General features: G+C 39.8%; 3 protein-coding genes and 1 non-coding gene across 10 annotated transcripts; 3 read left to right on the top strand and 1 right to left on the bottom strand.

Annotated features, from left to right (window-relative positions):
* The first annotated feature begins 14,414 nt into the window (after window positions 1-14,414).
* Window positions 14,415-14,525, top strand: LOC124506544 (U6 spliceosomal RNA). Its single transcript, XR_006960800.1, has one exon. It is a non-coding gene; the product is annotated as a U6 spliceosomal RNA (small nuclear RNA).
* Window positions 14,526-16,927: 2,402 nt separating this feature from the next.
* On the top strand, window positions 16,928-23,483 carry LOC124505003 (membrane-spanning 4-domains subfamily A member 4D-like). Its single transcript, XM_047070715.1, has 6 exons — window positions 16,928-18,446; window positions 18,787-18,921; window positions 19,098-19,154; window positions 19,739-19,870; window positions 20,909-21,010; window positions 21,471-23,483. The coding sequence occupies exons 1-6, from the start codon at window positions 18,327-18,329 to the stop codon at window positions 21,558-21,560; spliced, it is 636 nt and encodes a 211-aa protein (XP_046926671.1). The 5' UTR covers window positions 16,928-18,326; the 3' UTR covers window positions 21,561-23,483.
* Window positions 23,484-24,321: 838 nt separating this feature from the next.
* On the top strand, window positions 24,322-35,844 carry LOC124505002 (membrane-spanning 4-domains subfamily A member 3-like). Of its 4 annotated transcripts, none has more exons than XM_047070711.1 (7): window positions 24,325-24,565; window positions 27,232-27,388; window positions 27,883-28,014; window positions 29,028-29,084; window positions 29,722-29,865; window positions 31,216-31,317; window positions 35,635-35,844. In XM_047070711.1, the coding sequence occupies exons 1-7, from the start codon at window positions 24,435-24,437 to the stop codon at window positions 35,773-35,775; spliced, it is 864 nt and encodes a 287-aa protein (XP_046926667.1). In that variant the 5' UTR covers window positions 24,325-24,434; the 3' UTR covers window positions 35,776-35,844. The 4 variants fall into 4 exon arrangements, with proteins under 4 accessions (XP_046926670.1, XP_046926668.1, XP_046926667.1 ...); XM_047070713.1 differs by lacking the exon at window positions 24,325-24,565 and adding an exon at window positions 24,611-25,010; XM_047070714.1 differs by lacking the exon at window positions 27,883-28,014 and having other exon boundaries at window positions 24,322-24,565.
* A 4,579-nt stretch (window positions 35,845-40,423) lies between these two features.
* LOC124506299 (membrane-spanning 4-domains subfamily A member 4A-like) lies at window positions 40,424-46,585 on the bottom strand. 4 transcript variants are annotated; one of them, XM_047072334.1, is made up of 7 exons: window positions 46,478-46,585; window positions 43,395-43,503; window positions 42,659-42,793; window positions 42,393-42,449; window positions 41,891-42,007; window positions 41,011-41,112; window positions 40,424-40,631 (listed from the first exon to the last, which is right to left on the bottom strand). In XM_047072334.1, the coding sequence occupies exons 1-7, from the start codon at window positions 46,546-46,548 to the stop codon at window positions 40,545-40,547; spliced, it is 678 nt and encodes a 225-aa protein (XP_046928290.1). In that variant the 5' UTR covers window positions 46,549-46,585; the 3' UTR covers window positions 40,424-40,544. The 4 variants fall into 4 exon arrangements, with proteins under 4 accessions (XP_046928290.1, XP_046928291.1, XP_046928293.1 ...); XM_047072335.1 differs by having other exon boundaries at window positions 41,011-41,109; XM_047072337.1 differs by having other exon boundaries at window positions 43,395-43,532; window positions 46,478-46,562.
* Between the last annotated feature and the right edge of the window lie 11,022 nt (window positions 46,586-57,607).

The following is a 57,607-nucleotide window of genomic DNA, read 5'->3' as shown; positions in this document are numbered from 1 at the left end:
TTAATGACAGAATTAAACATTCAGGAAAATAAAATACTAATGAACTTGAGGAAATAATACTAAAAACCATCCAAAGTAAAAAACAGAGGCACAAAGTACACGTGAAAATATTAAAAGAGCATCAGTGACCAACAAAATAACTTCAAGTTATTGAAGAGACATGTAACTGGAGTCCCCACAGAAAGCGAATGTAGGACAGAAAAAAAATATTTTAATCAATTGGGTGAATCTTTCCCAAAATTTGGTAATACTTGTATACTCACAGAATCTAAGAAGATGAATAAAGCATAAGAAAACAAAAAACAACTGTATCAGGGCACATCATAGTGAAATTTCTCAAAACCAATGATTGAAAGAAAGTATTTTTCTTTTTAGTTTTTTAATGCTCATTTCTTTTTCAGAGAGAGAGAGACAGAGTGCAAGTCGGGTTGGGGGGGGGGGAGGTGGCAGAGAGAGAGGGAGACGCAGGATCGAAGCAGGCTCCAGGCTCTGAGCTGTCAGCACAGAGCCCGATGTGGGGCTCAAACTCACGAACTGTGAGATCACGACCTGAGCCAAAGTCGGACGCTTAACCGACTGAGCCACCCAGGCGCCCCTTTAGGTAAATATAAATTAAGAGCATTACAAGGTATGACGACCTACCTAACACAATATGCATAATTTAAAAAATAGTGGCAATACAGAATGCTGTCAAGGATGCAGAGAAACGGGATGTGTTCTGCATTGCTGGTGAGAATGTAAAATGGTACTCTGGAAAATATCCCTCAGGAAAGTAGTTTGTCAATTTCCTAAAACACTAAAGATACACTTAACATGCAACCCAGCAATCTCACTCCTGGGCATTAGTCTCAGAGAAATAAAAACTGAATTCCACACAAAACCTGTGCTTGGTTGTTCACAGAAGCTTTTTATGTCACACACAAAAACTGGTAACAACCTAGGGTCCTACCGCAGATAAATGATAACTCAGCTATGATACATACACACAACAGAATACTACTCAGCAAATAGAAGGAGTGAATGATTGATTCACAAAACAGCTTCTCTGGATCTAAAGAACATCATGCTGAGTGAAAAACCGAATCTCAAAATATCACCAAGTGTATGATTCCACCTACACAGTATTCTCAGAATGACGATATTATAGAGGCAGAGAACAGATCAGTGGTTAACAGGGGTTAGCGATGGTGGAAGGAAAGGAAGTATGTGTGGCTATAGGAGAGCAGCATGAGGGATATCTCTGTGGAGATGGAATAATACTGTCTTAACTGTGGTGGTGGTTACACAAATCTACGCACATCATGAAATCTCACGGAATCACACACACATTATTCTGACGTTAATGTCCTGGTTCGATATTGCACCATAGACACATATGATATAACCATAGGGAGACAGTGGATAAGGGTAAATGGGACCACCTTGTGCTCTCTTAGCAACTGCGTGTAACTTCCCATCATTATTTCCATATAAAAGTTGAAAAAAATGGGAAAAAGGTAGAGTAGGCACTTCAAAAAAAGATACACAGACGGCAAATAAGCACCTGGAAAGATGCCACTAGTCATTAAGAAAACACAGGTTAAGATCACAATTACTGGGCACCTGGGGGGCTCAGTTGGTTAAGTGTCCAACTTCAGCCCAGGTCATGATCTCATAGTTTGTGGGTTCAAGCCCCACATCGGGCTGTGTGCTGACAGCTCAGAGCCTGGAACCTGCTTCGGATTCTGTGTCTCCCTCTGTCTGCCCCTCCCCTGCTTGCTCTCTGTCTCTCTCTCTTTCTGAAATAAATAAACATTAAAAAAAATTTTTTTAAACATCACAATTCCTATTACCACACATCTGCTAAAAGGGACTGACATCATTTATGAGAACCAGTACCAACTTGGCCTTGTAGACAATTTCAACCATCTTTCAGATGAATTACTATAAAAGAAACTTTAACCTCTAGGAGACTTCTGGTTTGGGTTAGGAGACCAGGTTCAGGAGGGGGATTGGATCCGTTTCTCCTTGAATCCCCAAATCCATTGAAAAGACTTGCTTCTATAGACACTGCATCTTTTCTGCTATTTGAGAATGAACAATATTATAATATTAACAACATAAAGTGATCACTGTGGAAAGGAAAGTAACCAAGACTATTTTTTTAATGCAGTCACTGTTGTGTTAAAATTCATAGGAACAGTGACTTTTTTTCTTCTGAAATCCAGTTTGTCAAAAGCACCACATATATTTTTTAATTCTGATGCAACGTGGTATCACCATTTTATATAATGCTAAGGTGCTCCCCACAATGGGCCTGAGGTGAAGCTCTGGGATATGGGTTTTCATAGGGCCATGGAAGGAAAATCCAATGCAACGGAATTTTATTCTCTTTAACAGGGTCTTGTGGTTATACTGATGATCCTGAACTGTCTGCAATTTTTAATTACACTTGCTCTGTCCATGCTCACCTACAACATGGATGGCAAGAGAATTGACTGGGTAAGTAGCAATCCTTGAGAGAACGAGGGTGCAGCTGATTGTTTTATTTAGTGATGTGGGCTATGATTATTTGCATAATTTTTGAGAGAAACAAAGACAAAACGGGTGGTGTAGAATTTCTGAGAACACTTGTTTCTTTTTTTCATTTTTTTAATGTTTAATTATCTTTAGAAAGAGAGAGAGAAAGACAGATTGTGAGCAGTTGGGGTTGGGGGTCAGAGAGAGGCAGAGGCTCAGAATCGGAAGTAGACCTCCAAGCTCTGAGCTGTCAGCACAGAGCCCGACGCGGGGCTCAAACTCACCAGCCATGAGATCATGACCTGAGCCAAAGTCGGTCGCTTAACCAACTGAACCACTGAGGTACCCCTTTTAATTTTTTAAAAGAGTTTACTTATTTATTTCGAGAGAGAGAGAGAGCGGGGTAGGGAGAGAGAGAATCCCAAGCAGGCTCCACACTGTCAGTGCAGAGGTCAACTTGGGGCTCGGAACCCATGAACCGTGAGAACCCATGAACCCATGAACCTAAGCCACGATCAAAAGCTGGACACTTAACCGACCGAGACACCCAGGAGCCCCATGAGAACCACTCTTTATATGCTAACTTTCCAGCACACTGATTAATGCCTAGGACAATCAGAAACTTTCAACCATGTTGACACTGAGTAATTCCATTTTTTTGTTAGCTTATTGGTTCATTGATTCATGTATGTATCATACACAGAACATCTACTGGTGGGCTGCACCATGTGGCATGGAAAAGATACAAAAATAAGTCCTCCGCTTGAATAATTCAAAGCATAATTAGGAACATCACCCCACGAAGGGGTAACTTATACTGTCGTGGTATTGTGCTGTAGAAACTCAGACTACCTCCAAAGTACCTGAAAGTTGTAATTTTATTCTCCTTTCCTGTAACAGCTCAGAAGTCAGCGGACCACATCTGGAGGTATAGCTTTAGCTTCTTCGTTGTGTGGCTTCTCTTTCCCTGTAGAAGTTGCTGCTCTGATGCCTTCCTTCGTCAGCCGGATCATTGCCGTATGGCCACAACGAATTGCAAAAGCTGTTGCATAATTTAGCCACAGGCTGGGCAGTTGTTTGTGTAGTTTAAACCTCTGAGTTGTGCTATTTGAGGATGCAGATAATACTGAAAACTGGTAGACAAACAATTTCCTATCACGCTCTGTTCGCTGACCACCCGAACGCCCTATTCAGCTTCCCTCCCCCAAAGTGAATGCACCACCCATTCACTTTGGAGAATCATCAAGGTGGAAAATCCAAAGTCTCATGCATTTGTTATAATTGGCTCAAAGTACAGGATTTCTGAGTGATTTGCCGTTTTCCCCTATAATTCTGGAACTGCTTACTTGTTACTTAAGAAGCTACTGAATAGAAGTCTCGTTATCTGCCCTCGCTTCCACTCAGAGCCAAAAATAATAGCTGATTAGGAGGATTAAAAATCACACAAATCCCCACTTTGAAAAACAAGTCATTGATAACCTTAATGTTACCCATCTATAGGAATTATGATTTGCTTAGGCAGGAGTTGAGAAGCCCAAACAAGGATCTGGCTTTCTCCTCTTCTCATTTATTAAATAGCCCTTTATTATTATTAGTTTGCCCTCTTTGGGGGTTGCTTGATTTTTGCACCCCACGTTCTGATGGTGCAGGGGATCTGGGGATTGTTTCAGATGCCAAATAGTTCCAAGTTTTTGCAAGGTAGGTCTTTGAGCTTGTGAAAAGAAAATATCTTTAAACCATCAGGAATGGTAGAACAGCCTTGTTCTCTTTTTTTTTTAATTTTTTTTTAATGTTTACTTATTTTTGAGAGAGAGAAAGACAGAGTGTGAGTGGGGAGGGGCAGAGAGAGAGGGAGACACAGAATCCGAAGCAGGCTCCAGGCTCTGAGCTGTCAGCACAGAGCCGGACGTGGGGCTGGAATGCTCGGACCGTGAGATCATGACCTGAGCTGAAGTCGGACGCCCAACCGACTGAGCCACCCAGGCGCCCCCAGCCTTGTTCTCTTTAGTGGTGAATTTCAGGTCTGTATCCATGAGCGCTCTCTCAGTTCCATCCCTTGTACGTGCATTCTAGCCAGCAGGAAAAGAAAAAAAGAAGCACACACACTGTATTTTAAGTGTGCCAGTCAAGAGTGGTTCACAATAATTTTTCTTACATCCACTTGGCCAGGTCTTAGAATCTGGCGATACTGAGATGAAAACAGCCTTAAAATTAAAGTCACAAATCAGTAGCCATTTGCTCAGATAAATGCAAATGATTTTTTTTTAAGGAAATAAGAGAAAATGTAGCTTTAACCTCATACAAGTGTCTTTAAAAAAAGTAGCAAATACATTTTTGGAAAACACAATGATCATCCCTCATACATATAGAAAATCTTATATATATTCTCTCATGAAATCTTTACACATGTATATATAGACAGACATAAAAATCATACACACACACACACATATATACATATATATATATATATACATATATATAACAGGCGCAGATTAATTTTCTAGGCCTTCGTAAATATTTAGGGTTCCCAGAAATATCCAGGCTGCTTTTTCCACATTAAAGACAGAAAAGGAAGGCAACGATCTCCTATCTCTCCCTAATTTGTGTCATCCTGGATATCAGTCGATTTTCTTTTTCCGTTACCTCCTACAAACCTTACGGATGTAGGGAAATAAGCTGAAAAACGTTCACACACATCCTGACACTGGGTAACTTGGCAGTGTCGGTGGTGACTGACCTTGACCTCTACTGTGCCCTCCCTGGGGAATATGTATTAAACCACAGCAGCTCAGAGTAACATGGGGTAGCCTTTGGAGTCCAGGGTATACCTTAAGGAAGAGGACTGGAAGAAAACTCGGAGGATTTAGGTGAAACTATTCTGAATGGTGTTTTGGCTTATTCACAGGTTTCTGCATTATCTTTCCTGAAATCGGCTTCCGAAAGTCCTTACCAAGGCTTGTTGCATCAGCCTTCCTTCTACCAAAATCTTGAGAGGAAGGACACATTGTTATACTATAACACCTGAGACGGAAGTACCGATGTGAGAATATGCTTCTGCTACCTGCAGTCACGGAGATGGAAACTGGAAGAATAAAACGAGATAAGGCCAAAACCTTCTTTGGATCCTCCTTTGTTGACTACTATTGTATTAGCATAGGCCGTGATGCTGTAATAAGATTTCATCCCTGAAACACCTGTGCTTATCATAACTTAACCATATTAGCTGCATGTTCCATGTGACCTATTAGGTCACAGCCACCCCTGCCAATTACAGTCATATTAAACCAACACAGACTGAAGGGTTTAGCTACAATTCAGTAGAGGCTTGAGTACAGGTGAGAGACAGGTTTACATCACGGGCCATCGTTGGTATCATCTCTAACCAATCGAGCTTCTAATCAATAAAGGATTTCTCATTCTCTTTTCATGGAGATAAGTCTGGCTAAACATTACAGCCATTACCAATATCATAGGCAGCTTCTCAAATGTAAAAGACTAGTAACGTATTGTTTTGATCAAACATTTATGGTGATTATTTTTCTTGGGATAAAGAGACCAGAGCACAAGCCTCTCTTACAAAAGCCTCCTCAATATGATTTTTAAAATTCCTTTTTCTCTTTAAAAAAATTTTTTAATGTTTATTTATTTTTGAAGGAGAGAGAGAGACAAAGCGTGAGTGGGGGAGAGGCAGAGAGAGAGGGAGACACAGAATTCGAAGCAGGATCCAGGCTCTGAGTTGTCAGCACAGAGCCTGAAGTGGGGCTCGAACTCATAAACCATGAGATCATGACCTGAGCTGAAGTTGGACACTTAACCCACTGAGCTACCCAGGCACCCCAAAGTTCCTTTTCTTCTAAGTCTTCCCCCTCAACCTGGCTTTGTTGAGGTATAATTGACAAAATTGTAGTATTTTTAAAGTGTACATATGATGATTTGATATACGTATATACGGTGAAATGATTTTCACAATCAAGTCAACTATACATCTATCACTCCACATAGTTGCTGTGTGTGTGTGTGTGTGTGTGTGTGTGTGTGTGAATGCTTAAGATCTACTCTGTTACCAAATGTCAAGTATATAATTCACTATTATTAATTATAGTCGCCATGGTTTATATCAGACCCTCAGAATATTTTCATCTTTTCACTCTTTCTTTTTAAGATTTTATTTAAATTCCAGTTAGTTAACACACAGTGTAATGTTAGTTTCAGGTGTAGAATTTAGTGACTCAATGCTTCCATACGACACATCCTACAACTCTTTTTTGCAATAGTCTTCACTGAACTCTCAGCACTACAGTGAGGGTTCGATTCCCTATGGCACACTTCAAGGGAAGGACAATATATGTATCTGCCCAATTATATATCTAAATTGGAGGGAAAATCTAGCATTTTCCTTTTTGAAGTCATACACTTTTTACCTTTATAGAAATAAAAAACAAGAGCTCAGATGCTTACCACCACTCTACTAATGTGTAATTGACCTATAAAAAAACCTGTATGTTTCAACTACAGATCTGGGGCACCTGGGTGGCTCAGTCAGGAGTCCAACTTCAGCTCAGGTCATGATCTCACAGCTTGTGAGTTTGAGCCCCACATCAGGCTCTGTGCTGACAGCTCAGAGCCTAGAGCCTGCTTCAGATTGTGTCTCCCTCTCTCTCTGCCCCTACCCTGCTCACATTCTGTCTCTCTCTCTCTCTCTCTCTCTCTCTCAAATAAACATTAAAAATTTAAAAATAAATAAATAAATAAACTACAAATCAATTATGTGGAGTGCCTGGGTGGATCAGTCGGTTAAGTATCCAACTCTTGGTTTCGGCTCAGGTCGTGATCCTCAGGGTTATGGGTTCAAGCCCCATGTCGGGTTCCATGCCTGCTTGGGAGTCTCTCTCCTTCTCTTTCTACCCCTCCCCCTTCAAAATAAATGCACGTTAAAAAAAATAAAGTACCTGGGAGGGATCAGCTCATACATTCGCTTGCTGTGTTCAGGGAACCTCCTGGGAAAGGTTTAGAAATAGATTCTCATAAAATGATGTTCCCTAGTCTTGCACTAACATCTAGTTAAGATTGAATGATGTTTGGGGACACAGGTATGTGTTTCTCCTATTTTCTTACATATGGTGGCTTTTCTCTTAGATTTCTTAGATGGCTTGCTCAGGCTGTGCTGGTGCCTAAGGCTCATGTAAGTTTTCCTTGAGTTGTCCCATGCAAGGAAAATGTAGGCGAAATTAATCTTATAAAAGCTCTTTGTTAGGTAACGGCACTAATTATTGGAGAAGGTCATCATTGTCTAAGGGCATTTCTTTTTCCATAAAAAAAATTACCCAACTCTCTGGCTGCAAATTTAATGTTGCAATTTCATAAGCCCTTAGAGCACTTCCAAGCTGTGCTGTGAAATGATCTCAATAGTGGGGATCATTTGCGAAGGTCAGAAAATAATTCTCCTAAAACCCATATTCTGTCCAGAATGTGCAACACGGAGTATTTTGGTCCCCAAGACTGGCTAGCTAGTTTTCCTTGGTGCTGTTTTATCCAATTTTACATAACAAATAATAAGGATTTTTTTTTTTTTAATCAGGGTAAGTACTGTGATCCATGAAGAAGGTGTACTTGGTATGGAATTATATTCCCTAGGTGTTCATTATTCTTTTTTTTAATGTTTATTCATTTTTTTCTTTTTTTTTTTTTAATTTTTTTTTTCAACGTTTATTTTTTTGGGGACAGAGAGAGACAGAGCATGAACGGGGGAGGGGCAGAGAGAGAGGGAGACACAGAATCGGAAACAGGCTCCAGGCTCCGAGCCATCAGCCCAGAGCCCGACGCGGGGCTCGAACTCACGGACCGCGAGATCGTGACCTGGCTGAAGTCGGACGCTTAACCGACTGCGCCACCCAGGCGCCCCAATGTTTATTTATTTTTGAGAGAGAGAGAGAGACAGAGACAGAGAGACAGAGAATGCATGGGGGAGGGGCAGAGAGAGGGAAACACAATCTGAAACAGGCTCCAGACTCTGAGCCGTCAGCACAGAGCCCGTGGCGGGGCTTGAGCCCACGAGCAGTGAGATCATGACCTGAGCCAAAGTCAGATGCTCAACTGACTGAGCCATCCAGGTGCCCCATAAGTGTTCCTTATTCTTGTTGAGAAGTAGGATATTGCGCAAAAAGGCTCTCGCTTCCAAAGGGTGTGTTTTGTCAATCAGGAGTCAACAAAAGAAAAATGGTAAAATACCATTTTGTCATCGTGAAGAATGAGTCACAATTTGTCCAGAGAGACATGAGAGAGGAGTGACAAAACTCTTGAGCTAATTATAGTATTATGAAGATATAAGAAAAATACACTTTTTCCTAACAACACACAGAATAAACACAAATGCATTTTTTGTCTTTTTTTCACTTTTTAAAAAATTTTAGCGAGGGATGGTGGGAAAAGGGCAGAGAGAGAGAGAAAATCCCAAGCAGGCTCCACAGTCAATGCAGAGCCCCACGAGTGGCTCAGTCTCACGGATCATGACCTGAGCTGAAATCAAGAGTTGGACGCTCAACTGACACCCAGGTGCCCCACAAAATACATTTTGAGTATGGGAAGACAGAGTGCAGGAACTGTCATTGCTAAGAATTGGAATAGAGCCAGAAAATCATGGGATAATTCTTACCAGATTATTACCCTGCATTAAACACAATGCCACCTGGGTCCTTTTACAAATTCAGTATCTAGGGACACCTGGGTGGCTCAGTTGGTTAAGCAGCTGACTTCAGCTCAGGTCATGGTCTCCCAGTCCATGGGTTCAAGACTCTGTGCTGCATCAGACTCTGTGCTGACAGCTCAGAGCCTGGAGCCTGCTTCGAATTCTGTGTCTCCCTGTCTCTCAGCACCTCCTTTGCTCACTCTCTGTCTCTCCCTCTCAAAAATTAATAAACATAAAAAAAGTAAAAAAAAAGAAAACAACAACAAATTCAGCATCTAAATACTAACTTCTATGTGTTTATGCCTTGTCTTTCCTACTTATTCTTCTCATTGAAAATAAAAACAGTGATTTTTTTTCCCCTTGGATATTCTCCTGGAAAAAAAAAAGGCATTAAATTTCTATAAAAAGATGAATAGGTTTTACAGGATGTAATTGAGTCAGAAAAAATATTTCTGTTTTCCTTTATTGTTTCTAGGTATTTTCTTCATATAGCATGCTTCACAAAATCTTTATAGTGCACTCTAGAACTGGAGTTGGAGCTCCAGTAAAAACATCTTTGTGGGGCAGGAACACCAAAACTAATGGTTAATGTTTCATTTCAGCCTCATTGATGGGGTTCAACATATTTTAAGACAAAGTATCCAAATGGAGCAAGCTTGCAGGCTAGGACATTCTGTTTCCTCTCAGAGTGATTTGACCTTACTTATTACGTTACTTACTAGCCTTTCTAACTCTCCTTAATAAGACAGAGGTCACAACGTTCTTCAGTAGCCAAGACACAATGTTAAACGCTTACTAATATCATGTCTTTCCTGCTCAAGATTTAAAACGGTTCCATTGTCTAATGTCTTTCATTTGGCATAGCGCCCATGTTTTACTTTGAAGCTTTATGGGTGGGAATTGCGTATGGAATCATAAAGATTCGTCCTTCTAGCTGATCTTCCTGGCCAACACACCCTCTGTCAGCAAGGGAAGTGCCAGGTTGTAAAGAACAATAGTATCAGGGGACACAACTATGGATGTTCAAGGAGGAAATCCAGACACCTACCAGGGCCAGTCGGGGCCAATGCCTTTCCCTCAGGAGGCACAGAGCAATCTGCAGAATTTCCTACGGGGGAGCCAGTCGTTCTGGGGTGGTTCATGTTCCCCTAAATTAGCTGTAGGTCAAAGTTACAGGAAGACCTAAGACAAGAGTGTGGAGTGATCACAATCATTCCCGTATCCAGAGGACAATGGGGGCGTCATCAATAAGAGGCTGCATCTACCATTTAGTCCAGTCTCCAAAATGTCCTGGATTTGAGAGCTCTGAATTTAAAATTTAGACGCTTACACAAAAATTTCTCCAAATTATAGGAGCTCCTTCAAACAGGAGGCAATTAATTTGCAAAGAGTAAAGTTTATTTCTCCTAACTCAGAGGAACTTTCTCATTTGCTGGTTGAGCCAAATCATGATTGGCTTGATGATCATTTGCATGTGGATTATGGCCAAAGCCTCCTTTTCTGTGTTCTGCCTCTATGCCTGCAATTGAAAATTCCTCCATTTTCCTTGGGGAACCAATCTTTGTAATCACTTCGATTTTTCTAGCAGTTAGACTATGTACATGTTCTTAATATCTGTTTCATGTGTTGTTTTTGAGCACAGAATTTGGGGAAGCCTATTGAGAATTAAGAACCATTCAATGCTAGGAGAGAAGACTACAGATGATATATTCATAGACTGACTCGCTTCACTCTATTCTTATATGAAGTTAATTATATCTAGAACTCTATTATGTCAGGAAAGAAAATTACAAAAAAAAAAAAAAAAGAAAAAAAAGATGACCAGTTCCTCTATGGTTTTGGAAAATTAAGAGTCACAGAATAGGTCAATCTATGTTTCCAAAAAGACCAAGCTGTCTCAACTTCTCAGGTGTCTCTTTGCACTGAGTTGAGGTTCCGGAATGATTCTTTCCCCCCAAACTCCCTAGAATTCTTTTCTGCCTTATGCAGGAAAAATTCCATAGTGGAGGATAGCAAATTCTTCCATAACTTTTCAGAATTTCAACTCACGGTGCTTAGTTCTATTTTAAATGTAGGGCACACATGTGTAATCATTTGTCAGTTTAAAGCATGTGAAATAAGAACGTGCTTTCGGAATCTCTTTCAGATATATGTCAGCCTAGGATGAACACTGTGAATGCCATATTAACAGGAGTATGGCTCATAGTCTTTGCTGCCAGTTTGGGCAGATTCATTTATGACATGCAAAACATATTAGATGATTTGCTCATTGTTATAAGGATTTCCTGGTCCAGTGAAATAATTTCCTGGTATTTTTCCACATACACAAAATGACTTCCAGAATGTATTCTCAATGCAGGTGGCAGAAATGCACAGATTATCACTGAAAGTCCACTGAAGTAAGAAAATCAGGGCCTTGACCCTGAATGAATAAATTTCTCTGTGCTCTAAGTTATTGGTCATGCGAAGGCATGCGTACCAGGTAAAGCTAACTAAAACCTTTTTTTAGGCGAGAGCAGAATGAATGTCAATGAATTCATTCAGTGAATTTGATGCCTGTCCCTGGAAGGTAAACAATGAAAAATCTAGATGTTTTGTTCCTTTCAGAACGATGATGGACAAAGCCCACGATTCTCTCTACAGACATCACATGGAGCCTATGCTGCCCTGATACACTGAGGACATAATCAAGATTACTATGAAGTTCAAAAGGGTTGTTAAGATACTCCAAATTACATAAGCTTCAATAAAGCCATCTTTGTAAGTCAACAGGCTTTTTTTCATGTTAGTGATGTCAGGAAAAACACAGATAACAGGAGCTCATGTCACTGTGTGAGTGTAGCTACAAATTTGAGTGTCTGTATGATATAGTGGTTAATTATGCTGCATAGTCACTTATGTTTGCTCTGTAGAGGAAGTCAGCGTGGGACATTTTATCACTGATGAGAGTAGGTCAATCATTTATGAATGAGAGCAAGCACGATCAATGGCAAAACTCATTTTGCTCAATCCTGTAAACTTTTTCTTCTTTTTAATGTCTTTTTTTAATTTATTTATTTTGAAAGAGAGAGCACGAGCAGGGGAGGGGTGGGGAGAGAGGGAGAGAGAGAGAATCCCAAGCAGGCTCCACGCCGTCAGCACAGAGCCCAATGCGGGGCTCACACTCATGAACCATGAGATCATGACCTGAGCCGAAATCAAGAGTTGGACACTCAGCCAACTGAGCGACCCAGGTGCCCCCCGTAACCTTTTTCTATACAGGATTTTAATTGGCAGGGGATTATTATTCTAAGGCTCATCCCCTTTGTGCTTGAACTTACCATTTGGGGGCCTCTGCATCTAGTTACCAGGGCTGTCGCTATGATGTGGTCTCAGTGAAGGTCTGTGGTCCAGAGACTTGGAATGTTTTCTGGGACATTTTCTGCCATTTTTATATTTACCTCCTTATTGTTGTTAGCCATATAAAGCATATTAAAGTCCTGAGCCCCTGTGTCGTGTTACACATCTGTGTGAGAAGCCCCTCGTGTTCAGTTTTGCCCCTAGGATCCACGTGCGTAAGAGTAGACTGGGTACACATTGAGGAGGTGTCTAGGTAGGTGTAGGGGTTTGTATCAGAACAAGACAAAAGTAACCCGAAGAAGGATCCACAGGACATTGGGAGACCTAAGGCCACGGGCAAAAGACATACCATATGCTCCTCTGTTGTATGTCTTGATTTCTCCACAGATGGCAGTTGACTTGTCCTCCAGTGAGCATGGACCCTCTATAACATCTCCATATCATGATTATGATGATGTGGCTTCCCAACCCACTTAAGTTGTTTCATTTATCTCTTCAATGAGCAAGTCTTGGATTTGTTCTAGTTTGTGTTCTTGAAAATATATCCACGTCTCCATAGCAAAGAGGGCCTAAAGTGTCCTCAGAAATATAGGGGTCACAGGTTTGTTAAAGCTGACTTTGTTACAGTCTCCTACTCTTTCCATCAGTGGATGACCATTGAACATAAAAAATTAAGTATACAATGCTTATGCCATCAGGACTGTCATGTCAGAGCCTTCTTAACAAGAAGAAAGAGACTGTTGGAAGTCTGTTGGAGATTTAAGACACTGGTCTGCTCCTGCAGAGCATGTCTCAGGACCACTGATCCGTACAATTTCTGGAAAGTCATTCACTTCAGACCACACTGTGAATGCTATTTGGAATTATGCAATAGGCCATCTGTGCCACAGTGTGATTTTGCTGATGCTTTCTCCACAGAATATAAATAGCAATGAACTATAAATAATTAAAAATAAACCCTGTCCTTAACATCTTACCTTGTAGCAGGCTCCCCAGTTTCCTGGGTCTTTGGACTTGGACCCAAATTATACATTGGCTCTCTGGGCTCCCATTGGCCGATTGTGGAACTAGGGACTTCTCAGCTTCCATAGTCACCCATGCCAAGTCTTTATAATAAATGTCATTGCCATATCAGTGCATCCTATTGGTTCTGCTTCTCTAGAGAACCCCGATTAATACAAATAGCTCTGTATCATGAAAAGAAACTGAATTCGTAATTGAAAGGCTTGTCACACAGAGAAGACTGGGGGGAGATGGCTTTGCTCCTGAATTCTATCAAACGTTCAATGAAGAAATAATACCAATATTACACAAATCCTTTCTGAAAATAGAGGAGGAAGAAAACCTATAGAGCTTTTTAAAAAATGTTTATTTTTCAGAGTGAGAGAGAGCACACAAGTGGGGGAGTAGCAGAGAGGGGTGGGGGGACAGAGTATCTGAAACAGATTCTGTGCTGACAGCCCAATGTAGGGCTTGAACCCACAGACCATGAGATCATGACCTTAGCCAAAGGCAGGCACTTCAGAGGTTATTTTTGAGGCAAGCACTAACCAGCTCTCCCACCCCCCCCAAAAGGATTTAAAATATCATAGGAAAATAAAATATGGATATATTTACATGAGCTTAGACCCATATATCCTTACCAATATTAATAAATTAAACCCAGAAATATGTATAAAAAAGATACTTCATAACCAAACTGGTTTATGCCAGGTGCATAAGATCTTTTTACACCTTTGAATACAGCATAAAGGAGAGAAACCGTATGGTCATTACAACAGGTGGAAAAAAAAGCTGTTGAAAGAGGTTGAACTCCTTTCATAATAGAGCTTTTCAGCAAATTAAGAATATATTGAAAAATCTTCAGCTTAAGAAAAGGCAGAGCAAGGCTCACTTCAGCAGCACAGGTACTAAAATTGAAACCATTTACAGAAGATTAGCATGACCACTGCACAAGAATGACATGCAAATTCACGAAGAAAAGGCAGAGCATTCCTTTTGATGGATTTAAAACAAAAGCTAACAAGAACAGTGACACTTAACTCTTTTATACAGCTGTTGCCAGACCCAAGGATAGGTCTTTTCTTCCCCGTAGAAGCTTTACCTCAAATGCTTATGCCTTGCAGGAAGCGGGATGGTGGTGAGGAACAGTGAGATTCTCCATCATTCATGATGGGAAACCATGGGCAAGTCCCATGCAAGAACCCAGAGAAACCATAGAGTCGAAAGGATGCCATATTTCTTCTTTCTTTCTAAGTTAAAGGATAATTTAGCCAAGGCTATAGAATATGCAAAGTCTCCCTTATATTTTTGGATAATATAATTCCAGAGATACGGGCAAATAGCACATTACTCCCATCTCTGGGTTTCCTGGCTTAGGCTCTATAAATATTGAGTGCTATTTTCCTATAATGATTTGTCAGGCAGTAGAAATGGGAGTAAGAAAGCTAAAGTCACTATAGAAGAACTATCATTGTTAACCAAACATACAAAGTATAATCTGGAAGCAAAGAGGGTAAAAATCCCATATTTATGGAAAAATCTCATATTTTTTATCCAAGGTGAGGACATCTATGGACAAATTAAGATTTAATTGTAAATCAAAATATCGCCCCAAACAGCACATGCTTCTTTCGAAAGGTCTTTGGGAGGGGGTGGGTAAATACGGATTGAGATTTGCCCTCACAATGAGAAAAGAGTGTGCAAAGCTTTGGCACTCAAAACTGTGGCTATCTGAACAGCAGAGATAAAGGATTATCTCTGTCAACATGATGCAATTTACCCCATCAGAGAAACCCATCTGCAAGAAATACAGCACAGAAAGACGCCTTTTAGGGTGAGGCTTCATTATCTCTTCATACAACAGGGAGTTATGTCTTGTTGAGGAAAACCTACGTATACCAAATTCCCACAGCTTATAGTCCCTGATAGGGACACAGATCATATACTGCTTGATGCTCTGGGGAACTTCCTTGGAAAGACTCTGAGACTGACTCTTTGGACTGATGTTTCCAGGTCTTGTACGGATATCTAGTTAAGACGCAATGCAGTTTGGGGACAGAGGTATGTATTTTTCTTTTATTCTTATTTTAGTGGCTATTCCATCGGCCTGTAAGGGGGCACTAGTTATCTGAGAAGGACATAAATGTCTAAGGGGATTTTTTTTCCCATAAAAAAAAAAATGCTTGACTTTCTAGTAGCAAACTTAATGGTACAATTTTATTTTTAATTTTTTTAATGTTTATTTTTGAGAGAGAGAACACAAGGGCATGTGAGGGGGAGGGGCAGAGAGAGAGGGGACAGAGGATCCAAAGCAGGTTCTGTGCTGAGAGCACAGAGCCTGATGTGGGAATCGAACTCACAAACCATGAGATCGTGACCTTGAGCTGAAGTCAGACACTTAACCGACTGAGCCACCCGGGGGTTCCTTAATGTTATAATTTTAAAGACCCATAGAACCTTTTCAGATTGTGCTTTGAAATTATCTCAGCCATGTAATCATTTTCAAAAGAGAGAAAACAACTGGTCTAAAAATCATATTCTATCTAGAATTTGCAACACAGACTACTTTTCCAGTGTTCCCCAAGTCTAGCTAGCTAGTTCTTTTCATGCTGCATTATCCAATTTTTTGTAACAAATGATTACTTTTGATATTTTTCGTGAATAAAAGAACTTTGATCCAAAAAGGAGATATTCTTGATCTGGAATGATCTTATAATCTTTACTTTTGCTGAGAAGAAGTATATGGCATTGAGTGGGCAATCAGTTCTAAAGACTGCTTTGTAAATCAGGGATCATTGAAAAAATATTTTTAAAAATGTTGACTTTACCATCATGAACAGTGAGTCACAGTCTGTTCAGAGAAACATGATATTTTTGCTTCAGATATGATCAATAATAAGGAACAGGATTAAAGCTTTTGTAAAAAGCAAATTAGTGAAGACAGTATCATACTATTTGTAATGTTACAAGATGTAAGAAAAAATACACATTTATTTCCATACCTAACATAGATACTCTGTTGGTAATAACAACAGAGATGTTCAGTGTGAGAAGACAGTGTTCAGTAACTATCATTGAAACAAGGGTAGGAATAAAGTCAGAATATCATGGAACAATTCTATATAAAAGATTATTGGTCTGCATTAAACACAAATACTTCTATTTCCACTTGGATGCTTAGGCAGATCTAATGTCTAAATACTAGTTTTCTTTGTGCGTGGCTTTTCCCCATCCATTTTCCATTTGAAAGTAATTATTCAGGATGCCCCCCAATAGTAGAAAATCTCCCCAAACTCAACTGTTTAAAGCCTAGTGTTGAATGGAAGCCTTACCAATAACATAGTCAATTAACAAATATATTTTATGTTACATGTACTACGTACTACATTCTTACAGTAAAGTAAACTAAGGGAAATGTTACTAAGAAAATCATAAGGAATAGAAAATACACTTACAGTACTGTACTGTAAAAATCCACATTTAAGTGGATCTGTGTGGCTCAAAACTGTGCCATTCAAGAGCCAACTTTATAGTGTTTTTTTTTTTTTCTTGGTCAATCTCCTAAGAATAAAAGGCATTAATTTCTGTAAAAGAACCATCAGATTTTATAGAACTTAATAAAGGTAGGTAGAAGAAATATCGGTTTTATCACTACTGTTTTAATATATTTTCCTGATAAGTTTGAACATACCTGTACACCATGCAGCTAAAACTTTTTATAGTGAATTCTAGAGGTGACATGAAATTGTGGCTGCATGGACCATATACCAAGATTCCCATGATCTCATTTCAAAAAGATCTGTACACAAGACAGAGTATCCATTGCCGTCATGATGAAGATAGCAAAGATGATACTATTTTTTGTTTATACTCAGGATGGTCCCTGTGTTCAAATAAAGAAAGATTTCTTGGTGTCAGAGAAGGAAAGCCTTCCGAACGTGAGCATTTTTGCTTAGCATTTCTGTAAGCAGGTCACGAGTGGAAAAGCGAGGATTTTGGGCTTAGGCAGACACGGTTCCAAGCCACCTAGCTGGCTATGCCAGTGCAGAGCCATATGGTCCCTTCCGGACTTTCTGTGAGTTGTGCCTAGTTTGTATGGCGACTTAGAGGTAGGAAGAGGAAGCCAGCTCAGAGTCTAAGAACACGCATGCTGCATTGTGGCTTCTTGAGTCAAATGCCATGTGTTCTCAAACTTCAGAAAGAACTTCCTGAACCCAGAGACCAAGCAATAATAGCTCTGTCAGATGCTACCTAGGAACAGAGGTGTAAATGAAAGAATTCTGCACAGCAAAATAAGGAATCAAAGTAACAAATATCGTCTCTCCATGGGGCGGGAATACCAGGACTAGTGGGTGATATGTATTTTCAGCTTCAGGGCTGAGATGGCCAACCTTATTTCAAGACAGAGGACCCATAAGACACATGCACCCAAGCTAAGATTCTCAGCTTCCTATAATGTAAGCGTACGTTACTTACACAGCCTTCCTGAAACTCAATATAATAGAGAGTATGTCAATCTGAACTGCCTGAGGTACATCGTTAAATACTTAATAAGTGTCAGATTTCCCACCCTTGAGAACTGAAACAATTACAAGTGTCCTAATTTCTTACATTTAGCACCGTACCTGTCTTTTACTTTAAAATATTTATGTGCGTTAACTATCGAATGGAATCGAAGAGACTAATCCTTTTACCTGATCTTTCTGGCCAACACATGCTTCACTTGTGTTGTGACTCAACACCCCCAGCGGGGTGAGCAACAGGGTTGTGAAGAACAACGGTACCAAGGGACACAACTATGGATCTTCAACGAAGAGATCCAGCCGTCTACCTGGGCCAGTCGGGGCCAATGCCTCTCCCTCAGGAGGCACAGAGCAATCTGCAGAATTTCCTAAAGGGGGAGCCAGTTATTCTTGGGGTAAGTACAATGAAGGTCATCTAAGGATTCTGAGGTGGCTCACATTCTCCTAAATTCGCTCTGGGCCAAAGCCACATGATTACCTAAAAGTGTGGAGTGGTCACAGTGATTCCTATATCGAGAGGACTATGGGACTTTTAAATAAGGGACCGCATATACCATTTAGCCAAATCACCAAAGTGTTTTATATTTGGGAACACTGAATGTAAATTTAGGTACTGATCATGGAATCCCCAAATGAAAGTAGTCCTGAGTCATTTACAACCTCCAAATGCGGGGCAAGTAATTCAAAGAGTAAAGCAAATTCCTCCTAACTCGAAGGTACTTTCTCACTTTCTAGGTGAGCCAGATCATGATTGGCCTAATGAATATTTGCCTGTGGATCATGGTAAAGGTCTTTCTTTCATTCCACAAACTACATCTATTCCTAGAGAACACGGTATATACCTTCATTTTCCTTTTGGGACCAATCTTTGTAAGTAAATTGGAATCACTCTGATTTCTGTATTACTTAGAACTCACGTAAAATCCTTAATAGTTATCAGCACAAAATTTAGGGGAAAGTATTGAGAACTATTTGGTGCTAGGAAAAAATACTATAGAAGGAGAATACATTCACAGACTAACTCATTGAACTTTATCTTTGTACAGTTAATTATATCTGGAACTATGTCTATTGCGTCTGGAAAGAAAACAACAAAAAAAATGGTGCGTTTACCTGCAATTTCAGAAAATTAAAAGAGGCATAGCATAAATCAGCCTTCATTTCCTGGGGTGCCTAGGTGGCTTAGTTGGTTAAGCATCCAACTTCAGCTCAGGTCATGATCTCAGGTTTGTGATTTTGAGCCTTGCATTGGGCTCTGTGCTGACAGCTCAGACAGAGCCTGGAGCCTGCTGCAGGGAGATTCTGTGCCTCCCTCTCTCTCAGCTCCTCCCACTCTCTCTGCCCCTCCCCTTCTCTGCTTATGCTCTCTTTCTCTCATTAATAAATAAACATTAAAAAAATGTTAAATCAACCTTTGTTTCCAGAATGATCAAGCTGTCTCAGATTCCCAGGTTTTTCTTTGCCTTGAGTTAAGATTCCAGAATGATTCCTTCCCTATTCCCCCATAGGTCATGCTGTCTCTGTCTGGCTCAGATGAGAAATTATCCAATAGTGGGTAACAACCCCGGGCATAATTTTGATGAATTCCAATTTTACTTACATTTTAAATATAGTGCATACATATGTACAATCATTTGCCAGAGTCAAGAGGGTAAGAACAGGGACTCCGTTTCTGATTCTCTTTCAGATCTGTAGCAGCCTTGGGACGAACACGCTGGCTGCCATATTGGCTGGAGTGTCGCTAATAATCCTTGCAATCAGAACGGAAGTCTCCAGTCACTACTTATCAGAAACAGTTTTAGCTCGTTATTTCTTAATTGTAAGTATTGAAAGACCTAGTGGAAAAAATATCTCCTGATATCTATCCACATATATAAAATTCCTTGCAGATGTCATTTTCATCCCAAGGGAGCAAGGGGGGGAGGGGCGTGTGGCACCTGGGTGGCTCAGTCAGTGAAGTGTCTGACTTTAGCTCAGGTCATGATCCTATGGGTCTTGGGTTCCAGTCCCACGTTGGGCTCCTCACTGACAGTGTGTAGCCTGCTTGGAATTCTCTCTCTCTCTCTCTCTCTCTCTCTCCCTCTCTCTCTGGCCCTCCCCAACTCATGCTCTTTCTCTCAAAATAAATAATAAAATAAGCTTAACAAAAATTTGAAAACAAAAACAAAAAACACAAGTGGGTAATAGGGCATAGCTTAAAACTGACAAATCACCTGAAGAAAGATGGTCAGGGCCTTGACCCTGAGTGAATAAATATCTCTGTACTACACATTATTGGTGATGTTAGGATCTAAGTACATCAGGTGAAGCTAAGTAAAACCCTTACTTTAGATAAAACCAGAATGGGTGCCAATGAATTCAGTCAATGATTGTGATTGCTGTCTTCATCAAGGTAAAGAGGAGTCTAGCTGTTGAGTCCATTCAGCACAATGACAGACAAAGTCCAGGATCCTTTCAAGAAAGTACGTTCAACAAAACCGACACTGATCTGCTGATCATATGATCAAAATCACTATGAGCTACAAAGGGATCTTAAAACATTCCAATTTGTAGACACCTCAAGAAAGCATGGTTTGCAAATGAGCAGACTTTTTATCAGTGGGTTATGTCGAGGAAGAAAGTGGATAACAGGACCTCACTTCATCTGTGTGAAAATTATAAAGGAATGAAATTGCAAATTTGGGAGTCTGTAAATTAGAGTCATTACGGGTATCTCTGCCCAGATTTTATCTGAAGGTGGGGCCAGACTGGGATATTTTCCTACCCTGGGTTATGAAGGAGAGTGTGCAGGGTCCACGGCAGGCCCTCTCTTTCTCAGGCCTTTAATCTTTTCTCTCCACATGATTTTAATTTGCAGGGGATTATGATTATGAAACTGATCCTCATAATCCTGGGACTCATCGTCTCGGTGTTGCTGTCTGCATTTGGATGCAGTGCTGTCTGCTGTGATGTGACCTCAGTGAGTTTCTGTTATCCCGAGGACTCAGGATGTGTTTTAGGGTATTCTCCGCCATTTGTACATTTACCTCTTTAAGTTTTACTGAACCGTTCAAACTGTAAAAAACTCTTAAGCCCCTCTTTCATGTTCGGAGCCCCTCGCACTCTGTTTTGCCACTAAGAGCCACCAGCGTTAAGATTGACCCGACACCGATACTGACAGGGCGGAGCTTGCCTGGGATTTTCATTCTCTCTCTCTCTCTCAAGATAAATGAATAAACTTAAAAAAAAAAAGAAGAAGAAGAAGAAGATTGGACCGGGCATTAGTGGAAGGTTGCTTGGCTGGACGTAGACGTTCATGTCAGAAAGAGTGGCCCCAAAGAAGGTCTGCACGTTAGGAGAACTAGGACCAGGGGCAAGTGAAATGTCATATCATATCATGAAATGCCATCTACTGTGCTGTTTTTTTTTTTCCTCCACAGGTGGTTGTCGACTTATCCTCCAATGACTGTGGAGTTGCCGTAGCCTCTCTTTATCATTATTATGATGACGTGGCTTTCCAACATGCTTAGTTGTTGGAGATACCAACTTTTGAACCATTCCTGGACTTCCTCTAATTGTATCATTAAAAGTAAATCAGTAATCAGGTAGTAAATAGAGTCTTAAGCGTCTGGGGCGGGGTGGGGGGGATCCAAGGTCATAGATTTGCTGATGTTGACTCTGCTGGGGCCCCCTACTCTATCCTCAATTATGATTCCATTTGGACATGATCAATGAAGTATGTGATCCCTCCGCATCGGCACTGGCATCGTCTCATACCGTTGGAGGTAGGAAGAAAAGGAACACACCAGAAAGGTTGTAGGTATTTGGGGATTCTGGTCTGGCCTTGGGGGATGTGTGCCAGAACATCTGATCCCCACAATTTCTGAGAAGCCCTTCACTTTGGACTATAATGCTAATGCTATACGGGGAGCTGTGCACTAGGCCAGCTAGGTAGATCATGTGCTTCCTGACACTTTCCCTAAAATGCACAATTTTCTATGACATAAATGAATTAAAATAAACCCTGCTTTTATCCTTTAACCTTGAAGTAGCCATAATTTTCCTTTATTTTCCATTTTGGTGTTCTCTGTCCCATTCCGATTATACATCATGCAGTCAGTGATGGCCTTTTCAATTCAGGGTCCTGTAAAAGCAACCCAATGAGTAAAGTGTGACAGATGTTGGAAAATAGGGAAATACACACACTTTCTGCACACACGTTCTGCCTTTTCTGTGATTGAGCCCCTGCAGGTCCTTATTCTCCTTTGCGTCGTGGATCCTGACTCAGCCTGAAGTAACCCACACACTGTGTGGCAAGGGAATAGTGATCATCACATTTCGACTTTTTGGAAAGGCCTGGAACACTATCAGTTTGTAATCTATAGTCAAAAGACACATGTGACCTCTCTTAATATATGGCTAATCACAATTTAAGGAAGTGCTAGCAGATGGCTTAATGCAATTCTGCCTGTACCACCTATAATAAGATCAGAAAGTGGCAACTCACTGTGTGATTCTGGCTTAGCTGTTGCCACAGTCTGATAGCATTTCGTCAACTACAATATATTACTGGCACTTAACACTGTCTTAAACACTAGACTAAGTCTATGGAAACAAACAAAAAAATGTAGAAAAAACATCCAAAGCAAACCTTATCTCTTCTTTTAATGCTTTTTCACAGAAAGGAAAGTCTGCTATACTCATTTACTAGTTCTAGATTTTTTAAAAGATTCTGTAGGATTTTCTACATAAACAACGATGTCTTCAATAGGGACATTTATATTTCTTACTTTCCGAACTTGAGGTCTTTCTTTTCTTGCCATATGACCCTGGCTATGACTTCCAGTAGATGTTGAACAGGAGTGGTGAGCACATATACGCTAGTATTGGGGAATAAGTAGTCAGTATCTCACTGCTGGGTATGTTGTAACTGTAGGTTTTTGTATATGACTTTTTCCGGATAATGGGAATCCACATCTTTTCCTAGTTTTTTGAGAGTTTTTTCTTTATCATGAATAAATAAATTTCGTCAGACACGTTTCCTGTGTATTGAGAAGATCATGTGGGTTTTTGTACGTATTCTGTCAACATGATGAATTGTACGCATTGGTTTTTTTGTTAAACCACTGTTGCCTTCCTGAAATAAACTCTGTTGGCTGTGGTGTGGTATCTTTTGATATACTTTTGGATTTGATGTGATAACATTTTGCTGTGGATTTCTGGACCTATGTTGAGAGTTATTGCCACATAGTTCTTATATCTTTGTCTTGTTATGGTATTGGAGCAATGTTGACCTCGTAACATAGAAGGGATTACGTCCAACTTTTTTTCCCTTAAATATTTGGTAGAATTAGCGATATATGATGGAGTTGGTTTTGTTATTGTTGTTGTTGCAATGGTTTTTGTCTATACACTCAATTGTTTAATAGATATTAAACTAAGGAGATCATCTATTCCTGAGTCAATGTTCATAATTTGTGTCTTTCAAGTAATTATTCCATTTCCTTCAAGATGTCAAATTTACTTCCTAAATTTATTCACAGTATTTCTTTATTATCCTTTGAATACCTCTGGATTCTGCAGTGATGTCCCTTCTTTTATTCCTTACATTGATAATTTTTGTCTTCTCTCTTTTTTCCTTGGTCAAGCTGAAGAAAGCTTAATAATTTTTATTGATTTTTACTGTAATGTTACTGTAATACAGTTATATATTAATACTTTGCTTGGTATACTTGAGCCTGGCCATTGAAATAGATGATAGATAGGTAGATAGATAGATAGATAGATAGATATAGCTAGCTAGATATAAATTTAAGTGTCATTGGAAATATAATTATTTTTTGTTTTTGCTCATGTTTATGTTTATTTTATTTTAGTGAAGTTAGAGTTAATAAGGTGCTAACACAAAGACCAAGAAAAGTTTGTTGAAAATATGAATTTCCTAGAAATTGCTCCAAAGGAAAGAATTTTATTAAGTTAAAAGAACAAATATAGTCTTTGTCAGATTAATGGAAAGAAATGCGAAGAAAGTGAGCACAAAAAAAAAAAAAACAACAACTATAAATTGGTATTGAGGATTACGGTGCTAATGCTTGTAAAAAAATTTATTTATTTTTGAGAGAGAGACAGAACACGAGTAGGGGAGGGAAGGAGAGAGAGGGAGACACAGAATCTGAAGCAGGCTCCAGGCTCTGAGCTGTCAGCACAGAGCCCGGCATGGGGCTCAAACCCATGAACTGTGAGATCATGACCAGAGCCAAAGTCAGACACTTAATTGACTGGGCCACCAGGCACCCCACGGTGATAATGCTTCTAATTTTGAGCAACAAAACATGATTTATATCGATTTTATTGATGTACATCAAAACTGCTTATCTAGAGTCCTAGGTGTGGAAATATAGCAAATGAGGAAACACAGAGATCTGAGCATAGATTTCTCTCCCCTACATGTTGGCACAGTCTTTGATAGACATACAAGACACATAAGCTTAAGAAGACGACAGGCTCCCACATTTGTGTGGTGGAACAACACTAGGTAGGTAGAACTTTTTTTTCCCCCATTATCCAGAGCACCAGAAAGTACTTTTGTCTATGTTCTGAGAGGGAAAGCTGTGGAACCTGACAGAGACTGAACAGAATGTGGGCTCAAGGCAGAGACAGTTTTTCCTTTCTTTCCACTGGTAGATATTCAACGTCATATATTTTAGGAAAGTTTTAAAGATAATGCAGAAAGTTTCAGTGACGTAGACACATCTGATCTTGTCTACATTCCTGCTTTCTGACTTTCTGATTATGCAAACAACTTTACCCATCAGCGGGTAGATAGTAAGGCTTAGCTTACCAAGGAAGTTTGTCTCCAGCCCTATTTTCTAGAAGACCCAGTGTAAGATACAGGGGAATAACTTGGTTAGAATTGTGATGCAGAAACTTTTCCGTCTACGATCTGCGAATGAAATTCAGAACATCAAGAATGGACATGGGTGAGTCAGCTAAGTTCATAATAATATTCTTAGAATCATGAGAGTTTTATAACTAATCTGGTAGAGACACGACGAGGAGGATTAGGTAGGTCTGAAGCTATATTAACTCATAAAGGGTCATTGGGCTTTGAAGTCAATTAAGGTGAGGACATTGTGGTAAACAAGGCTAATTTTTGTATTGTCGAGTAACCAAGAAATACTGCAACGTCATTCTCTAGGCAACAGAGGTGGAGAGCAGCATTCGTTAGAAAGAGGACGGCTGTAAATGTGAAAGTCCTACTCAAAATTCTGACCGTTTGGATGGTAGCTTCTAGGAGCACTAACAGGTTCAACTACAGGCTTACAATTTGATAGAATATTACAGATGATAATCACATAGCTGCAATAAAATATCATTAAAGGCATTAGTGAATAAAAATGTGCCCGGTATTATGGTCAGCATTTTTAATCTAAAAATACATACTTGTTGAGTGAATGGATGAATACATAGTGACATTTGCAGTGAGGAGTGATAGGGGATACGTTGGGGGGTCAATAGCGTGTTTCCCCCCCAAAAAAAGTTACGTTGGGAGCAATGGCTCCCTCAAACACTCAAACCTGTTACGTGTGGGCTTCGGGAGGCTAAAAAAAGGATGTGTTAGTTTGAGGCAGGCTTTGCTTAAAGAGCAGATTTTTACTTATCAGACCCATAGCTCTTTGGTCCCACATCTATAAATATGTCTGTGAATTTGGGCAAGTTATTCACCATCTTTAGGTATAAGGGTCACATTTTAAAAACATAGAATAACTGATTGATGAGATCCTCTCTATTTATGAAATATTAATGAACGAGATTCATCCACCAAAGAAATAGAAAAAAAAATCTCTCTTGTTTGCACTTCCAGTGTGATCATACAAAATAAATTCCCTGTTTCAACTCTTTAATGAAAACCAACTACTGGGAATAGAAACATCTAATACTTATGATTAATCTTAAGTGTCCCATAGGAGTTCCATGTCATGATATCTTAATCTTTTCATGGAGACTGCAAAGAAATTTACACACTCAAAGAGTGTTGGAACTGATATACAATAACTCTTTTTTTTTTTTAAAGACATTGAGCATGAATCTCAAGAGCCAGAAACTATGTTTCCACTTTGATTCAGGAAATCTAAACATAAATAGCTATATAAAGGATCTAATTCCATATCATTAGCATAATAGGAGGAGAAAACATAAGAAGGAATTGTACAAATTATAAGCAAAGCTAAACTGAAACCTAATAGGGAGAGTGATAGCATCACAAATACCAACGTAATAAGGAACAAAGTCTGCCCCTATTTCCCCAACTTAATTTAATGGTACAAAATAGTCCTAAAGTTGATAGAGTAAATGATGATATAGAAATAAAAAGCGAATATTTGGTAAAAAAAAAAAAAAAGGTTCAAAATGAGTTAGTTTATGAAGGAAACCCCTCTTGGGTTTGTTCTACAATGGAAATCCATCATTGTTTTTGACGAGTACCAAAGCACACCCTAACTTCTTGAGAAGACAATACTAGAATTTATGCAACGTTACATCTCTGATGATACTAAAAAAATTGGATACATCATTTCCAGTGTCACACCTATGAAGCATAAGCATGATTATATTTTATGTTGACAAACCTAGGGTTTGAACTAAATACACCTCTCATTGCCACACAGTGATCAAAGTTAAGGTGGCTTTTACATAGTGTATCCCCAGGTCTCTCCTATAATTATGGATACCACTCCTATTCTCTTTCATTCCTAAGATTATCTTGGATTGGATGATAAGTTACATGATATATTTAATTCAATTAAAGGGAAATGTCTTTCATTCAAAACTCTTTGCGTTTAAATCTCAGGTGATTTTTACTCCACCAGGGATAAGGCTAAATAGATATATCACCATTCCCATTGGGGGTTCTTTTATACAAGTCTGTGGCCACATGCAATGTTAAAAAGAAAAAAAAAATCTTGGAGGCTATCTTACAGGTACATAGGATTTGGTATTTCTCAACCTCTGTCATGTCTCTCCATGCTGACCACATCAGTGATATCAGAGTCAGCAGCATGGACACATAAGCATCACTTGGCCAATGCCTTCCCTTCATACGATAAAGACTTCAGATAAAAGAAGCCCAGTATCTACTTCCATTATAATAACATTAACAGAATGGGGCATATGACGGTGCATATCTGATGCCATCTGTTACAGAATGAGCAAAACTCCGGATTCTGATGGCAAGACTGTGGACATTCCTCCAAACCCAAACCAAAGTACCCCATTAGGAAAGACTGAAAAGCCTGGTACCCTGAAACATTTACTCAACAAGCTGCAGAAATTCCTGAAGGGGAATCTAAAAGCTCTGGGGGTAAGTAAGTAAACACTATAAAGAATTTTGAACCAGAAGCTGGGGCATATCCTGAGGGTAGAGGGTTATTCTGGCTAATTATCCTGACATAGAGGCATCAGGTTATTATCTGTGCAACCATTCTGTGGTGTGGAAGAAAGACACTTCAATTAAAAGCAAAGGACCACATTTGTAGGAGGATGGGAGGGATGCATTAAGAGGAGACCGTAGAAGTCCTAATCTCTTAGATGAGCCTAATAGTGACTATGTCTTATTGGAGCAAGGTTGACCCCCATGGGCAGACCTCTGGGAAAAAATAAAAAGCAGACTCTCCAGGAACTGACTCTTCTTAGTAGATCTTTTCATAATATTCAAGGGATTCAAACCTTGAAAATGATGTTTGGACCGAGTGCTTCTCTCTCTCCTGAGAAATGCTCACCATTGTCTTTAAGACATTGTTTTTGTTTTGTTAATTTGAATGGTTGGTAATTTGGTTTGTTTTGTCTCTTACCCAGGTGGCTCAGATTATGATTGGTGTGAAATGCATCTTTTATGGGATAATTGGATTTTTTGCTTTTGATTCTGAAATGTACCCAACTGTTTTCTTCTCAATTTACACAGGCTTCCCTTTATGGGGGGCATTGTCTGTGAGTATCTCACTTATATCTCAAATTATTATTATTTAATCCGTTATTCATTCATTCATCAACTCAACACACAATTTTTGTGACATCTTGCCAATTCTAGAGTACTTGCAATGACACTTAGTTAAGATTTAACTTTCAACCTGAACTTTATTTTACATTTTTTTATTTTTGAGAGAGAGAGAGAGAGAGAGAGAGAGAAACAAAGTGTGTGAGCAGGGGAGGGGCAGAGAGAGAAGGAGACACAGAATCTGAAGAGGCTCCAGGCTCTGAGCTGTCAGCACAGAGCCTGATGGGGGTGGGGGGGGGGGGCTCCAACTTGAAGACCTGACTGTGAGATCATGACCAGAGCTGAAGCCCGATGCTTAACTGACTGAGCCACGCAGGCGCCCCTCCCAACCTGAACTTTAATATATATTCTAATATAATAATACCCTTAAGTTCTATTCATTGCTGTATAGCCTGAAGCTATTCAGTAACGATCTTGCCATTTTGCTGAGAAGAAAATCCTGGGTTTGACACATGGGAGAAGTATCTCTGAAATGTAATAATATTTGGATTAGAGAATTTGCTGGGTGGGAAGGGTAAGGAGGTGTTACTCTTCTTAAGTCATCACCCTTCTTGGCCAAATACATTGAGAAAAGTGCCATGTAATTTGAGTTCACATGTTCCCTTTTCTGCACCCCAAAGTGTGTCTTTGAGTTATATTTATTTATTTTGTTCTCTCCACATTGAATAAGTCATTTCGCCCTGTGGTTTTTATGTCCACTTCTCTGATTTAGCTAAGGGAATTTTACTGGTCAGAAGAATAAATTATAACTATGGTACTTTAATTGTGTGGTGCACACAGTTTAATCATCTGCTTTCCTCTGAGTTCTGAAGGGATGGCCCTGGCAGGTGGGAGGTGGGGGGGGGGGGTATTAGATATGAAGAAAGATATGCATCTGGAAACAGGGTGGAAAGGTGACTTGGAAGAAGCCACTGCTCTGTAGATACCTTTCTTATCTTCTAAACAGTTTATCATGTCTGGATCTCTGACTGTTGTGTCTGCCAAGAAGCAAACAAAATCACTGGTAAGCTAACAACCTTCCCCTTCGTCATTCAGGGAGAAAATGAGCACTTATAACACTCTGAGTTTCCCACGTGAAGCCCAGTCACCCCGGGGATTCATTATTTTGTAGTACGTTTCATCGTGTAACTGTCCCTTTGGCCCAATGAATCACGTGGCCATCCTATGTCTAGACACAGACAGGCTGGATCTCCCTGGATTTTAGAATTCTGATCCCCATATCTCGTCACCATAAGAAGAGTGAGTAAAGATTTATGTGGCTATTCAAGCCTCGTTATGGTAATGGGGTGGGGTGACGTTTAACAAAGAGAAAAACATGGCTTAGGCTTGAGCAAGGCAGATTTTTATCTTTGGTGGAGGGAGGAGCTAATAGGAGGAGAAAACAAGAGACGCTGACAAAAATGTACATAATATTTTTATCCTATCCATGGTATGTGTTCATGAAAGATCAATCTTCTCTAACTCTTCTTCTCGCAATTGTGATTTATCATTGAACCAAATTGGCCCTATAAGGATGATGAATGCCTGTAGATCTCATGGATAAGTCAATGAAATCAGAATTCTCTCCCCAGCATGTAGGGTCTAGAAACCCCTGGTCCTTAACTTATAAGCTAGTTATGTCTTTTTTTTTTTTTTTCCAGCTGAGGAAGAATATAGGTGCTAACACTCTTAGCACATTGGTCTCGATTGTTGGGATATGTATTCTGTCATATAATTTAACAAAAAATTTCCGCTATGATTGCAAGAAGGAAACTCTCTGTTTGGGCATCAAATCAATTGCAATTGTAAGTATTATCCCCCTGAATTCGGAGAAGACTGAATGCTTATCTGAGCATGATGAAGATGAGACCTGATCATTGGTATATTTCAAGAACATGACAAAAATTCTTGCTTCCAGAGTCCTTCCAAATGCCTCTCTACAGGTGCAACAATTAGAAAGAGAAAAGAACTATTCCTTTTCAATGGCAGAGAGCCCCAATTCTGTGGTCTAAATTTTATTTTTTTCTGGAAAAACTAGAAAAAATAGTTGGGGAAATTTTTACTTTATCCTTTATTTTTTAAAATTATTTCCTATTATAATATTCATCACTGCTAGGATGGTAAAAATAAGTTATTACCCAAAGCTACCTGGAGAATGAATGTTTATTCTGACTTGCCACTATTTGAGCGTAATCCTTTTTTTTTTTTTTTTTTTTTGCAATAAAGCCATGTGAAAGAAATGCAGACAAATGGTCTGAAATAGAGGAGAGAAAGAAATCAGGAAGAAACCAGTAAAAGAAACCAGGAACATTGGAGTGTGGGAAGACACATTTTACTTATGAGGACAATGACAAAAATTTTCACAACTGTTATTTAATTTTTACCCTAAAGCGTGTTCCAAATTTAGGAGACATTCTGGGTTTTTTTTTAAATTTTTTTTAATGTTTATTTCTTATTGAGAGACAGAGAGACACAAAGCATGAGCAGGGGAGGGGTAGAGAGAGGGGGAGACACAGAATCCGAAGTAGGCTCCAGGCTCTGAGCTGTCAGCACGGAGCCCAACGCAGGGCTCGAACTCACAAACTGTGAGATCATGACCTGAGCCAAAGTCAGTCACCTAACCAACTGAACCACCCAGGCACCCTGGAGACATTTTGGTTTTAATTAGAATTGAGTCCAGTGGAAAACTGGGAAATTTTAGTATTTCACTGGGGAGATCTGAACCCTTACCATTTCTGCCCTGTTTATTGAGAAAAGTCAGCTTTGCAAGCCTTGGCAACATTTCTGATCTCCATGACTGAGTAACAATAACTTCAATAGTAATATTACTAATAACCCACCCTACCACCAATAATAATAATAATAATAATTTTAATAAAAATCAAAAGTGGAGTAGTTATTGTGAATTCTGTAATGTCATCAAGTTTTACTTCCCATCTTGTATTAGTATGTTCAAGAATGTTTAATATCATCTCTAACTCTTGCTTTTCTGTAACAGCACATAGATTTCTGGGTTCGGACCCAACTTCATTGCACCATTTTGTATAATGTGATGTGTCCCCTTTTGACGGCCTGATGTGGGGCTCTGACATAAAACTTTCTAAACTATCATCAAAGTGGAAGGTAATGCATGACATTTTATTTTCTTTTAACAGGGACTTATGATTGTCCTGATGATCCTAACTTGTCTGCAAATTTTAATTTCACTCCCTCTCTCCATGCTCATCTATAATGTGGATGACAGGAATATTCACTGGGTATGTACAATTCTTAGAAGAAAGAGGATGATTTCAACTATTTCGTTAAACAATGTGGTCGATGACTCTTTTCACCGTTGGTAAAATGAACAAAAGCATAAACTAGAAGTGATTCTGTGGACAACCTGGAAGCTACTAGCTGTGTGTTGAGCACACTTGGAATACACAGTGTGCAATTCTCTATTCCATATGGAAACTCTCACCCATGGGTATCTATCCATGACTTCAAACATCTGTCCATCCATCCATCCATCCATCTATTAATTTACTATATGAAGTACACTCTTTAGTGTGATGAATGTGCAACGTATATATCATCCAAAAATAATAAAATCAAGGTATAACTAATTTAAAAGCCTGAAAGAGATGAAATATATTATTGCAGGTGTATACAGTCGACAATACAGCTGACTGGAAACACAGATATAGTTAGAATTTTATGTTTTATTATTACAGGTAACAGACGTAGGTAACAGAGCTAGTAGCATACTTTTCTCAACCTCATTACCTGGTTCTTTTTTGTGTGTTGAAATTTTTGCCACAACTGTGTGTCAATTAGGGTTAATTCAGACAGAAAATGGAAAGGTTTCTGGTATTGAAATCCCCCTCATTTCAAGCGTATAACATTATCACAAGCAATTGGATTACATGAGTCTAAGGGCTGGTAAGCAAGTCTGAATTCCTCAGGGCAGGCAGTCAGGAAAGGAAGGCCATGGATGGGATGGACCCACGGGCACGGCAAAGGTAGATCAGAAGTCCCAGTGGACCTGAGTGGATTCTTTACTCAGAAGCCAGTCATCTCATAAGGCTGAAGTCCATGTACTGGATGCCTGGACTCCTGGAAAGTCTGGGGATGGTCTGATAGTTCTCTGCTGTTGTTGGCAGAATCCAGTGGCCTGTGTTATGGAACTGGGATTGTTGGCCAGGAGTCATTCATGCTCAGCTCCTAGAAGCTGCTCTTGGATCTGTTCAAGAGGTTCCCTCCATTTCAGTAACAGAGAGCTTCCTCTTTGTCAAACAGTTCTCGTGCTTTGAATCACTGTGACTTCCTTTTCTACCATCCAGAGAACACTCTGCCTTGAAAGGACTCCTATACTTAGATTAGGCTCATCCGGATAACGTTTTGTTTTGTTTTGTTTTTCTGCCATATGATATAACACAATCACGGAAATGACACCATGATATTCTTCCCACCACAGAATACTTGTGCAGCACCCAATGAGAAAAGACACAGAGAAGGGGAAGACATATTTATTCTTGTAAGGCCATGGATCTGAAGGAAAATGCGGATCTTCTCTCACATTACACGGGACAACGTGTGTTGCATGACCACACTGAGCTGTAATGGAGGACACAGAGTTCCATTAGGCTCAAATCTAGCTCAAATATACAGAATTTCTATTCTTACAGGAAGATGAGGAACATTCTCAATCACATTCTTCTCTATAGGCACCGACACATCTACCTTCTTCCCCGCACCTAAAATACAACTCACCAGCTCACGAAGGACAATAATCCAAACCTTTTGTTGCTCTGGAGTTACTGTATCTTTGTAGCTCTCTACAACAAAAACAGAAGTAGTTCATTGCAGTGAGGGCTGAAAGACAAATTATTTGCCCTATTTCTACTTACATTATATAAATGTGGACTTGACCAAAGATTATGATAAAACTTCAACCTGGAGATAAAAAGAGAAATGTGAAATCACTGATCTATGGCAAGTACAATATGTTCTAAGGCAGGAATTATGGAGACACCCTGCCCCCCAAAAGCCATAAAATACTTATGTCATAGTTCCCTTCTCGGGGAGGTATTAACTTATCCATTTTCTTCTCTGGCTCTTTGTATGCTAATTTTCATGGCCCTCGCTAGAGTAGACATTGGAGAGTATGCTCTTTTTAGGTATTCTTAGATATTTCTCAGTATTTGCATCTACTCTCTACTAGTACACATGGCTTTTATAGGTCAAATATTCTCTGGCTACTGTAAGTCAGGTTTTTGCCTTCTATGACAACATAGTTGCACCAAAAACAGGGATGGAAAGGTAGATTCTTTATTGTCAAAATGTGGCTTTCACCTCTGCATCCACGAAGGACCTCCTGCTATGACATCCACATCCCAATCAGCAGAAAGGAAAAGGGAAATGAGAATACATACCCTTCTTCTTAAGTGTGTAACTCCAAAGTGAGATTTATTACTTATTCTCACATTTTGTCGGCTAGTACTTAAATATTTTCCCATACTTAGCCGCAAGAGAGCCTAGGAAATATAGTCCCAATTTTATCTCCATTTCCCAGTTTAGAAACAGGTTATATTGTTAAGAGAAGAAGGGAAATGCCAGCAACAGCTCTATGGGTTAAGCATTATTTAAAAATTATGAAAACACAATAACCATCCTTTATTTATAAAACCTTATATTATTTTCTCTCATCAAATAATCATTCGTTATAAGAGACAGACATCAAATCACAAATACAAAATACAAAAATACTTAAAATTTTCTATGCGTAATCACACAAAACATGTTCAGACACTCAAAAACTTATGTTCTATTAGCAACTCATTATTTTCCAGCCCATCAGCAATGCATCACATGTAATGTCCCAATATTAGCTGGGTTGGCATTCTTCATACCAAAATGATTAAAGAAGGCCCTACTATCTCTCCCTATTTCTGTTGTTCAAGAATGATTTTAATGGATATGTTTATAGTTTCCTTTATCTTCCTCAAAACTAAATACTAGTAACCCAAGTAGATTGATACTCACCTGGCTTAATATCTGGAAAAAATTAACCATTGGGTAGGTTTTTTTTCAAGTTGCATTTAAATTATAGTTCATTAACTTACAGTGTAATATCAGCTTCAGGTTAAAATATACAGTGATTCATTGCTAACATACAACACTCAGTGATCATCATGACAAGTACATTCCTTAATCCCCATCAACTATTCCACCCATCCTCCTTCAACCTTCCCTCTAGTAACCCTCAGTTTGTTCTCTATAGTTAAGAGTCTGTTCCTTGGTTTGCCTCTCTCTCTTTTTCCCTTGATCATTTGTTTTGTTTCTTAAATTCCACATGTGAGTGAAATCATATGGTATTTGTCTTTCTCAGACTTATTTCACTTAGCAAAATACTCTCCAGCTCCACCCACGTCTTTACAAATGGCAAGATTCCATTCTTTTTTATGGCTGAGTAAATTCCATTGTGTATATATACCATACCTCCTTTATCCATTCATCAGTGGGTGGACACTTGAGCTGTTTCCACAATTTAGCTATTGCAGATAGTGCTGTTATAAACATTGGAATGCATGTGTCCCTTTGAATTCGTATTTTTGTATCCTGTGAGTAAATACCTACTAGTGCAACTGCTGGATTGTAAGGTAGTTCTATTTTTAACTTTTTGAGGAAACTCCATACTGTTTTGCAGAGTTACTGCACCAGTTTGCATTTCCACCAACAGTGCAGGAGAGTTCCTCTTTCTCCCCATCCTCATCAACACCTGTTGTTTCTTGTGTTGTTGATTTTAGTCATTCTGACTGGGGTAAGGTGATATCTCATTGTAGTTTTGATTTGCATTTCCCTGATGATCAGTGATGTTGAGCATCTTTTCATGTGTCTGTTGGCCATCTGGATATCTTCTTTGGAAAAATGCCTATTCAAGACTCCTTCCCATTTTTTAATTGGATTATTTATTTTTCTAGTGTTGAGTTTGATAAATTCTTTATAGATTTTGGATACTAACCCTTTATCAGATATGTCGTTTGCAAATATCTTCTCCCATTCCATAGATTGCTTTTTAGTTTTGTTGATTGTTTCCTTCACTCAGAAGCTTTTTATTTTAGTAAAGTCCCAATAGTTTCTTTTTGCTTTTGTTTCTCTCGCCTCAGGAGAAATATTTAGAAACAAATTGCTACAGACGATGTCAAAGAGGTTACTGCCTGTGTTCTCCTCCAGGATTTTTATGGTTTCATGCCTCATATTTAGGTCTTTTATCCATTTTGAATTTATTTTTGTGTGTGGTGTAAGAAAGTGGTCCAGGTTCATTCTTCTGCATGTTGATGTCCAGTTTTCCCAACACCATTTGTTGAATCATTGGGTAGTTTTAGTCATGATTGAAACTGAACTCACCCTCTACCTTTTTTGGAGAGCAGCCATTAAGTTCCTCTGGCCCCAAATCCACACAATTAATCTTTAGAGTAAGAGAGCATATATTTGGAGACAAGTCATTGAGGACTTAGATTATATTATTCTTTATGGCTTCTTTTACAGACTTCACAGATTATTTTACGGATTATTCTTTGACTTCTTTACAGATTTCTGTATTTTTTTGCTGGAAATCACCTTCTGAAAGTCCTTATCAAGACTTGTTGCCTCAAACTTCAATCTATCAAGAACTTGAATGTAAAGAAGAAACACCTTCATGTTATCCCACAGATACTAGTAAACAAATATGAAGCTATGCTTCTGTATTTTGGATCCACAGTGATAGCAAGAAGATCATACTGTGACCACTGAGGCATAAATACACCCGTGTGAGAATACAACTGTGTGGTTCAAAGTCATAAAGACAGCAACTAGCATCTATAGCATCAAGAATTTGGTTGTCACTATTCTTTTGGTTGGATGTTATCACAGGCTAGGTGTATGCTCTGTAACAAAACTTAACTTTGAAATATTGGTGGCTTAACACATCAGAAGTTCATTTACTGCATACTTTACATGTTCATTGTTAGTTGGCTGTTTAGACCCACACTGATATGGGTTCTGCAAAATAGAATAATATCTCAAAAAGTTTTTTTTATTTTGCCGAGGTAGGGAAAAAAAAGTTAGAAGTTGGACCTCTGGCAATGAGATACTTTGGTCGAGAAGCATGTGTCATTCTGGCCACAGCTCATTAAATGGTGACCTTCCCAGTGCTGTGTGGGAGACAAGAAATGTAGAGGGACAGAAAATATCAGTGAATAATATTATCTCCACCCCAGTGTTCTTCATCAGCCAGGATCTATTTTCTGAGATCACAATTCATTTTCCTTATTCATTCATTACTACATGTTAGAAAAAAACTCAATTCCTCCAACTCTCAAATGTATGAACATAAAGCTCCATTCCTTTCTTAAAGCTCTGAAGTTTAACCTTTCTTTGATGAAGCACAGTGAAGTCAATGGAGACTTTTCTGGACCAGTCGTGAACACTTTGCATGAAGTCTTTGGTCCGTCATTTTTACACTCTGTGACTTTGGATGTGTTTCTTTCCTGACTAAACATCAGTTTCCTTATCTTTCAAATGGCCTCACTTGTGCTTACTCAGTTCCGATTGGGATATACATCAAGGAAAAGAGTAAATATATGCAAAAAATACTTTTAATCATACAAAATACTATAGATTATACTATTTAATTGGTCTAGTGTTAGGTTAATTATATTGCATCATTCAGAGTACATTAGGCTTTTGTGATGATATTTTACATATGTAAGCTTATATATAAAAGCTTGTGGGGGCGCCTGGGTGGCGCAGTCGGTTAAGCGTCCGACTTCAGCCAGGTCACGATCTCGCGGTCCGTGAGTTCGAGCCCCGCGTCGGGCTCTGGGCTGATGGCTCAGAGCCTGGAGCCTGTTTCCGATTCTGTGTCTCCCTCTCTCTCTGCCCCTCCCCCGTTCATGCTCTGTCTCTCTCTGTCCCAAAAATAAATAAACGTTGAAAAAAAAAAAAATTTAAAAAAAAAAAAAAAGCTTGTGTTGCTTCGTTGGCTCACTGACAATCAAAGTGTTACCCATTCCCCTAGAATATACAACCAGAATGTTTCAAAGTCTAGTAAAATTAATAGTGCGTCCATGAGATCCAACAATTCCATTCCTGTTCTATACAGTATCATAGCTACTACACACGTATGGCAATTAAAATTTAAGTTCTTTAAAATGAAAAAAAGATTCAAAGCCCATTTTCTTAGTGTCACTATCCATGTTACAAGCGTTCAATGGCCACTTGTAGCTAGTCCAAAATATATGAGGGAGAGGGCTGATAAAACTAAAAGGAGGAATCGACAAATATCCTATTATATTTGGAGACCTCAACCCCTCTTTGACAGCTGATATATCACCCAGGTAGAGAAGCAGAAAGGATATAGATGACCTGAGCAGCAGTATCAATCAAGTTGACCTAACTGACACTTACAGACCTCTCCATCCAACAACAACAGAACATACATTTGTCTCCAATGTGCGTGGAATATTTGCCAATATTGGTCGCTTCACGTGTTAGGCAACACAGCTCAACAAATTTAAAATAATAGAAGTCATACAGTTGTCAGACAATAGCAGAATTGTGATAGGTGGAAAATTCAAAATTTTTGGAAATCAAACAACATATTTCAAAACAGCCCGTGAGCCACAGGAAAGTTTTTAAAACGGGTAGAAATATAGGGTTTCTTTTGCTTTTGGGGGGCACTTCTTGTGATTTTTTTTTCAAAGCCAGATGTGATACATCACATAATAGATGGCTAAAGATAGAAATATTTACAGATACGTGTATAAACATGGTGCAGTGGACTGTCTGTGTCTCGCCTTCCCAAATTCATACGTTGAAACTCTAGCCCTCAATATGATGGTATTTGGAGATGGGGCCTTTGGGAGGGAGTGAGGTAGCGAGGGTGGATCTGTCGTGATGGAATTAGTACCTTATAAGAAACGACATGAGGGAACTTACTTCCTCTCTTTGCTCTCTACTATGTGAGGATACAATGAGAAAATGGCTATCTGGAAGCCGGGGGGAAAACCGAGCATGCTGGCATCTGGATCTCAGATGTCCAGCCTCCAGAATTGGGAGAAATAAATATTTTCTGTTTAAGTTACCCACTATATAGTGTCTTGTTAGAATAGCTCAACTAAGACACATGAATTAGTAGACAGATGTATGTTTTCCTCTGCTAGCTAAGAGAACCTAAAAGAAATGACATCCCAATAGTAACAAGCATGCCTAGAGCCCAGATCTTTATTTCTAGTATGGTTCTCCAATAAGAAGAAATGGGCTGCGTGATGAAATGGCTGATTCTAAGACGTGGGCAAGAAGTATGTAAGATGAGGGGCACGTGCGTGGCTCAGTCGGTTGAGCATCTGACTTCGGCTCAGGTCATGGTCTCACAGTTCGTGAGTTCGAGCCCCGCGTCGGGCTCTGTGCTGACAGCTCAGAGCCTGGAGCCTGCTTCAGATTCTGTGTCTCCCTCTCTCTGCCCCTTTCCTGCTCATGCTCTGTCTCTCTCTCTCTCTGTCTCTCAAAAATGAATAAATGTTAAAAAAAAAATTAAAAAAAAAGATGTAAGATGAACCTGAGAACATGGTCATGTCATAAAAAGAAGCAAGTGCCCCAAATGAGACACAATGATAGGGTCCATCAAAGGGACACAGGAGCCACTGAACGATCTCCCAATGATCAAAACAGAAACAATTTGAGCAATAAGATAAATTGGTATTAGATTAAAACCCCAAGAATGTATAAATATTCATAAATTCATACAAATACTTGAATGCATAAATAAGTGAGAGAAAATTGACAAAACCCCAGGGCAGAATATCAAATAACTTATGAGGTTACTCTACCCTCAAAGCAGTAGATCTTAACTCCCTGACTCCTTGAGTCCAGGCTGCACACGGTGGCTGGATAGTGACATCCTTCTGAAGAGTACAGTATAAAAAGTCAGGGAAAAGCTAACTTTAGTGTGGAAAAAACTGAAAAACTGTACTCAGTGAGGTGATTAAAGCCAACGTCAACAGCATAAGTCATGTTGATAATATGTACCCTTGATTGGATGTGATAAGGATCGTATTGTACTTCTGACGTCTTCCTCCCCAAACCTCAAAACACTAGTCTGATCATGAGAAAAATATCAGATAAGCTCCAGGTGAGGCACATTCTGCAAAATACTTGATCAGTATTCCACAAAACTGATGATCAAGTTTTGATGATCAAGGTCATCAAAAACAAAGGAAGTCTCAGAAATAGTCACAGCCAACAGGAGGCTAAGAAAACATGGAAGCTAAGTCTAATGTCGTGTCTTGGGTGGGGGTCTTGAAAGAGGAAAAGGGCACTGACTAAAAACTAAAGACATCTGAATAATAATAATGCCGTAATGATAATGTATCAATATTGGTTCATTCTATACTAAGGTAAGATGCCAACTGATTTGGGGTATATGGGAACTCTTTTAATATTTTCTCAATTTTGTAAAATAAATCTAAAGCTGTCACAAAAAGAAATAGTATTCAAATTATTGCAATGTGATACAACGACATCAAAATGATTAAAATGAAAATCACATGATATCAGGGTACAGATGTACAATACCTGGAATTCAGGCATTGCTAGAAGGCAGGTGCATATGCCATATGCACTTTGGACATGGCCTAGCAGTTCCACTGCTATGCGTAGACCCGATGGAATTTTACACACGCACGTACCAAAATATATGGATACATTTTGCACGCACGGCATGATTCGTCCCAAATCGAAGCATCCCAAATATTCATCAATATTTACATATATAATAGATTGTCCTGCAAGTCTTACAATAGAATATCTTGCAGCGGTATGAACAAAGTATTACCACTGGCAATGGCGGGAATGAAGAAAGGAGCCATAGCCAGTGCATATATTTCACAAGACTCCATTTTATGAAATTCAAAGATGCAACTCATATTGGTGGTAAAAGTCAAGACAGCAGTTAAGCTGGGGATCTTAGTGAGTGAAAAGGGAATTCACCATTGTCTGAAACTGGTAGTGTTTACTCATGGGTTTGGATGCTGCTTACACGAGGATATCCACCTTCTATATAACTAAAAATTGGGGACACCCGGCTGGCCCAGTCAGTAGAACATGTGACTCTTGATTCCTGGCTTGTAAATGTGAGCCCCATGTTGGGGGTAGAGATTACTCAAAAATTAATATCTTAAAAAATATTAGGCAGCTGTTACAACCATGGTCTATTCAGTTTTCTGTATGTGTGGTATAGGGCCTTTACAAGTTATGAGAAATGACACTGTGCATCCTAGTCATTTGAGTGGCAATAGGACGAAGTGGGAGATTGGGACTCAAAACCACAATCAGCAGCAATAGAGGAGAAAATGCACTTTATTTGGTTGTGTAATAACTATGCTCCTGTGCACAGATGAGAACACTTCCTGGCAGGCAAAGAGATACACAATGAATAATATTTTCAAAAGCAGGAGTTATTCTATTCAAACTCCAGCTCCTCATAGATATGTTCATGGGGGGCTATTGCTGAAGACACCTTGTCATTGGTTGACTGGATAATCACCACCTGTGGATATTGAGAATAATATATACCATTATTCACATCGTCTTTCAGCTAGAGGGATTCGCATTTATCCTGGTGATGCTTACGTTTTTGTGTATTCTAGGACCTGAAAATTAAATGTCCCTTCCTTCAGGGCCTTACATCCCTCACTTGATAAAAATTGATATCCCGCAAGACCTATGAGGTTCCTGGAAACATACACCATAGCTCTATCCGTGTATTCCTCTGTCTCCTTCAGTTTCAAGAATGACTCATGTACATAACTATCTTTCCATCACTCTGCTTCCTTATCCTTCTCATTGCTCCAGAGAGGAGGAGAGAGACAGTGAGAGAAACAAAAACGTGACAAATTTGAACCCTCCATCAGGTCCTCAACACTCACCTGAGTGACAAAGCAGGTCACCTTGCACCCAAATACAGAGAGAGAGATAGCGATGCTGACTTCCAGCAGGGAGAGGACTAATATCACAATCTCAAACGTCTTCTAGAAAGGAGGAGCAGATTCCATGAGGAGAGAGAAGAGGAAAAGGAAAGGAATATTAATAACAGATGAATACTTCCCCTGGCCCTGGATTCTCTGATTCCAATCTGACTCCTTCTCCCCTACGGAAACAGGTAAATTCCCTCTCATAACAAACCAAAAAAGAAAAATTGAAAAGCAAATCCTAAAATAGTGGAGGGGAGTTCTATTCTGGAACTTCATTAAGTGCAAGGAAATTCAGATGAAATCATATGTGTCTGCATAGTTTTCTGGGCTTAGAGATTCTCTGTGTTGTCCACTTCAGGTTATTTTCATCCCTGTATGAATTTATACCTTTTTCTCATCTAAAGAGCAAAGAACCTCCGGGTCTGTGAAAGCGATATCATTGCCCTTTCCTTGTACATACACACACCCCCAGAGGCTCTGAGCATCTTGGCCTGGTGTCCTGACTCTCCTCAACCCACCCACAAATGACACAAAGCCTGCTGAGCCAGCCCAGCGGTGCACCCCCATCATAACTTGACCCTGGAGACTAAAGAAAGAGCCTAATGATCAATTCTCTAACATAACTGCATTCAGAGAAGAATGAGAGAAAAAAAGGTAACTGTCCTGGTAGGTCCTAGCAGCAAGGGGCTGAAAATTCTCCCCGCGAGCTCAAAGTCCCAGATCTTACTTCTGGTGATAAGCCAGGATTAGCTGGGAGACAGTCATCTCACACTAGTATGCATTTAGATAATATAAATATAATTGCAGAAAATAAAAGCAACTCAGAAACACTTACAAGAATAAGACACTTTTTCTCCGGTGCAAATAGAACAGTCAGTTCTATTATTAACACGATTATCCCTATCACTCCTGCAACAGCACTGAGCAAGTTCACTCCGAGGCTGCCTTTGATCTGGAAGAGAATGATCAATGTCCCCTACAACCCTCTGTTTCTTCTCCTTCCTCCCTTCGGAGAACACAAAAACATTCATTCATTTGGAAAGGGTTGAAGACACATTCTCAAATAATTTTCCTAAGTCTGAGAAAGAAAAGAGAATACTGCTGAAGCATTGGATTCTATATTCACAGATTAATCCCAAGGATGGAGTTTCAGACAATAGGGGCAAAAAACAAAAACAAAAACAAAAGGTAAGTCAAACCTCAGTTTCCTTATGGAAGAATTTGCCATGACCCCCATAGAGCCCAGATGATTCAGAGAACCAGAGATCATTTCTTTTGCCTTGAGATACAACACTTCTGATTTTACTTGTTGCTTCTGGGCCCAGGGACATACTTACCAGGTTCAAAGTCATTTTTCTTCCAGCTGCAATAGACACAGCTCCAGATAAGAAGAACTGAAAATGGAAGAAACCACTCAGCCTGGTGAGCCTACACCTGTCCTTCCACCTACCCTAGAGGTCATCAGAACCCCAGGCTTTAGGCCACATACTTTGCTCTAAGAAGTAAAATCCCAGGTCACATCATTGGTTTGTAAGAGGGAAGGCTGGAAGGAATGTTTGTGAATTCTACCGCGGAGGAAGTTGAGATATTCCAACATACTCACAAATAAGGATCCCCATACAGGATATCCTGAGACCATGGTAAGAGGATAACACCAGTAGCGAAAGTCAGAAGAATAAAAACACAGACCTATAACAAACAGGCACACTTTCATCAGACCAATCAGGATCTGAGTCACCTGGGGAGTGAAAAAGAAGATACGCTCAGAGTATGAAGCATGCAGGCTTCTAGGAAGATGATTTTGTGGTCTCTACACAGAACTCCCATCCCCTGGTTTTGAAAGGGTTCCCAGAATGAAATCCTTAGGAATCCATGGCATTTTCTCAAGTTCAAGACTGTTTAGAAAGGTTTCATGGTGCGGTGCCTGGGTGGCTCAGTCAGTTAAGCATACAACTTCAGCTCAGGTCATGATCTCACTGTGAGTGAGTTCTGACAGCTCAGAGCCTGGAGCCTGCTTCGGGTTCTGTGTTTCCCTCTCTCTCTGCCACTCACAGTCTGTCTGTCTGTCTGTCTCTCTCTCAAAAATAAATAAACATAATAATAATTAAAAAAAAAACTAAAGGTCTTATGGTAACCTTCTTCCCCACCCCCCTCACTAGGGAAACACATTTTCCTTTCAGATTCCGGATCTCTGGTTTTGAAAAAATCTATTTCCTGCCACTAGGAAGGTCAGTTTATGACACAGCTAATCACACCTCAGGAGCCACAAGGGACAACAGTTCTCGTCTCTGGAAATGGCTATTTCCCCAATACTACGCTTGGAGGTCAAGCTCACTCACCCCCAGTATTTGGGGCTCCCCCTTCAAGAAGATCTTCAGGTTGTCTGTCTGTCTACTTGGATGATGTTGTCTTTCTGGAGAGGATTTGGGCCAAACCATCCAGTTGTTCCTTTGGGTGTATCAACATAGTCTTTAGTGCTGTAAAATGTAAATATTTTACAGAGAACAGATCCACTCTCCAACCCCTTTATTCTAGATATGAAGAGCAGCCTTTGGAAAAATGGTATCATAAGGCAAGTTTGGTGTGACGGTAAGTTAAATTAAGTTATAATTTCACTCACACACTGTGTAAACTTGGGCAAGTCTTTTTTTTACCATCTCCGTGCCCTAGGCTTTGAAACTATAAAAACGGTGTGCTTGGGATACCCACCTCCTGTTGTTTGCCATACATCCATATGATTTCAAAAGATTCGTACATATACAATTAGAATTGGTATATTCTAATATTTATTTATTTTTGAGAGACAGAGAGAGACAGAGTGCGAGCAGGGGAGGGGCACAGAGAGGAAGACACAGAATCCAAAGCAGGCTCCAGGCCCTGAGCTGTCAGCACAGAGCCCGTTGCAAGACTTGAACTCATGAACCTCGAGATCATGACATGAGCTGAAGTCGACGCTTAACCAGCTGAGCCACCCAGGTGCCCCAGAACTGGTATATTCTAAATAATTAGCAGCGTCATTATTTTTCATGTATTATTATTAAATTTTAATGTAAACATTAATGCAGGATGCTTAAATTTATATCTTCGAGAAAAAAAAAATGACTGATGGAAAGTGAATCAATTGTTATAGAGAGTCCCGAAAGGGATATGTGTTATGCTTTTCGTTCACAAGCATACTATCCATTCATTCAGTCAGCAAATTTTGACGAAATGTCTATCAATGAAATGTGCCAGACCCTGTTACAGGTTTTGTTGCTTAGGACTATAGTGACGAATAAAACACACACAATTCCTGTCCGTTGGAAGCCTACGATACAGTAAAAGAAAATAAGTGTTTAATTTATATCATGAATTTATAAGTGCGTGTGAATAGAAACTACGTAAAATGAGAACCTTCACTTTCCATGTAAGAAAACTTAGTTTTAAAGGGATTATATCACTTCTTCAATGTCAGTCAGCATTTCTGTGTTTGAAGCAAATGAGAATTACATTTCCCTAGCACACTGGCCTTTGCTAATGTCCCCCTATACCACAAGCATGGTGCTGATCAACAAAAAGCTCTGATGAGCCAGAGCTGAGTCAACATGGTTTTCGGAGGTCCTTTTTTTTTTTTTAATGTTTTTGTAATGTTTTTATTGATTTTTGAGACAGACAGAGACAGAACATGAGCAGGGGAGGGGCAGAGAGAGGGAGACACAGAATCCGAAGCAGGCTGCAGGCTCTGAGCTGTCAGCACAGAGCCCGACGCGGGGCTCAAACTCACAGACTGTGAGATCATGACCTGAGGAGAAGTCGGACGCCCAACCGACTGAGCCACCCAGGCGCCCCTCAGAGGTCCTTTTAATTGTCTTATACTCCCCTTGCAAATAGATTTGCTGCAGCAATAGCCCTTATTCTTTACCCTTCTCTGCATTCCTACAAGTGCCACATGACTTCACTGTCATATAAATAGAGCTACTATCAAATAAATGTATTTCCTTCTCCCCTTAATTCTGATTTCAGCCATGTGACTCACTTTGGCCAGTGAGATATCAGCAAATGTTTTAAAAGCACAGGCTCTTGAACTCATGCCATGGCTAAGAAAACATAGCTGAGTCACCTTGCTTGAGGATACAAGACACTGAAAATGCGAGATGTCATAACATTCATGTTGGCTGAAGTCATCCTCAATCAGATGGCAATTATTGACCTTCATTCTTATGAGTGATCCCAGGGGATTTCAGAAGAACCATGCACACCCATGTGCAGACTTCTCAGCAATATACATGTTTATTGCTTTAAGCCATTAAGTTTCAGGGGGGTGTTTGTTATGCACCATTACCGTGGCAATAAATCACTGATGCACCCTTGTTTGTGCTGTCTGATATGCTCTGCCCTAGTTCTAATGTGACCTATATTTGGGGGTTTCTTTATATTTCCCAGTTTCTTTCTCGTTCTTTAGCCTTAAAGAAAAAAAGATTGGTCATTCCTGAATAGTCTCCCACAGGAACAGAGATAATTATAAATAGACTTGAGCAGTACCTTCACTACCTCTGTTGAGAAAAAAGATCACTGACAGAGCTTTGACAGCTCTCTGTTCAGGGATCAGGATCCAGGTCTAAGCAAAACATCCTGAAGACAAAACTTAAACTTGTGACCTTAGATGACATCGGCTCCCAGATCGTTTTTGTGTGTGTTTAAGGCTCATAAATACGGGGCAATGTCACAACATGCTAGTATATGATCTTATGTGTCTCAAAAAAGAATAATAGCTTTTTAATTTTTTTAAGTTATTTATTTATTTTGAGAGAGAGGGAGAGCACAAGCGGAGGAGGGACAGAGAGAAAGAGAGACAGAATCCCAAGCAGGCTAAGCACCATCAATGCAGAGCCCAATGTGGGGCTTGAACTCACGAACTGTGAGATCATGACCTCAGAAAGAGTAATCTTTCTATCACGAGACAGAGAATAAAGAATGGGCCACAAAAGTTTCCTTAGATGATCAACTTTCATAGTTTCCCTCTCAAATCAGGTCGGGGAGAAGCCAGGGTGTGTTGAACTAGCTTCTGCACATGAATATACACAACGGAGCCATTTACTAGGAAAGGAGGGCTCTGTCTGATACCTTCAGTCAGCCACTTCTTCCTTTTCCCTTCCTTCAATTTCTCTGGCTCAGATTCCATTTATTCTGGAAGTTAGTTGATGTTTTCCCTTTGAAGAAGATGTTGAAGGGGGCAAAATTCTGCAGCCTGAACATTCACTCCCACATAGATGAGAGCCTGGCCTTCTAAAGCCAGGTCAAGAGCAGGCTAACTTGTCCCAAAGTTCATTCACACCTCAGCCTGTACTAGACACTTTTGACCCACATTCCTACATATCACCTGCCAACAGCTCAACCCGGAACTCTTCCTAGAAGCTGAGAACAGAAGATGGGCTCTTCCTACCTTTGCATCCCTCTAGAACTGCACGAAGTGGGAGGCGCGAGCTCCTCCGGGCCATCGTTCCGTAACACCATTTCCACTGAGGAGTCTGATCTGATCTGAAGAGTAATTGGGCAATCATCTTCGACTCTGTGTAGTCACCATTATTTCCTGTGGGTCATCCTACCCAGCCCACCACAGCGAATAAACTGTGCTTGCATGAGATAGTGAAGCCACGGACAAACTAACAACAGAACTTGCTTTGAGATCTTAATGGCACTCCCAGGCTGTTTTCTTAAGTACAGTATTTTAGGCTTTTCATAGCAAAACCTCAGTCACAGGAGAACACATGATTCTTTTATCCAAGGGCCAAATAGCAGCTAAGAATAAACTTGAATTTGTGCAAATTAACATTTTGCTAACAAACATCAGGACGAAAATCACTAACCACTACAATTGAGTATACTAATCATAGGTACCAACCAACCCTTTTGATAGTCCTTTTCTCTTGGCGACACTGGAAAACTCTTCCCCCTCTACCTTTATTGATTATGATTATGATTATGATTATAATTATGATTTTGCTTGAGATATAACACATGATGTTCTACCCCGGTCTTCCAAGATGGGTTTTCAAAAATTTACCCACAGCCCCTAGGTCCCATCAGTTGGTCTACAAAATCAGGAAAGATATTCCATTTATTTTATGGCTTGCTAATTACTTGATTTTTTTTTAAATCAGAGAACCAATTGCTGCAGAAGATCAAGAGGTAGAAATCAGACCCCCAAAATTTGGTTTTTTACTGATACTATTTTTTTCTACAATATATAACATAAATAAAAGTTATATTCTTCCCACATTGATTTTCCATGCTCTGCTCTTTGCATGTTTCACTGGATCTGAAAGTCTGCAAAAGGGAGGGCATTCTGTTAGGATATGGGCAGACAAAAGTAGAGTTGTGCTGACAGTTCAGAACCTGGAGCTTGGTTCGAATTCTATATCGCCCTCTCTCTCTACCCCTCCTCTGCTTGTGCTCTGTCTCTCAAAAATAAAAGGGGAAAAAAAAAGAGGTTAGAGTGGAAGAGAGCCAAAGCATAAGAGATTCTTAAAAATTGAGAACAAACTGAGGGTTGATGAGGGGTGGGAGGGAGGGGAGGGTGGGTGATGGGTATTGAGGAGGGCACCTTTTGGGATGAGCACTGGGTGTTGTATGGAAACCAATTTGACAATGAACTTCATATATTGAAAAAAAATAAAAGAAATAATAATTTAAATAAATAAATAAATAAATACTGTAAAAAAATTAAAAAACAAACAAGAAACATAGTGATAGATTCTCTCTCTGCCTCTCTCCCTCTGCATCTCCCCCATGCATGTGCACATGTTCTCTCTCTCTCTCTCTCTCAAAATAAATAAATAAAAATTAAAAAAAAATTTTAAACCAGTATTCAGTACCTAGAAAAGAATCATGCAGATGAAAAATAAAGGCCACCTACTTGGAGGTAATATTTGCAAGATATAAATTGCACAAGATTAACACACACTAAAGGCTAAATGTTTGTGTACCCTCCCAAAAAAAATGGCTAAACGTTTCAGCCTCCTGTGCTTTCAGCTGATGGTTCTGGGAGGTGTTTTACACACTTTTTCAAAGGTATTTGGGTAATCGAATCCCACTTGTGCAAAATGGTGGACCTAACCATCGTGTTTTGGCTTTCCTTCTCCCTTCCTGTCTACTCTCCCCACCCCTTCTCACAACTTTCTGAGCTGACCATCCAATAAACCCTCTGCACTCAAATCCTTGCTGCTTTTAGGGGAAGTGAGTAGAATAGAACCGGAAGTGGCTCTAGGAAGAAAATCTATTAGATTTTGGAAGTAAGTGTCTACACAATCAGATAATCATAAAGATTCCATATTAGGGGGAATTATAACGATGATCTCTAGCATGCTGTAACATCACTACTGAGACTCCAGACTGCAGTAGGTAGGAGTGAGGTCAGTGTAGAAGAGAAAGCTTTGAGTTAAGCAGTTTTAGTGCTTTGAACAATATGGGATAAGGATTGTGGCCATGGCTGGTGATATTAACTGCATTAGAAATCTAGAGGAAAAGGAATAAAATTCTTAGGTCAGTTAAATATCAATGCAATACACACTATGGAAGTCATGAGGCTTCCCTTAAAACACTTATAAATATATATATTCTGCAGCCATAGAGCAGACTGTGTAAAAAACCAAGCACAAATTTAAAATTTTAAAGATAATACAACTGCAAAGGGCACCAGACACCTGTCTTTAATAAGTCTTTTATTGTATTGTCAGGGACCTCAGTTTTAGGGGAGCCGTGTGGCCACTGGTGGGGTTTTCTGAGACTTCCTACCATGGACAGCAGCAACCACATCTTAGTTTACTGGAAACAGCTGTTATTTTCCAACTTTCGTGCCCTTTGATACTCTTATCTGTCTCTTTTCTGATCTCCTCCATACCCCCACTCATGAAGCCTCAAAATTCAGGGTGTTACAGGAGAGAGGCAGTATCTTCCAAAATGATTGAATCGTTTTATGTTCCAGTTTCCCCACAATGATGCCAGCACTTGGTATGGCCAGTCTTTTTCATTCTACCACGCTAATAGATGTGAAGTAATCTCATTGTGATTTTAACTTGTGTTTTGAGCTCTTTTTATATCATCCTTTGTTTATTTGGTCAAGTGTCTATTCAAATCTTTTGCCTCCTTTTAAACTGAATTGCTTTTTTTCTGGTTATTGAGTGAAATCTTTGTATATTCTACATGCAAGACCTTTATCTGAAATATGATTTAAAACTCTTTACTCCCCACCTTTTCTCATCTTTTCATTCTACATCAACATCTTTCAAAGAACAGATGTTTTTAATTTGAATTCCAATTTGCATTTTTTAAAGCGGATCATGCTTGCACTTCTCCAAGTTTATCAACAAGAGCAAGAGAGATTTTTCTCTCTAGCAAGATAGCCTCTGCCAGTTTACAGGGTAAAGGAAAACCTGGAAATTCAAGTTTTTGACTTTTCATGTCCGTATCCCCATTCCAAAATCTCATCACCCCATTGTTTTTCACTGGGGCCCCTGACAATACAACTTGGCAGTTTCTTAAATGTAAAACATCTTTCATAGGACTGAGCCTTTCCACTTCTAGGTGTTCACCTAAGGGAAACTAAAGTTTGCGTCCATATAAAGTCTTGAACATGAATGTTCGCAGTAGCTTAATTTGTCATAGACCAACCTGGACACAGCCCAAATGCTCATCGATAGGCAAACTGATAAACTGTGGTAAATCCATACAATGGAATGCTACTGTGTACACGCAAAAGCATGGATGACTACCAGTAGAAGGTTGCTGAGTAAAAGAAGCCCAACATAAAAGAGCACATGGTTGTCAAAAGAGATTACATATCTTATCACATTACGACTGGGAAAGGAAGAGAGGCAAGAAAGATAACGTTGTTTTTCAAAGAGGTTCCTCTTTCTGGAATAATCTACAACGTCACCTTTTCCCACACAGGAAATGGAATTATCTTCAACACCATCACTGGGCACATTCATGTCACAATAACCACAAGGAAAGATTTTATATTTAGTGAGTGAATCTACCCTCCAAGATGCAAAGGTTGGGCCACACATTATGCACTGTAATACAGACCCATAACCATGGTTGAACATTTTCGCAGAGACATGGGAGAAAGACTTCCTTGAACCTATAACTTACAGTCTTCCACACATACCAAAAACCCTCAGAGTTAGTGATGGCGAGTCATCTCTGGCAACAGACGCCTGTGTCCATCCTGGCATCCCGTTCCATCCTAAATTTCTCTCTTCCTGGTAGAAAATATAAATTAACCCATACAGGAAAGGGAATATGCAAATAGGTCAACATCCAGCATTTGGTAAGATTGTCTTGAATATGTATGTTGGATTTTTATAACGGAAACCGGTGGTGGCGGTGGGGGGCGCTTCTCATCCCATATCCTACTTTGTGTAAAAGGGGCTGGAAGACTGGGGTCAATACTTCCCAGATACCTTAGCTAGTTTTCTAGAGGCAATTTATACTCTGCCCATGATACATGCTAGAAGAAGATCTGGTAGGAAAAAAAGAGAAGTTACGTACTTTTTTCTAAAATGGCAGGAAAAGGGGTGGATGCGTGTTTCAGCAAGCACGAGGTTTACCAGCAACATTGGTTTTCCTATCGGTCACTTGCCTCAGTGTTTTAGGGTAGCTGTCTGGCCACTGGTGGGGCTTTCTGCAACTTCCTTCCTATCATGGAACTTCCTATCATCCTATCATCTTAACATACTGGAAACAGCTGTAATTTTTTAAAAGGATAGGCAATGGCAGTGTCTTCCTGAATCTGGCTCCCCAATAATTTCCAACGTTTTTAAAAATTTTTAATTATGGTAAAAAAAAAATACAACCAAAAATTTGCTATTTTAACCCTTTTTAAGTACAGTTTCAGCACTGTTAAATATATTCAGATACATGTGCAACAGCACTTAGAACTATCTCTTGTTGGGGCACCTGGGTGGCTCAGTCAGTTGAGCATCTGACTTCGGCTCAAGTCATGATCTCACAGTTCGTGGGTTCGAGCCCTGCATCGGGCTCTGTGCTGACAGCTTGGAGCCTGGAGTCTGCTTTGGATTCTGCATCTCCCTCTCCCTCTGTTCCTCCTCTGCTCTCACTCTGTCTCTCTCTCTCCAAAATAAATAAAGATAAAAAAAAAATTAAAGAACTATGTCTTGTTGCAAAACTGAAACTATACCCACTGAACAACTCATTTCCTACCCCAATCCTTGGCAGCCACAACTCTACTTTCTGTGTCTAAGAATCTGACTTCCTTAGATACTCATAACAGCGGAATCAGAATCATACACCATTTGTTTTTTGTGATTGGCTTACATTACTTAGCATAACGTCCTCAAGGCTCAGCCATGGTGTACATTTGACAGGATTTCCTTCTCTTTTGAGGCTTAAAAACATTCCATTGTGTGTGTAGACCACGTTTTCTTTATTCATTGGTCTGTTGATGAACATGTGGGTTGTTTCCACCTCTTCTGTTACTGTGAGTAATGCTGCAGTGGGTGTGGGTGTTCAAATATTTCTTCCAGATCCTGCTCTCCATGTATCCCCCGAAGTGGAATTCCCAGATCAAATGGTAGTTCTATTTTTTCACTTTTTGATGAACCCTGTACTGGTTTCCGTAATGGCCGTACCCATTTACATTCCCCCCAACAGAGTGAAGGGGGGCTCTTTTCCTCACATCGTTCCCAATCCTTATTATTTATTGTTTTTGTTTGTTTTGAAAATGGCCATCCTAATCTACTACAGGTTTTTTGCTCTTTGGTTACGATGAGGCTTAGATGAAACATAGACAAAACAGGTCATTTTAAGCTGATGGCAACTTAACTTTAATGGCATATCAAAGCTCCCCCCATTAACTCCCCTTTACACGTTTGAGGTCACAATTTACCTTCTTGACATGCTGTATTCATTAATAAGTTATTGCGGCTATTGTGATTTTTAACACTATTTTTCTTAACATTTATACTATAGTTATTAGGTGGCTAACATGCCAACCCGTTACAGAATCGGTCTTCTAAACCCGAAGGCACATTGACCTTTACCAGTGTGTTGTGTACTTCCATATCCTTAACTAACATCTTTTTATTCCAGCCCGAAGGTCTGCTTTCAGAGATTCTTGCCGGGCAGGTCTAATGGTGATCAACTCCTTCAGCTTTTGTTTGTCTGGAAAGATCTGTATTTCAGCTTCATGTCTGAAATAACTTTGCTGTATACAGTATTCTTGGTGGGCAATTTTTTTCTTTCAGCACTTTGAATATGTCATTCCACTATCTCCTGGACTGTAGGGTTTCTGCGGAGAAATCTATTAGCCTGATGGTTGTGTAGGGTTTCTTTGTAGGGTGGGCTTCCTGCTGGGGTCCTAAAAGCAGTCAGCAGGAACTACATCCCTTTCATGTTCTCTGGTACTCTTATCTGGCTCTTTCTTGATCTCCTCCATACTCCCAGTCATGGAGCCACAAAACTCAGGGTGCTACCAGAGAGAGACAGGTTTCTCCAGCAGTGAGCTGCACAGCTGTGGCAGCTGGGAATTCATGCGTTGCTCTCACTTTTCCCTGAGAGCAGTCACCACCAACCACTTCAGCCCCCATGCTGTGACTCCTCAAGGAAAGGGCACCACCGGAAGTTCCACTAACACTCTCCAATGTGTCCAAACTTGGCATTTGTTTTGGTTTTGCTTTGTTCAGAGGGCTAGAGTCTTTCCTTGGCAAGATTGGACTTCTACAAAGTCTCTCTTGCCTATGAGTGTCTGCCCAGGTGAGCCCTCTCCTGGTTTTCCCCTACTGGAGGCCAAGGGGTCTGGGACCAGGTAGCAAGCTCCCACGGGTTCTGCAGCCCCTCCTGACATCTGTCTGCCTGATTCCAGATGCACAAGTCAGCAAAACTCTTCCTAGGTCCCTTGGTGTTTGGTGCTGAACCCCATAGCTCTTGTAGAGGTGCTTTTGTTCACAGATGGAAGAGTCAGTGTTTAGTAACACTGAAGAACAAAGAAGAGAGATATCTTATGCTTCGTGATGTTGATGTCATTTCAATGCTCCAAGTTTTCCACATCAGGAACAAATGAATAATCACTTAGAAGATGATAGAACTCATCTATTCTACACGTCTCATTACCAAGAGAGGTGGCAGAACCAAGTGGAAACAACATGGCTATTAAATCAAGCTGGCTTGGGTTTAAAATTTTTTTTTTTTCAACGTTTATTTATTTTTGGGACAGAGAGAGACAGAGCATGAACGGGGGAGGGGCAGAGAGAGAGGGAGACACAGAATCGGAAACAGTCTCCAGGCTCTGAGCCATCAGCCCAGAGCCTGACGCGGGGCTCGAACTCCCGGACCGCGAGATCGTGACCTGGCTGAAGTCGGACGCTTAACCGACTGCGCCACCCAGGCGCCCCAAGCTGGCTTGGGTTTAAATCCCAACTCTGGAAATCTACTGGCTAAATGGCCTTCAGTGAATTATTTTTATACTTGTTGTGTAAAGAACCTTACAGATTTTAAAGAGAGATATTGTTTACCTCTCAGTGTGTTTTAGGGATTAAAGTGAACTAAAATAAGGCTTCCAGCAGAAGACTAGAGACCTAGTGGAAATTCAATTAACTTTCGCTTTATTCTCGTGGGAGTTTGAATTCCAGTTCAGCTTTTTGAAATTTAGTTGATTTCCTATGGTAACTTCCCTGCTAAGGATATTGTTCCTCTTTGTTCTAATAGTGTCTCTATTCACCCAAATGAATCTTTCTTTTTCTCTCTCCCCATTTGAATATAAACTTCTGAAGGACAGGATTTGTAGCATATTTCTTACCTTCTGTGACAGAGTAAAGTATCTGGAATTCAACATGAGATCAGCCATCATTCTGTTCTATTGTCATATCCATAGAATCCCATTAGATAAAATATCTATGTTATTTACGAGTGGCAAAAATGTGGCCAGAGGCTGGAAGTGATAGTTGTCTATCCTACGATACTTGTTTCTTGAAACAAAAAAAAATATTGAAAACTACTACACCATGTAAAAGATGTTCCTAACTTTCTTACATAGACTAATTGCCAACACTCCTTCTGACTGGCTTAAATCTATCCTTGTGACCAAGTCCTTACAGAAGCATGGGCCAGAATCCAACCCAAAATGTTATCTGAGGCCACCAAAGAACAAGAACAGGAAATGAGCTGTTCTATCTGGGCACCTTTTTGCCACAGCTGAATGTTAGAGCCCAGAATCTCCCTTGATTATCCATCCCTCTCTTCCCTGTGTGTTTCAGATTGAGGCTTTTGCACTGTTTTCCTAGGAGTTCGTTCCTAATAGGTTAATAGTATGTGTTAAGATATTTCTCATCACCCAAGAGAAATGTTTTTATAAGTTGCCCTCCCAAGGCTCATCTGAAAGCATTTTTTTCTCTATAGCATCTCCCCACCTACTTCTCTGATGGTTTAGGGCTAAGACAATATCATCCTCTAATGTACATTTCATGCATTTCAATTTAGTTAGAAATATTCTATGTGAAGGCTGCTAATAATTACCTTCCCTGGTCCCTTCCAGGATCCCATACACACTTTCTCCCACTAGAAATGACAAGGTACAGGTGAATTTTGTGAAGGGCTTCTGAGAAGTTGGGATGGTGTGTCTCTTTTCGGGTTCAAGATTAGGCATCAATCCTTATGAATGCAGTATATCCTATTCACCATTCCAGGCACTTGGCTACATGATCTTTGGGCATGCATAATGAATTTGAAATAGTTATATTTCATATACCCATTTAAGAAATAAGAAAAATAAACTAAGATAAAATTGCCCAAGGTCAGAGAGTTGGTATCTAATGCAGCTACTGCAATTTGCTTCTGATTGTATTATATTCCCAAGTTCACATTCTAAACAATTCCTGTTCCTTGATATCATTCACCAAAACCCTAGGCAGGGCATCCCAGAGAGAAGCTGTTTGAGAGACGTAAATTGAGCCCAATTGACCGTTTGTGGAGTGAGTAGAGGTCTTCTGGGGGGGGGGGGATACTCACGAAACATAGCAACTATCAATGGACTTTCACACTCTTGCATATATAAATTCACCTCAACACTCTACATAAATCTGAAATTATGGATACAGTAACTTATTTTATCAGTGTTTTTTGTAGGTAAACCCAACCCTCATAGAATTGAATAATTTGGGAAATTTTATTTCTAAGACAATTTTCAGAAACAAACCTTAGGTGAGCTTTTTGTCAGAAGAGTTGAGAACAAATATTATTGTTGCTAGGACACACGTTAAATAGCATCAGTTAGCACTGATTGCTTCTGCCATCCCAACTACAAACTTAATAATTGTGATTTACCAAAAGCACAGAAATATCAGTTAGAAATCTTTTGTCACCTTTTCAACAATTTTCTTTTCATTTTAGACGGAGAGCCCGAAGTCCACAAAGGGAAAAGACTGTTCCCAGTTCACATTGCATAGCAAATAAATAACAGTCAGGACCAACTTGTAACATGAGATTCATTTTTTTTTTAATGCTTATCTTTCAGAGAGAGAGAGAGACAGAGTGTGAGCGGGGCAGGGGCAGAGAGAGAAGGAGACACAGAATTTGAAGTAGGCTCCAAGCTCTGAGCTGTCAGCACAGAGCCCGATGCGGGGATCGATCTCGTGAACTGCCAGATCATGACCTGAACCAAAGTTGGATGCCTAACCAACTGAGCCACCGAGGCGCCCCAAAATGAGGTTCATGATAACAATTTCTTTAGCCCTTTATCCCACCATTTATTGACAAGACATGGCTGACAATTGTTCTTACAACTGTTTTCTGTCCATGGGGTTATTTATAGATTGTTCCATTTGATAAAACATTGATTAAAAAAAGAGGACTCCACACCCTGTTCTTGGTCCCAGGCAACTGAATTGGTGCTTTGATTCTCTGTCATCCTTGGTCAGACCCTCACCCTCAAACACAAACACAAACACAGATAAGAAATCAACTGAAATTATTTCAATTTATTGCACAAATACTAGTAATTGAGGATACATCAGGAAGATCACAAGTACACTAACAGTTATTGATCACATACCACATCACAGGGTGAAGTGGTTATGAAGCAAAAAATGAAGGCTGGATGAACAGGTGTGCATTAGGCAGTCTTCATGGAGTAGATGACCTTCAAGTTGAAATTCTTAGAAAGATAATTTGAAGCAATGAATGTGTGAAGAAGGCCAGTTGTGTGCTCAGGGTATGCCTGAAGTGGGCATATGATAAAAGGCAGGCAGGGGGCAGGACAACTATCAGAATGGTCTTGAGACAAAAATTGTGTCATATACACAGGAAAGATATAGTCAATAACATGGTTAAAATATGAATTGAGTTAGAGAAAGAATGATAATGTACAATTGTAAAGGATCCATTTCTCTTTTTTTGCATTTTTTTTTGCATTTTTTAAGTTTATTTTCATTTATTTTGAGAAGTAGAGAGCAAACAGGGGCAGGGCAGAGAGAGAGAGAGAGAGAGAGAGAGAGAGAATCACAAGCAGGCTACACACTGTCAGCACAAAGCCTGACACAGGGCTTGAACTCATGAACCATGAGATCATGACCTGAGTCAAAATCAAGAGTCAGATGCTTAACTGAGTGAGCCACTCAGGCGCCCCGGACTGAATCCATTTCTAGGGGTCCTGGTAGACCAGGCTTTGGAGTTTGGATGGGAATATATATGCCATGGAAGCGATGTGATCAAGAATGGTGATACAATGTAACAAGCAACACAGTGAAAGGGTATATTTTCATGTTGCTATCAAATTTTGAGGAACACAATTTTATTTCAGAAAAATGAAAGTAGAAAACCTGAGGTCCTAAGGCTAGATTAAGCATACCAAGTGTGTGGTTATGTGATCACTTTTATGGCCTGGGGAAATTAATCTCTCCCTGTCACTTTTTAATTTTGGCAAAGTATATAAAACATAATTATTTTATTAATGACTTGTGAATAATGCCCCAAGATGACTCTTCAGACCCTCCACAGGACTCGCCTGCTTAAGCTAAAGATGTGAATTATTTTTTCCTCCTCTTACTAACAAAAACATCCACAGCAATGTAATCATTTTGCTTATTTTTCTTTGTGATTTTTGATTCGCAATCTATTCTCTTACTTCTCATATCACATATACCTGCATTGTCTCTTTCTAAATGCTTCTGCAGATGTTCTATTCACTTACCACCAGCCCCTGGTTCAAATTTCTCTGCACCTCTGGCATTCATTCACCATTGCTACTTGCTCTCCCCATCTCTGTGCCTCACCTGGAGGCAGACTTCTCTCTTGTCTACCACACCCAGGACAAGACATCTCTTGTAGACTTCTCTCTCACCCTGCCAGCAGATGCTGTCTGAGCTGGTGAGTTATTCTCTCTTTATCTGACCTCTCTCTACTTTGAACTATCTGCTGTCTACTGTTCCACAATGCACTTTTCTGACTAATTCTTGTATCTTCTACCCTAGAATTTTGTCCTTCCCATCACCCCTGTGATTATAGGCATGTGAAAGTTAACTTGGCTTCCCTTTTATCTCAAAATAATTCCCCCAGAGTA

Source organism: Lynx rufus, unplaced genomic scaffold (genome assembly GCF_022079265.1).
Source record: "Lynx rufus isolate CCGP_SWC_20201006 ecotype Redwood Valley unplaced genomic scaffold, mLynRuf1.p SCAF_9, whole genome shotgun sequence".
NCBI classification, from domain to species: Eukaryota; Metazoa; Chordata; class Mammalia; order Carnivora; family Felidae; genus Lynx; species Lynx rufus.
This window is presented reverse-complemented; position numbering and strand designations above follow the sequence as displayed.

Excerpts from the sequence above, each read along its gene's own strand:
- LOC124505002 (XM_047070711.1), top strand. The coding sequence starts at position 24,435 with ATGAGGAAACACAGAGATCTGAGCATAGATTTCTCTCCCCTACATGTT. Across the intron at positions 24,566-27,231 it reads GTGTGGTGGAACAACACTAG|AATGAGCAAAACTCCGGATT; the intron begins GTAGGTAGAACT and ends CATCTGTTACAG. Across the intron at positions 27,389-27,882 it reads GGAATCTAAAAGCTCTGGGG|GTGGCTCAGATTATGATTGG; the intron begins GTAAGTAAGTAA and ends TCTCTTACCCAG.
- LOC124506299 (XM_047072334.1), bottom strand. The coding sequence starts at position 46,548 with ATGGTGTTACGGAACGATGGCCCGGAGGAGCTCGCGCCTCCCACTTCG. Across the intron at positions 42,794-43,394 it reads GGGAGCCCCAAATACTGGGG|GTGACTCAGATCCTGATTGG; the intron begins GTGAGTGAGCTT and ends TTCACTCCCCAG. Across the intron at positions 41,113-41,890 it reads AGAAAAAGTGTCTTATTCTT|AAGACGTTTGAGATTGTGAT; the intron begins GTAAGTGTTTCT and ends CCTCCTTTCTAG.
- LOC124505003 (XM_047070715.1), top strand. The coding sequence starts at position 18,327 with ATGGATCTTCAACGAAGAGATCCAGCCGTCTACCTGGGCCAGTCGGGG. Across the intron at positions 18,447-18,786 it reads GGGAGCCAGTTATTCTTGGG|GTGAGCCAGATCATGATTGG; the intron begins GTAAGTACAATG and ends CTCACTTTCTAG. Across the intron at positions 19,155-19,738 it reads AGAAAACAACAAAAAAAATG|ATCTGTAGCAGCCTTGGGAC; the intron begins GTGCGTTTACCT and ends ATTCTCTTTCAG.